General features: G+C 46.4%; 1 protein-coding gene across 1 annotated transcript; it reads left to right on the top strand.

The window, feature by feature from the left end:
• Nucleotides 1–20,870: 20,870 nt before the first annotated feature.
• LOC119939301 (gamma-aminobutyric acid receptor-associated protein-like 1) lies at nt 20,871–31,995 on the top strand. Its single transcript, XM_038759244.1, has 5 exons — nt 20,871–21,033; nt 27,964–28,042; nt 28,881–28,999; nt 30,546–30,607; nt 30,811–31,995. The coding sequence occupies exons 1-5, from the start codon at nt 20,944–20,946 to the stop codon at nt 30,866–30,868; spliced, it is 408 nt and encodes a 135-aa protein (XP_038615172.1). The 5' UTR covers nt 20,871–20,943; the 3' UTR covers nt 30,869–31,995.
• The last annotated feature ends 30,258 nt before the right edge of the window (nt 31,996–62,253 follow it).

The following is a 62,253-nucleotide window of genomic DNA, read 5'->3' as shown; positions in this document are numbered from 1 at the left end:
CCCCACCCCTGCCCCGCTAGAGTACGAGCTCATTTTGGGCAGGGAATGTCACTCTTTATTGCTTTATTGTACTTTCCCAAGTGCTTAGTACAGTGCTCTGCACACAGCGAGCGCTTAATAAATACGATTGAATGAGTGCTCTCCCAAGCGCTTAGTGCAGGGCTTTGCATACAGTAAGTGCTCTGTAGCTCTCCCCGATTGATTGGGAAAATGACCAAACTTCCCAAGGCTCTACTACCCATTCATTCAGTTGTATTATTGAGGTACAAAGCACTGTACTCTGTGCTTAGGAGAGTACAATACAATAACAAACAAATAATAAAATAAAAATTCCCCGCCCACAATGAGCTCACTGTCTAGAGGGGGAGACAGACATTAATATAAATAAATAAATAAATGACAGATATATCTGTATGTGCTGTGGGGACGGGAGGGAGGATGAAGGCAGCAAATACGGTACCCCTTTTCTTATCCTCCAACCATATTTTTTCCTCACTCCTCCATTTTTTATTCAACAATAATAATCATGGTATTTAAGTGCTGGGGAAGATTGAAGACGATCAGGTTGGGTGTAGTCCCTGTCCCACATTGGGCTCACGAAGGGGGGAGAACAAGTCCTGAATCCCCATTTTCCAGATGAGACAAATGAGGCACAGAGAGGTGGAGTGACTTGCCTATGGTTACCCAGCAAGCAAGTGGCAGAGTGAGAATTAGAACCCAGGTTCTCTGACGACTAGATCCGCGCTCTTTCCAGCTGGCCGTACTGATTTCCTCGCTGTCCTCCTCTTACATCCTTTTCCTCCCTCTTCAGGGCACCCATGATGGATTCAAATTTGCAAATTCACTCAATCGTATGTATTGAGCGCTTACTGTGTGCAGAGCACAGTACTAAGCGCTTGGCGAGTACAAGTTGGCAACATAGAGAGACGGTCCCTACCCAACAGTGGGCTCACAGTCTAGAAGATACTTGACTCTTGTCCTTAATTAATCCTCCACCTTCCCAGAAATGCTATGCTTTCACCCACTTCAGTACTCTTGGATTTATCTGTTCATCTGTTGATTTATTTATGCACTTTGTCCATTCTCAGTTATGGTATAAGCTTGATATGGACAGGGAGCGGGTTTGCTAATTCTGTTGTATATGTACTCTCCCAAGCATGGTAAGCGCTCAATAAATACCACTGATTGCTTGATTGAGATGGTATATTTGTCCATTTTTGCCCCCCGGTTTTCCCCATTAGATTCTAACCTCTTCAAGGAGTATTTCCCCAAGGGCTTAATACACTGCTCTTCACTCAATCAGTGCTTAATCATTGCCTCCTTCCCCTCCCCACAGCATCGGTATAAATGTATATATGTTTGTACATATTTATTGCTCTATTTATTTTACTTGTACATATTTATTCTATTCATTTTGTTTTGTTAATATGTTTTCTTTTGTTGTCTGTCTCCCCCTTCTCGACTGTGAGCCCGCTGTTGGGTAGGGACCGTCTCTATATGTCGCCAACTTGTACTTCCCAAGCGTTTAGTACAGTGCTCTGCACACAGTAAGCACTCAATAAACACCATTGATTTCTTGATTGAGATGGTATATTTGTCCATTTTTGCCCCCTGGTTTTCCCCATTAGATGCTCACCTTTTCAAGGAGTATGTCCCCAAGGGCTTAATACACTGCTCTTCACACAATCAGTGCTTAATCATTACCTCCTTCCCCTCTCCACAGCACCTGTATATATGTATATATGGTTGTACAGATTTATTACTCTATTTTACTTGTACATATTTATTCTATTCATTTTATTTTGTTGATATGCTTTGTTTTGTTGTCTGTCTCCCCCTTCTCAACTGTGAGCCCGCTGTTGGGTAGGGACCGTCTCTATATGTCACCGACTTGTACTTCTCAAGCGCTTAGTACAGTGCTCTGCACACAATCAGTGCTTAATCATTACCTCCTTCCCCTCCCCACAGCACCTGTATATATGTATATATGTTTGTACAGATTTATTACTCTATTTATTTTACTTGTACATATTTATTCTATTCATTTTGTTTTGTTGATATGTTTTGTTCTGTTCTCTGTCTCCCCGTTCTCGACTGTGAGCCCGCTGTTGGGTAGGGACCGTCTCTATATGTCGCCAACTTGTACTTCCCAATCAATCAATCAATCAATCGTATTTATTGAGCGCTTACTATGTGCAGAGCACTGTACTAAGCGCTTGGGAAGTACAAATTGGCATCACATAGAGACAGTCCCTACCCGATAGTGGGCTCACAGTCTAAAAGGGGGAGACAGAGAACAGAACCAAACATACCAACAAAATAAAATAAGTAGGATAGAAATGTACAAGTAAAATAAATAAATAAATAAATAAACAGAGTAATAAATATGTACAACCATATATACATATATACAGGTGCTGTGGGGAGGGGAAGGCGGTAAGGCGGGGGGATGGAGAGGGGGACGAGGGGGAGAGGAAAGAAGGGGCTCAGTCTGGGAAGGCCTCCTGGAGGAGGTGAGCTCTCAGCAGGGCCTTGAAGGAAGGAAGAGAGCTAGCTTGGCGGATGGGCAGAGGGAGGGCATTCCAGGCCCGGGGGATGACGTGGGCCGGGGGTCGATGGCGGGACAGGCGAGAGCGAGGTACAGTGAGGAGATTAGTGGTGGAGGAGCGGAGGGTGCGGGCTGGGCAGTAGAAGGAGAGAAGGGAGGTGAGGTAGGAGGGGGCGAGGTGATGGAGAGCCTTGAAGCCCAGGGTGAGGAGTTTCTGCCTGATGCGCAGATTGATTGGTAGCCATTGGAGGTTTTTGAGGACAGTAAGCACTTAATAAACACCACTGATTTCTTGGTTGAGATGGTACATTTGTCCATTTTTGCCCCCTGGTTTTCCCCATTAGATGCTCACCTTTTCAAGGAGTATGTCCCCAAGGGCTTAATACACTGCTCTTCACACAATCAGTGCTTAATCATTACCTCCTTCCCCTCCCCACAGCACCTGTATATATGTATATATGTTTGTACAGATTTATTACTCTATTTTACTTGTACATATTTATTCTATACATTTTATTTTGTTAATATGCTTTGTTTTGTTGTCTGTCTCCCCCTTCTCGACGGTGAGCCCACTGTTGGGTAGGGACCATCTCTATATGTCGGCAACTTGTATTTCCCAAGCGCTTAGTACAGTGCTCTGCACACAGTAAGTGCTCAATAAATACGATTGAATGAATTTGCAAATTTGAATCCATCATGGGTGCCCTGAAGAGGGAGGTATATTTGTCCTTTTTTGCCCCCCAGTTTTCCCCATTAGATTCTCTTCAAGGAGTATGTCCCCAAGGGCTTAATACACTGCTCTTCACACAATCGGTGCTTAATAATTACCTCTTTCCCCTCCCCACAACACCTGTATATATGTCTATATGTTTGTACATATTTATTACTCTATTTATTTTACTTGTACATATTTATTCTATTCATTTTATTTTGTTAATATGCTTTGTTTTGTTGTCTATCTCCCCTTTCTCGACTGTGAGCCCGCTGTTGGGTAGGGACTGTCTCTATATGTCGCCGACTTGTACTTCCCAAGCGCTTAATACAGTGCTCTGCACACAGTAAGCGCTCAATAAATACGATTGAATGAATGAACTTGTACTTCCCAAGCGCTTAGTACAGTGCTCTGCACACAGTAAGCGCTCAATAAATACAATTGAATGAATGAACGAACTTGTACTTCCCAAGGGCTTAGTACAGTGCTCTGCACACAGTAAGCACTCAATAAATACGATTGAATGAATGAACAAACTTGTACTGCCCAAGCGCTTAGTACAGTACTCTGCACACAGTAAGCACTCAATAAATACGATTGAATGAAATGAACGAATTACCACTGGGGTTGATACTAAGCAGTGTGGCCTACTAGAGGACCTGGGTTCTAATCCTAGCTCTGCCACTGGTCTGCTGTGTGACCCTGGGCAACTCACTAATCAAGCAATCAATCATATTTAATGAGCGCTTACTGTGTGCAGAGCACTGTACTAAGCGCTTGGGAAGTACAAGTTGGCAACATATAGAGACAGTCCTGAAGTCCTATCTCCTCCGAGGGGCCTTCCCAGACTGAGCCCCACTTTTCTTCATCTCCCACTCCCTTCTCCATCACCGACTTGCTCCCTCTGCTCTTCCCCACATCCCTTATGTATTGATCTGTCATTTTATTTATTCGTACTGATGCCTGTCTCTCCCCCTCTAGACCGTGAGCTCATTGTGGGCAGGGAATGTCACTGTTTATTGTTATATTGCATTTCCCAAGTTCTTAGTACAGCGCTCTGCACCCAGCAATTGCTTAATAAATATGATGAAATGAATGAATGAATGAATATCTCCATGCCTCAGTTCCCTCATCTGTAAAATGGGGATTAAGACAGAGCCCCACGTGGGACAGGGACTGTGTCCAGCCTGATTTGCTTCTATCTGCTTAGTACACTTCCTGGCACATAGTAAGTACTTAAATACCACAACCATTATATTATTATTATTAGTCCAGGGCTGTCAACTCTGGTTTAACCTCGTTGTGGGCAGGGGACGTGTCTATTAATTTTGTTATATTGTAGTCTCCCAGAGTGCTCTGCACACAGTAAGCGCTCAGTGAATATCACTGATTGATTGAATTGGCGGAATCTGATTCATTCAATCATATTCATTGAGCGCTTACTATGTGCAGAGCACTGTACTAAGTGCTTGAGAAATCTGATGGATTTCTCCGTTATAATTCTCATTCATTTATTCAATCATATTTATTGAGTGCTTACTGTGTGCAGAGCACTGTACTAAGCACTTGAGAAATCTGATGGATTTCTCCATTATAATTCTCATTCATTCATTCAATCGCATTTATTGAGCGCTTACTGTGTGCAGAGCACTGTACTAAGCGCTTGAGAAATCTGATGGATTTCTCCATTATAGTTCTCATTCATTCAATCATTCGATCGTATTTATTGTGAGCTTACTGCGTGCAGAGCACTGTACTAAGCGCTTGAGAAATCTGATGGATTTCTCCATTATAATTCTCGTTCATTCAATTGTATTTATTGAGTGCTTACTGCGTGCAGAGCACTGTACTAAGCGCTTGAGAAATCTGATGGATTTCTCCATTATAATTCTCATTCATTCATTCATTCAATTGTATTTATTGAGCGCTTACTGCATGCAGAGCACTGTACTAAGCGCTTGTGAAATCTGATGGATTTCTCCATTATAATTCTCATTCATTCATTCAATCGTATTTATTGAGGGCTTACTGTGTGCAGAACATTGTACTAAGCGCTTGGGAAGTCCAAGTTGGCAACATATAGAGACGGTCCCTACCCAACAGCGGGCTCACAGTCTAGAAGGGGGAGACAGACAACAAAACGAAACATGTGGACGGGTGCCAACTCACCAGAATAAATAGAAGTAAGGCTTAGGTGCACATCATTAACAAAATAAATAGAATAGTAAATATGTACGAGTAAAATAAATAGAGTAATAAATCTGTACCAACATCTATACAGGTGCTGTGGGGAGGGGAAGGAGGTAGGGCGGAGGGGATGGGGAGGAAGAGAGGGAAAAGGGGGCTCAGTCTGGGAAGGCCTCCTGGAGGAGGTGAGCTCTCAGTAGGGCTTTGAAGGGAGGAAGAGAGCTAGCTTGGCGGACGAACAGAGGGAGGACATAAAAATATGGAACGCTTCACGAATTTGTGTGTCATCCCAGCACAAAGGTAAACAAGGCACTCGGACTCACTTCCTGCTCCAGGCGCCATCCCACAAATAGCCGCATCTCAATCTACAGAGGGAGACGAGCACTCCTTGTTAACACGCTACGGCGGTGGGCAGAGTCAAGGAAAAGTCCGACGGTGGTGACTTTTTCAAAATTAACTGATCGATGAGACAATAAAGATCCTGGGAGATGGATGTTTACTGTCAGGGAGATGCAGAGTTATGATGAATATAATAATAATGATAATAATGATGGTATTTGTTAAGCACTTACTATGTGCAAAGCACTGTACGAAGCGCTGGGGTAGATACAAGGTTATCAGGTTGTCCCACGTGGGGCTCACAGTTTTCATCCCCATTTTACAGATGAGGGAACTGAGGCCCAGAGAAGTTAAGCTGACAAGTGGTGGAGGCAGGACTCGAACCCATGACCTCTGACTCCAAAGCCCGGACTCTTTCCACTAAGCCTAGACTGGGAGCCCTAATTAGGCTATTCATTCATTCATTCAATCATATTTATTGAGCGCTTACTGTGTGCAGAGCACTGCATTAAGCGCTTGGGAAGTCCAAGTTGGCAACATAGAGAGACAGTCCCTACCCGACAACAGGCTCACAGTCTAGAAGGGGGAGACAGACAACAAAACATGTGGACAGGTGTCGAGTCATCAGAATAAATAGAAATAAAGCTAGAGGCACATCATTAACAAAATAAATAGAATAGTAAATATGTACATTTGTATGTATGTAAATATAGTCTTGGACTGCTAACCCGGGCTTGGTGTCTGGAAATCGAATTCATTCATTCAGTCGTATTTATTGGGCGCATAACGTGTGCAGAGCACTGTACTAAGCGCTTGGGAAGTCCAAGTTGGCAACATATAGAGTCGGTCCCTACCCAACAATGGGGTCACAGTCTAGAAGACTGGGTCTCCAGTGGATAAAGGCCAAAGGAGAGTTGAGGCTATTTCTGTCATTCACTGAAGCTTAGTACAGTGCTCTGCACATAGTAAGCGCTCAATAAATACGATTGATTGATTGATTGATTGAAGCACTCCAGGGTTTCCTTAATCTTGCAGAGGTCATTGTCGCTAATGGACATGCTGGTATTTCATTATCATCGTCAGTGAAAGACACATCGGACTGAGTGCTCGGGTGGCTGTAGTAGATAATAATACTAATAATTATGACATTTATTAAGCGCTTACTATGTGCAAAGCACTTTTCTAAGCGCTGGGGAGGTTACAAAGTGATCAAGTTGTCCCACGTGGGGTTCACAGTCTTAACCCCCATTTTACAGATGAGGTAACTGAGGCACAGAGAAGTTAAGTGACTTGCCCAAAGTCACACAGCTGAGAATTGGCGGAGCCGGGATTTGAACCCATGAACTCTGACTCCAAAACCCGGGCTCTTTCCACTGAGGCACGATGTGAAAAGATCTAATCCCTGCCTCCCGAGGACCTCACAATTTAAAGGAGGTTCAACCCCTTACCAATCCACAAGAAACAGTGTAGCCTAGCGGATAGATCACAGGCCCGAGAGACAGAAGGACCTGGGTTCTAATCCTGGCTCTGCTACTTGTTTTCTACATAGGCCATCTGCTTCTGAAATGTAATAATAATAATAATAATGATGGCATTTATTAAGCGCTTACTATGTGCAAAGCACTGTTCTGAACGCTGGGGAGGTTACAAGGTGATCGGGTTGGCCCATGGGGGGCTCACAGTCTTAATCCCCATTGTACAGATGAGGGAACTGAGGCACAGAGAAGTTAAGTGACTTGCCCAAAGTCACCCAGCTCATTGGCGGAAACAGGATTTGAACCCACAACCTCTAACTCCACGGCCTCTTTCCACTGAGCCACACTGCTTCTCTGATAACTCTTGTCCCTAGAAGAGGGTATGTCTTTTTTTTTGGTAACTTGCTAAGCCTTACTATGTGCTAAGCACCGTTCTAAGCATTAGATTAGAGACAACATAATCAGGTTGGACACAGTCCACGTCCCACATAGGACTCACAGTTTTAATCCCCATTTTTCAGATGAGGTAACTGAGGCAGAGAGAAGTGAAGTGACTTGCCCAAGGTCACAGCAGACAAGGGGCAGAGGTGGGACTAGAACTCAGTTTCTTCTAAACATGTCCAGCACAGAGTTCCTTAATCTTCCCACCCAAACCCTGAACTCTCCCTGACTTTCTTGTTACTGTAGACAGCACCACCATACTTTCTATCTCAAAAGCCTGTATTATTTTTGTCTCCCCTCTCTCATTCAACCCACATATCCACACTGTGGATCCCTCAATCAACCCACATTGAGAAGCAGCGTGGCTTAGTGGAAAAGAGCCCGGGCTTGGGAGTCAGAGGTCCTGGGTTCTAATTACACTCCACAGCTTCTCAGCTGTGTGACTTTGGGCAAGTCACTTAACTTCTCTGTGCCTCAGTTACCTCATCGGCAAAATGGGGATTAAGACTGTGAGCCCCACATGGGACACCTTGTATCGCCCCAGCACTTAGAACAGTGCTTGGCCCATAGTAAGCACTTAAGCAGAGCCCACATCACGCTCCTATGTCACGCATAACTTTCACCCACATCATACATTCTGCCTCTTCCCACAACTTGTACTTCCCAAGTGCTTAGTCCAGTGCTCTGCACACAGTAAGCGCTCAATAAATACAATTGAATGAATGAAATACAAACATTATTATTATTATTATATCCAATCCATCACCAAATCCTGTCAGTCCCACCCTCACAACATTGCTAAAATCTGCCCTTTCCTCTCCATCCAAACTGCCCCCACATTAATGCAACCACTCATCCTATCCCGCCTAGATTACTGCCTCAGCCTCCTTGCTGACCTCTCAACCTCCTGTCTTTCCCCCACTCCGGTCCATACTTCACTCCGCTGCCTGGATCATCTATCTGCTAAAACAGGACATGTATCCCCCCACTCCCTAAAAATCTCCAGCGGTTGCCCATCCACCTCCATGTCAAACAAAAACTCCTCACCATTGGCTTTAAAGCCTTCAATCCCCTTGCCACCTCACCTCGCTTCTCTCCTTCTACAACCCAGCCGGCAAACTTCACACCTTCTCACTGGGCCTCAGTTTCACCACCAACCCCTGGCCCACGTCCTGCCTCACCCTCCCTCCTCCAATCCGACAATTACTCTCCCCTCCTTCAAAGCCTTACCGAAGGCACATCTCCTCCAAGAGGCCTTTCCAGAATAAGTCCCGCTTTTCCTCATCTCCCTCTCCCTTCTTGCTCCCTTAGCTCTTTCCCTACCCCCCAGCCCCACAACACCTATGTATATATCTGTAATTTATGTGTATTGATGGCTGTTTCCTCTCCCCTAGAGGATGAGCTCATTGTGGGCAGAGAATGTCACTGTTTATTGTTCCAAATGCTTAGTACAGTGCTCTGCAAACAATAAGTGCTTAATAAATATGATTGAATGAATGAATGATTCCCAGGCTCTAACCATTAGGCCACATCTCTGGTGACAAAGAGGAGGTCCATCCGTCAACTGTTTTCCATCCCCAAGATCTCCAGCGCACCTCCTCTCCCTTTAGTCCCTAAATCAGGGGTCAGTGAAGCATGAAGATGGGGTTCCAGACCTCCTCTCCCTTTAGTCATCGTAAATCAGGGGTCAGTGAAGCATGAAGATGGGGTTCCCGCATCCTGGCCAGCTGGGGAGGTCGGAAAGATGGGGAGGGATGGGACTGCTTCAGCAGGAATTCCTCGGAAGGTAGCCAGGAGCCCTCATTCCATGCCCAGTGTTGTCTGGGAGAAGGAGCGGGGCTCAGCGGAAAGAGCCCGGGCTCTGGGGTCCGAGGTCATGGGTTCAAATTCCAGCTCTGCCAATTGTCAGCTGTGGGACAATTCACTTCTCTGGGCCTCAGTTCCCTCATCTGGAAAATGGGGATTAAAACTGTGAACCCCACCTGGGACAACCTGATCACCTTGTATCCCCCCAGCGCTTAGAACAGTGCTTTGCACGTAGTAAGCGCTTAACAAATACCATCATCATTATTATTATTACCCTAGGCATCACTTGGGGGGCTGAGATGGGAGTCGTATTGATTAAGCACTCAGTACAGTGTTCTGCACACAATCAGCACTTGCTAAATATGACTGAATCACGTCCCTCCAGCCCCAGGAAAGGGCTGTCTGTTTAAGTGGAGAGCGGTTTCTTAAATGGTATTTATTAAGGGCTTACTACGTGCCAGGCACTGTATGAAGTGCCAAGGTAGCTACAAGTGTGGTTTAATGGAAAGAGCCCGGGCTTGGGAGTCAGAGGTCGTGGGTTCAAATCCTGGCTCCGCCAATTGTCAGCTGTGTGACTTTGGGCAAATCATTTAACTTCTCGGTGCCTCGGTTACCTCATCTGTAAAATGAGGGATTAAGACTGTGAGCCCCACGTGGGACAAGCTGATCACCTTGTATCATCCCCAGTGCTTAGAACAGTGCTTTGTACTTAGTAAGCACGTAACAAATGCCATCATTATAATGTGAGTAGACCACATGTATTATCATCAATTCACTTAACTTCTCTGCGCCTCAGTTACCTCATCTGTAAAATGGGGATTAAGACTGTGAGCCCCCCGTGGGACAACTTGATCACCTTATAACTTCCCCAGCGCTTAGAACAGTGCTTTGCACATAGTAAGCGCGTAATAAATGCCATTATTATTATTATTTACCTCATCTGTATAATGGTGATTAAGACTGTGAGCCCCACTTGAGACAACCTGATTTCTATCTGTTTCTACACCAGAGCTTAGAACAGTGCTTGGCACATAGTAATCACTTAAATACCATTATTATCATCATTATTATTATTATTACAGGGAAATCAGGTTGGACACAGTCCCTGTCCCACCTGGGCTCACAGTCTTAATTCCCATTTTACAGATGAGGTCACTGAGGCATAGAGAAGCAAAGTGACTTGCCCAAGATCACACAGCGCATAAGTGGCAGAGCCTGGATTAGAATCCAGGTCCTTGAGACGCCCAGACCCAGGCTCTAACCATTAAGCAACACTGTTTCTCCAGCATCTGAAGCATCCCTCAGCGCTTAGTACATTCATTTATTCAGTAGTATTTATTGAGCGCTTACTGTGTGCAGAGCGCTGTACTAAGTGTTTGGAAAGTACCACTTCATTCATTCAATCATATTTATTGAGCGCTTACTGTGTCCAGAGGACTGTACTAAGCACTTGGGAAGTACAAGTTGGCAACATATAGAGACGGTCCCTACCCATTCAGCAACAGAGATGATCCCCACCCACACAGTGCCTGGCACATAGTTAAGCGCTTAACAAATAGCATAATAATAATTATTATATCAGAAGGGAATAAAGGAGACGCAAGAGGGACCATAGCAGTGAAGAATCAGGGGAGGGGATAGGGCCGATAAAAAGCTTTGTGGACACTGGTCAGGTAGAAGCGGAGACTTGGGCGGGAAATATAAAAGTGGAAGCAGACAGAGGATGAGGAGCACAGGGATCTAGACCTGTTTCTTCTTGAATCCAAATCCAGAATCCAAGACAGGATCACACTGCCAGGAACCTGCCTTCCCAACTCCTTAGCCAACCCATCTCTGACCACCCTCAGTCAATCCTATTTACTGAACGCTTAGTATGGGCAGAGCACTGTACCAAGGGCTTGGGAGAGTACAACAGAACAATAAAAAGACACATTCCCTGCCCACAAAGAGCTGACAGCCTAGAGGCCGGGGAGATGGACATCCATACAAATAAATAAATTACAGGTATGTACATAGAGTGCTGTGGAGATGGGAAGGGGGATGAACAGAGGGGGCAAGTCAGGGCGACTCAGAAGGGAATGGGAGAAGAGGTTTCCCTCCCACTTAGGCCGTGAGCCCCAATGCTTGGCCCATAGTAAGCGCTTAACAAACGTGACGATGATTGTTAGCTCACCCTCAGCGGACGACGATCCCTTGCTGCTCACAGGACTTGGGTTTTCTTTTTCCGTCTCTTCTAGAGGGAGGATCAGTTGGGCAGAGGAGATTGAGAGGGAAGGGAGGAAGGGATGTGAAAAGCCCTGCGCTCTAATGAGAAGCAAAATAACCTAGTGGCTAGAACTTGGGGCTGGGAGATCTCCCAGCTGACCTCTCTTCCAAATCCTGCCTCAGGCCTGATCATTTAGGACAGTCAATTACGCTCCCCTACTTCAAAGCCTTACTGAAGACCCATCTCCTCCAAGAGGTCTTCCCTGACTAAGCCCTCCTTTCCTTTTTTCCCCACTCCTTTCTGTGTTGCCCCAACTCGCTCCCTTTATTCCCGGCCCACGTCATCCCCCGGGCCTGGAATGCCCTCCCTCTGCCCCTCCGCCAAGCTAGCTCTCTTCCTCCCTTCAAGGCCCTGCTGAGAGCCCACCTCCTCCAGGAGGCCTTCCCAGACTGAGCCCCTTCCTTCCTCTCCCCCTCATCCCCCTCTCCATCCCCCCATCTTACCTCCTTCCCTTCCCCACAGCACCTGTATATATGTATATATGGTTGTACATATTTATTACTCTATTTATTTATTTTACTTGTACATTTCTATCCTATTTATTTTATTTTGTTGGTATGTTTGGTTCTGTTCTCTGTCTCCCCCTTTTAGACTGTGAGCCCACTGTTGGGCAGGGACTGTCTCTATGTGTTGCCAATTTGTACTTCCCAAGCGCTTAGTACAGTGCTCTGCACATAGTAAGCGCTCAATAAATGCGATTGATTGATTGATTGATTGATTATTCACGGCCCCCAGACCCACAGCACTTATGTCCATATCCGTAATTTATTTATATAGATTAATGCCTGTCTCCCCCTATAGACTGTAAACTCATTATGGGCCAGGAATTTGGCTGTTGTATTGCTGTGTGGTACTCTCCCAAGCGCTTAGTACAGTGTTCTGCACGCAGTAGGTGCTCAAAAACTGGACTTAAAAACTGATTGATCTGGGTTCTAATCCCAACTCCACTACGTCACTTCATCTCTCCTGGCCTCAGTTACCTCATCTGTAAAATGGGGATTAACACTGTGAGCCTCATGTGGGACATGGATTGGGTCCCACCTGATTAGTTTGTATTCAGTCATTCAATCGTATTTGTTGAGCGCTTACTGTGGGCAGAGCACTGTACTAAGCGCTTGGGAGAGGACAATACAACAACAAACAGACACATTTCCTGCCCACAGAGTTGTATCAGCGTGGCTCAGTGGAAAGAGCCCTGGCTTTGGAGTCAGAGGTCGTGGGTTCAAATCCCCGCTCTGCCAATTGTCAGCTGTGTGACTTGGGGCAAGTCATGTAACTTCTCTGTGCCTCAGTTACCTCATCTGTAAAATGGGCATGAAGACTGTGAGCCCCCCGAGGGACAACCTGATCACCTTGTAACCTCCCCAGCGCTTAGAACAGTGCTTTGCACATAGTAAGCGCTTAATAAATGACATTATTATTATTATTTACCTCAGCACTTAGTAAAGTGCCTGGCTTAACAAATGCCATAAAAAAAAGAAAACTAAGCCACCAATCAATGCTGTTGCACTCTTTCAAGCGTTTAATACAGTGCTCTGCATTACTGTAAGTGCTTGATAAACATCACCGATAGACTGATAACTCTCCCAAGGCTTAGCACAATGCTCTGCATTCATTCATTCATTCAATCGTATTTATTGAGCGCTTACTGTGTGCATTCATTCATTCATATTTATTGAGCGCTTACTGTGAGCAGAGCACTGTACTAAGCGCTTGGGAAGTACAAGTTGGCAACATATAGAGATGGTCCCTACCCAACAATGGGCTCACAGTCTCGAAGGGGGAGACAGACAACAAAACAAAACATGTGAACAGGTGTCATCAGAATCAACAGAAGTAAAGCTAGGTGCACATCATTAACAAAATAAAATAAATAGAATAGTAAATACGTACAAGTCAAAGAAATAAATAAAATACATAAAAAAACTCGGCACACGGTAAGTGTTCAGTACCAGGTGGTTGGTTAGTATTTTTGAGAACCTTCTTTATGCTTGGGAGAGTGCTTAGTATAGTGCTCTGCACACAGTGAGCGCTCAATAAATACGATTGAATGACTGAATGAGAGTCAGATCATTCTCTATTGAAATCCAAACAGACGCACAGGAGCCCGCAATAAACACCACTAACACCACTTCCTCTTTTGAGGCTAGAGATGTTTCTATTTCCACCCCTCAGTCTTCCACAGAGCCAAAGATCTCTGAGTCACCCTGCGTTTATGTGGTTATGCGGACGGACCATTCCCACTGAACCCAAATATAAAAGTAAAAATATCTTGGAGGCAGCAAGTCTGACCTCAGATAAAATGCATATATATATATATATATATTCATTCATTCATTCAATCGTATTTATTGAGCGCTACTATGTGCAGAGCACTGTACTAAGCGCTTGGGAACGTGGCCGCCGCAGGACGCGCATGCGCCCCGACCGCTCCTAATAATAATGATGGCATTTGTTAAGCAGGGTGTGGAGAAGCAGCGTGGCTCAGTGGAAAGAGCCCGGGCTTGGGAGTCAGAGGTCATGGGTTCGAATCCTGGCTCCGCCAACGGTCAGCTGTGTGACTTTGGGCTAGTCACTTCACTTCTCTGGGCCTCAGTTCCCTCATCTGGAAAATGGGGACTAAAACTGTGAGCCCCCCGTGGAACAACCTGATCACCTTGTAACCTCCCCAGTGCTTAGAACAGTGTTTGCACATAGTGCAAACACTAATAATTATTATTACTAATAATACTACAATTATCATATATTCTATATTATATTTTATTATATTGTTATAATATTATTATATATTATATATATTATAAGTATTATAATAATACTATGATAATACTAATAATTACTAAACACTAATAATAATAATAATTATTATTATTCTCTGGGCCTCAGTTACCTCATCTGGAAAATGGGGATTAAAACTGTGAGCCCCCTGTGGGGCAACGTGATCACCTTGTAACCTCCCCAGCGCTTAGAACAGTGCTTTGCACATAGTAAGCGCTTAACAAATGCCATTATTATTATTATTATTATTATTATTTTCTGGGTCTCAGTTACCTCATCTGGAAAATGGGGATTAAAACTGTGAGCCCCCCATGGGACAACCTCATCACCTTGTAACCTCCCCAGCACTTAGAACAGTGCTTTGCACATAGTAAGCGCTTAACCAATGCCATCGTTATTATAATTATTACTATTCTCTGGGCCTCAGTTCCCTCATCTGTAAAATGGGGATTAAAACTGCGAGCCCCCCGTGGGGCAACCTGATTACCTTGTAACCTCCCCAGCGCTTAGAACAGTGCTTTGCACATAGTAAGCGCTGAACAAATGCCATCATTACTATTATTATTATTGGGAAGTCCAAGCTGGCAACATATAGAGATGGTCGGTCAATCAATCAATCAATCGTATTTATTGAGTGCTTACTGTGTGCAGAGCACTGTACTAAGCGCTTGGGAAGTACAAGTTGGCAACATATAGAGACAGTCCCTACCCAACAGTGGGCTCACAGCTTTGCGAGCAAACTTCTGGTCCCTTACACTTCTTGTTTGCCTTTCCCCACCCATTTATTCAATCATATTTATTGAGCGCTTATTGTGTGCAGAGCACTGTACTAAGCACTTGGGAAGTACAAGCTGGCAACATATAGAGACTGTGAGTCTCTATTGGTTAGGGACTGTCTCTATATGTTGCCAGCTTGTACTTCCCAAGCGCTTAGTACAGTGCTCTGCACACAGTAAGTGCTCAATAAATATGATTGATTGATTGACTGATATAGAGATGGTCCCTACTCATTCCCCTGGATTGCAAATTCCTGGAAAAGCAGAGTGGCCTAGTGGAAAGAGCACAGGCCCGGACCTGGGTTCGGAAACTGGCTTTGCCACTTGCCTGCCCTGTGACCTGGGGCAAGTCACCTACCTTTTCTGGGCCTCAGTTTCTCCAACTGAATACAAGGATTCACTATCCATCCTTCCTCACGCTAGACTACGAGGGAGTAGGACAGCGACGGTATCTCCCCCAGCGTTCAGCGCACGGTGAACACTTTGCAAAAATCCCAGTTATTTCGGAGCACGGGGATCAGCGTGGCTCTGTGCAAAGAGCAGCCCGGGCTTGGGAGTCAGAGGTTATGGGTTCGAATCCTGACTCTGCCACTCGTCAGCTGCGTGGATCAGTGGAGAGAAGCAGCGTGGCTCAGTGGAAAGAGCACGGACTTTGGAGTCGGAGGTCATGGGTTCGATTCCTGGCTCTGCCACTCGTCAGCTGTGCGGCTCAGTGGAGAGAAGCGGCATGGTTCAGTGGAAAGAGCACGGACTTTGGAGTCAGATGTCATGGGTTCGAATCCTGGCTCTGCCACTTGTCAGCTGTGTGACTTTGGGCAAGTCACTTCACTTCTCTGGGCCTCAGTTACCTCATCTGTAAAATGGGGATGAAGACTGCGAGTCCCCTGTGGGACAACCTGATCACCTTGTATACCCCCAGTGCTTAGATCAGTGCTTTGCACATAGTAAGCGCTTAATAAATGCCATTATTATTATTATTATTATTATGGGTTCAAATCCCGGCTCCGCTGATTGTCAGCTGTGTGACTTTGGGCATGTCATTTCACTTCTCTGGGCCTCAGTTACCTCATCTGTAAAATGGGGATGAAGACTGTGAGCCCCACCTGGGACCACCTGATCACCTTGTATCCTCCTCAGTGCTTAGAACAGTGCTTGGCACGTAGTAAGCACTTAAGTGCCATTATTATTATGATGTCTACACCAGGCATTCAGATCAGTGTCCTGCGCACAGTACCCACACAGAGAAACAGCCTGAGCTACTGGATTGAGCCCGGTCCTGGGAATCAGAAGGACCTGGGTTCTAATCCCGGCTCCTCCAATCGTTTGCCGTGTGACCTTGGCCAAGTCATTTCACTTCCTGTGCTTTAGTTACCACATCTATAAAAAGGGGGCTAAGACTGGGAGCTCCATGTGGGACAGGGACTATATCTGATTAGCTGGTTTCTACTCCAGTGTTTAGAACAGTGCACATAGTAAGTGCTTAACAAATACCGTAAATAAATATTATTCGTTGATGGATCGCCAGCTGGGAGGAAAGAGCTTACTTTGGGCAAGTCACTTCACTTCTCTGTGCCTCAGTTCCCTCATCTGTAAAATGGGGATTAAGACTATGAGCCCCCCGTGGGACAACCTGATCACCCTATAACCTCCGTAGCTCTTAGAACAGTGCTTTGCACACAGTAAGTGCTTAATAAATGCCATTATTATTATTATTATTAGAAGCCCATTCTTTTAACCATTCATCCATTTAATTAGAGAAGCAGCATGGCTCAGTGGAAAGAACACGGGCTCTGGAGTTGGAGGTCGTGGGTTCAAATCCCCACTCTGCTGTCAGCTGGGTGACTGGGCAAGTCACTTCACTTCCCTGTGCCTCAGTTACCTCATCTGTGAAATGGGGATTAAGACTGTAAGTCCCCCGTGGGACAAACCTCCGCAGTGCTTAGAACAGTGTTTTGTGCATAGTAAGTGCTTAATAAATGCCATTATTATTATTATTCATTCATTCAATCAGTCATATTTATTAAGAGCTTACTGTGTACTGTACTATAGCACTGTACTAAGCCCTTGGGGACTTTGCACATGGTAAGCACTTCACAAATACCAGAATTATTATTATTATTACAATACAGCAATATAGAGTCACAATCCCTACCCACAAGATGCTCACAGTCTAGAGAAGAAGCATGGCCCTGGGAATCAGAAAGTTATGGGTTCAATATGGATTCAATAAATACAATTGATTGATTGATTGATTAATCCCAGCTCCACCCCTTGAGGGCCATGTGACTTTGAGCAAGTCATTTCACTTCTCTGGGCTTCAGTCATCTCATCTGTAAAATGGGGATTGAGACGGTGGGTCTCATGTGGGATAAGGGACTGTGTCCAACCCAATTTGCTTGGATCCCTACCAGAGCTGTGTGACCTTGGGCAAGTCACTTAACTTCTCTGAACCTCAGTTACTGTTATCGACAAGTAGGGTGCCAAACAGGTTAACTGGTGTAAATCAGCCGCAGGGTTCGTGTAGCCAAGGTGGTGACGCGGATAGGAAAAATGAGTCGGAGACATGAGTTCAGATAGAGCAGGAAAGAAGGAAAGTGGCTACCTGCCCGTCCACCTCCCGGGAGAGGGACGAGTGCCAAGCAGCCCCGATCCCAGCCGCTTCTTCCTCTTTTATTGGGTTTCAAATCCGAGCTACACAAAGGATTCCCGAGAGTTGTGCCGTACGTGAGGCCTTGGCATTCCTAGATCCCAAGTCTGAGGCCTTGGCATTCCTAGATCCCAAGTTAAAGTACAACCATTTGTTTGTCATGGTTTGGTTAGTGTTAAAATCCCTGTTTACAAGATGTCATGAGGAGATAACGGTCAACACGGGATGGGGACATTCCAGAAAGAGAGAAGCCACTTTGGTTAATGTTACTTTACATTCATTCAATGGTATTTACAAACACTAGAGTGCTTTCGGTCTGCACAAAATAAAGGGTTACTGTTAGCACGCACAAGATGGAGTCAGTCATGCCAAGTTCGCTGGCGGACAACAGTTACCTAATCTGTAAAATGGGGATTAAGACTACGAGCCCCACGTGGGACAACCTGATCGCCTTGTATCCTCCTCAGCGCTTAGGACAGTGCTTTGCACATAGTAAGTGCTTAACAAATGCCATTATTATTATTATTATTATTTGGGACAATCTGATTACCTCGTATTTACCCCGGCGCTTAGAACAGTGCTTTGTGTGTGGTAAGTGCTTAACAAATGCCGTCATTATTATTATTATTATTATTATTTGGGACAATCTGATTACCTTGTATTTACCCCAGCGCTTAGAACAGTGCTTTGCACGTGGTAAGCACTTGACAAATGCCATCGTTATTATTATTATTATTATTTGGGACAATCTGATTACCTCGTATTTACCCCGGCGCTTAGAACAGTGCTTTGCGCATAGTAAGTACTTAACAAATGCCATCATTATTATTATAATTATTATTTGGGACAATCTTATTACCTCGTATTTACCCCAGCGCTTAGAACAGTGCTTTGCATGTAGTAAGGGCTTAACAAATGTCATTATTATTATTATTTGGGACAATCTGATTACCTCGTATTTACCTCGGCACTTAGAACAGTGCTTTGCACGTGTTGAGCGCTAAACAAATGCCATCATTATTATTATTATTATTTGGGGCAATCTGATTACCTCGTATTTACCCCGGGGCTTAGAACAGTGCTTTGCACATAGTATGCGCTTAACAAATGCCATTATTATTATTATTATTATTATATTATTTGGGACAATCCGATTACCTCATATTTACCCCAGCGCTTAGAACAGTGCTTTGCACGTAGTAAGCGCTTAACAGATACCAGCATTATAGAGAAGCACTGTGGTTTAGTGGAAAAGCACGGGCTTGTAAATCAGAAGAAGTGGGATCTAATCACAGCTCCACCACCTATCTGCTGTTTGACCTTGGGCAAGCCACTTAACTTCTCTGGGCCTCAGGTACCTCATCTGTAAAAAGGGAATGGCGACTGTGAGCCCCACTGTGATCACCTTGTATTTACCCCAGGGCTTGGAACAGTGCTTGGCACAGAGTAAGCACTTAAATTGCTTTAAGTAAGCATTCACCCCTCACATCCAAGCCGTCACCAAAACCTGCCGGTCTCAGCTCCGCAACACTGCCAAGATCCGCCCTTTCCTCTCCATCCAAGCCGCTACCCTGCTCGTTCAGCTCTCATCCTATCCCGTCTGGACTACTGCATCAGCCTTCTCTCTGATCTCCCATCCTCGTGTCTCTCCCCACTTCAATCCATACTTCATGCTGCTGCCCGGATTGTCTTTGTCCAGAAACACTCTGGGCATGTCACTCCCCTCCTCAAAAATCTCCAGTGGCTACCGATCAATCTGCGCATCAGGCAGAAACTCCTCACTCTGGGCTTCAAGGCTGTCCATCCCCTCGCCCCCTCCTACCTCACCTCCCTTCTGTCCTTCTCCAGCCCAGCCCGCACCCTCCGCTCCCCTGCGGCTAATCTCCTTACTGGGCCTCGTTCTCACCTGTCCCACCATCGACCCCCGGCCCACGTCCTCCCCCTGGCCTAAAATGCCCTCCCTCCCCATATCCACCAAGCTAGCTCTCTTCCTCCCTTCAAGGCCCTACTGAGAGCTCACCTCCTCCAGGAGGCCTTCCCAGACTGAGCCCCCTCCTTCCTCTCCCCCTCTCCATCCTCCCCGTCTTACCTCCTTCCCTTCCCCACAGCACCTGTATATATGTCTATATGTTTGTACATGTTTATTACTCTATTTATTTTAGTTGTCCATATCTATTCTATTTATTTTATTTTGTTAACACGCTTGGTTTTGTTCTCTGTCTCCCCCTTCCAGACTGTGAGCCCACTGTTGAGTAGGGACTGTCTCTATGTTGCCAACTTGTACTTCCCAAGTGCTTAGCACGGTGCTCTGCACACAGCAAGCGCTCAATAAATACAATTGATTGATTGATTAAATACCCTAATTGTTATCATTAAGCGCTTAACAAATACCATAATTACTATCATTATGGGGATGCGGGGGGGTGGGGGGGAATCTCAACCTTTCCAAACTCCACTGAGGGAAAGGGTGAGTCTGCAAGACAAGGGATTGAAAGCAAGCAAGCGGCCTCCTGCTCATTTTTTCGCACGAGAAGCCTCTAAGTAGAAAAGGCCGGAGAAGGGGCGGGGCCGGTGACGTCACAGAGCCTCCAGGCCGCGTGATTGGCTGCGGCTGCCCAGCACCGCCCCTGCTCCCGCAGCACTGCTCCGGAGCTCCGCCTCTCGGGTTCGGCTCCGCATCGGCTCCCTTCGGTTCCGACTCGGCTCGGCTTCGGCTCCGCTTCGGCTCCGGGTCCGACTCGGCTCGGACTCGGCTCCGACTTCGGCTCCGCTTCGGCTCCGGCTCGGGCTCGGCTTCGACTTCGGCTCGGCTTCGGCTCGGCTTCGGCTCCGGCTCCGGCTTCGGCTCGGCTTCGGCTCCGGCTCGGGCGAGAAGGAGCGGGTGGCGGTGGTGGCGTTGGGTTTATCCCCTTTCTGGTCGGGTCCGTGGTCGGACGAAGCGGTCCCGGCCCCCCCCGGGGGAAGCGCCATGAAGTTCCAGTACAAGGAAGACCACCCCTTCGAGTACCGCAAGAAGGAAGGCGAGAAGATCCGAAAGAAGTACCCGGACCGTGTCCCCGTGAGTGCCCGCCGGGGCCCCACACCTCCCCTCTCCTCCCTGCAGAAGGCCGCAGCCGGGGCCTTTCTCCTCCTCCATCTCCTCCAGCTCCTCCTCCTCCTCCAGGCCGCCCTCCAGGCCGCCAATGAAGGGTGGGAGGGCTGGAGGGAGCAGGGATGGGGGTGGAGACCGGCCTGCAAAACAAGGTCACGTTCCCTGCGTCACGAGGATGCTTCTTGGCCGGCCCCGGCCCTGGCCATCGGCCTGGTTGGGTTGTGTCCGTTTGTGCTGACCCATCCAACCCCCGGCCCTCTGCCTGCTTCTGTTGTGTCCGTTTGTGCTGACCCATCCAAGCCCCGGCCCTCAGCCTGGTTGTGTTGTGTCCGTTTGTGCTGACCGATGCAGGCCCCGGCCCTCTGGTTGTGTTGTGTCTGTCTGTACTGACCGATGCAGGCCCCGGCCCGCAGCCTGGTTGTGTTGTGTCCGTTTGTGCTGACCGATCCAAGCCCCGGCCCTCAGCCTGGTTGTGTTGTGTCCGTTTGTGCTGACCGATGCAGGCCCCGGCCCTCTGGTTGTGTTGTGTCTGTCTGTACTGACCGATGGAGGCCCCGGCCCGCAGCCTGGTTGCGTTGTGTCCGTCTGTGCTGACCCATCCAAGCCCCGGCCCTCTGCCTGGTTGTGTTGTGTCCGTTTGTGCTGACCGATGCAGGCCCCGGCCCTCTGGTTGTGTTGTGTCTGTTTGTGCTGACCGATCCAAGCCCCGGCCCTCTGCCTGGTTGTGTTGTGTCCGTCTGTGCTGACCGATGCAGGCCCCGGCCCTCTGGTTGTGTTGTGTCTGCCTGTGCTGACCCATCCAAACCCCGGCCCTCTGCCTGGTTGTGTTGTGTCCGTTTGTGCTGACCGATGCAGGCCCCGGCCCTCTGGTTGTGTTGTGTCTGTTTGTGCTGACCCATCCAAGCCCCTGCCCTCTGCCTGGTTGTGTTATGTCCGTCTGTGCTGACCGATGCGAGCCCCTGCCCTCTGCCTGGTTGTGTTGTGTCCGTCTGTGCTGACCGATGCGAGCCCCGGCCCTCAGCCTGGTTGTGTTGTGTCCGTTTGTGCTGACCGATCCAAGCCCCGGCCCTCAGCCTGGTTGTGTTGTGTCCGTTTGTGCTGACCGATGCAGGCCCCGGCCCTCTGGTTGTGTTGTGTCTGTCTGTGCTGACCCATCCAAGCCCCGGCCCTCAGCCTGGTTTTGTTGTGTCCGTTTGTGCTGACTGATGCGGGCCCCGGCCCTCAGCCTGGTTGTGTTGTGTCCGTTTGTGCTGACCGATCCAAGCCCCGGCCTTCAGCCTGGTTGTGTTGTGTCCGTTTGTGCTGACCGATGCAGGCCCCGGCCCTCTGGTTGTGTTGTGTCTGTTTGTGCTGACCCATCCAAGCCCCTGCCCTCAGCCTGGTTGTGTTGTGTCCGTTTGTGTTGACCAATTCAAGCCCCGACCCTCAGCCTGGTTGTGTTGTGTCTGTTTGTGCTGACCGCTGCGGGCCCCGGCCCTCAGCCTGGTTGTGTTGTGTCCGTCCGTGCTGACCGATCCCAACGCCGGCCCTCTGCCCACTGTTGTCCCGTCTAACCAGGCTCACTGGGATCCAGGCCCCGGCCCTCAGCCTGGTGGTGTTCCGTCTACCCGCGGCCCTCAGCCCGGTTTGTTGTGTATCTGCCCGTGCTGACTGAGTCAGTCCCTGACCTTCCTCCTGGTATTATTGTCTGCCCGGGCTGACTGAACCCGGCCCAGCCCACACGTTGTTCTCCTTGCTCAAACTGATTGTTTTCTTTTTTTTATGGTATTTGTTAAGCCAGGCACTGTGCTAAGTGCTGAGGTAGATACAACTGTGTGGGCAGGGAATGTGTCTGTTTATTGTTGTATTGTCTGTATTGACGGACTCAGCCCTAGTCCCCAAGCCGTGGTGGTGTTCTTTCTGCCCAGGCTGACTGACGGTGCCCTGCAGGACATGGGCCTCCCTCCTTTGGAACTTGCCCCAGACAAAGGCATCAGGAGAAAAGGAAACCCTAAAGCCTCAGCCCCGGTTGCTCATTCCTCTTGTACTGTCTCCTTCGACCCGCCTCTCTCATTCAACCTGCGTATTCAGTCTGTCCCCAGATCCCGTCAGGTCTACCTTCGCAGAATCTCGAGGATCCCCCCTTTCCGCTCCAGTGGCACCCACTACCACAGGCTGATCCAAGCTCTTAGGTGCTGCCTCGATGACGGACCTTGCCCCAGACAAAGGCATCAGGAGAAAAGGAAACCCTAGGCCTCAGCCCCGAAAGCTCATTCCTCTTGAACTGACTCCTTCGACCTGCCTCTCTCATTCCACCTGCGTATTCAGTCTGTCCCCAGATCCGGTCAGGTCTACCTTCGCAGAATCTCAAGGATCCCCCCTTTCCGCTCCAGTGGCACCCACTACCATAGGCTGATCCAAGCTCTTAGGTGCTGCCTCGGTGACGGACCTTGCCCCAGACAAAGGCATCAGGAGAAAAGAAAACCCTAGGCCTCAGCCCCGAAGGCTCATACCTCTTGTACTGTCTCCTTCGACCCACCTCTCTCATTCAACCTGCGTATTCAGTCTGTCACCAGATCCCATCAGGTCTACCTTCGCAGCATCTCGAGAATCCCACCTTTCCAGTGGCACCCACTACCACAGGCTGATCCAAGCTCTTAGATCCTGCCTCGATGACGGAACTTGCCCCAGACAAAGGCATCAGAAGAAAAAGAAACCCTAGGCCTCAGCCCCGATGGCTCATTCCTCTTGAACTGACTCCGACCTGCCTCTCTCATTCCACCTGCGTATTCAGTCTGTCACCAGATCCCATCAGGTCTACCTTCGCAGTATCTCGAGAATCCCCCCTTTCTGCTCCAGTGGCACCCACTACCACAGGCTGATCCAAGCTCTTAGATCCTGCCTCGATGACGGACCTTGCCCCAGACAATGGCATCAGAAGAAAAAGAAACCCTAGGCCTCAGCCCCGATGGCTCATTCCTCTTGAACTGTCTCCTTCGACCCGCCTTTCTCATTCCACCTGCGTATTTGGTCTGTCACCAGATCCCGTCAGGTCTACCTTCGCAGCATCTCGAGTATCCCCACTTTCTGCTTCAGTGGCACCCATTACCACAGGCTGATCCAAGCTCTTAGATCCTGCCTCAATGACGGAACTTGCCCCAGACAAAGGCATCAGGAGAAAAGGAAACCCTAAGGCCTCAGCCCCGGTTGCTCATTCCTCTTGTACTGTCTCCTCCGACCCGCCTCTGTCATTCAACTTGCATATTCAGTCTGTTACCAGATCCCGTCAGGTCTACCTTCGCAGTATCTCGAGAATCCCCCTTTCCGCTCCAGTGGCACCCACTACCACAGGCTGATCCAAGCTCTTAGATCCTGCCTCGATGACTGTACCAGCCTCCTCTCTCTCTCTTCCCACTCCAGTCTGTATTTCACTCTGCTGCATGGGTCATTTATCTAAAAAAAAGTTCAGTCCATGTCTCCACTCCTCAGAAACCTCCAGTGACTGCCCATCCACCTCTGCATCAAACAGAAACTCCTTGGCTTTAAACACTCAATCAGTTTGCCCCATCTTGCCTCACCTCACTGAGCTTCTCGTATAGCTGAGCCCACACACTCTTGTCCTCTAGAGCCAGCTCCCTCAACTGTGTCCAAATTTCATCTCTCTCACCGCGGACCCCTTTCCCTCATCCTCCCGCCTAGCCCGGAACTCCCTCCCCCTCCATATACGCCAGACCCCCACTCTCTTCACCTTCCAAGAATTACTAAGGTCACATTTTCTCCAAAAGCCTTTCCCAGTTTTCGCTGGCTCCCTCTCCCTTCTGTGTCCTCTTTGCATTGGATCTGTGACGTTTGGACATTTGATATTTGCCCCAACTCCTCAGCGCTTATGTACCACAGGATAAATTACTTATATTAATGTCTGCCTCCCCACTAGCTCGTTATGGGCAGGGAACGTGTCTGCTAATTCTGTCGTGCTCTCCAAAGCACTTTATTACACAGATCTGCACACTGAATTCATTCATTCAATTCCATCGCTCACCGGGGAGGACCCATGTCCTCCTCCCTCTGGCCTGGGACTCCCTCCCCCATCGTATAATAATAATAATAGCATTTATTAAGCGCTTACTATGTGCAAAGCACTGTTCTAAGCGCTGGGGAGGTTACAGAGTGATCAGCTTGTCCCACGTGAGGCTCACAGTCTTAATCCCCATTTTACAGATGGGGTAACTGATAGATCACCGCTCTCCCCGCCTTCCAAACCATCTCCGATTCACATCTCCTCCAAAACGCCTGCTTGGACTAAACTCCCATCTCCCCAAGCCTTGTATGTCACCTATGCACATGGATCTGTACTTCCTAAGCAACTTGATTTTCACCCCACCCTCATCTCCACAGCACCGACAAAAATGACCTTATGTCTGCCATTTCCCCCCTCTGTAATTTATTTTAATGTCTACCTCCCCCACTGGAATGTAATGTCACGTCTACAACTATATCTCTATCATTTTCTTCCAAGCGCTTAGTACAGTTCTGCGTACACAGAAAGCACTCCATCCGATCGATTGATTCGCTCCATGCCCACCCCCTCGGTGATTCTTTGTTACTATAAAGGATCTGTATGCTAATGCCAGGTCTGCCATTTTCCTGCTGAGTGAGCTTGGGAAATACCAACAACTACCAATAACAAATACCATCTGAAAAAAATTAGGTCAGGAATAGGACTGGAGACTGACCCAGCAGGAGCAATTAGGCAATAAAACATTAAAACAACAAAAGAGAGGATACAAAACATAAAATGGCAGGGAACTGTGGCTTAGAGAGCGGAATTTCTCTTGGTGATTCAAAGTCCAAAGCAACTGCTTACCTCCACTAGCTTCCCTGAGGGGTGTGAGGCCTCAAGCAGAGAGGCAAAACTGCAGTTATTATTATTATTATTATTATTATTATTATATCATTATAGTAATTATGCTTATATTAACTGATATAAGTATAATATTATATTTACATAATATAGAATATAATGTATCATGATTTATAATACAATACATTGTAAATTATGGTTATTAATTATGATTATAATTACAGCATTAATTATATTAATTAATTGATTATATCAATATTATTGTTATTATTATTACCATGTTTGTTAAGCACTTACTATGTGTCAAGCACTGAACTAAGCCCAGGAGTAGATTCAAGTTAATCAGGTTGGACACAGTCTGGTCCCACATAGGGCTCACAGTCTAAGGGAGACCAGGCATCGAATCCCCATTTTACGGTGAGGAAACTGAGGCCCCCAGGTCACCCAGCAGGCACGTGGCAGAGCCAAGATTAGAACTCAAGACTTCTGATTCCCAGACTTGGACTTTTTCCGCTAGGCCAAGCTGTTCCTCTACCGGATATTGCCAGATGTTTCACTCGGCTGAGGACAACATGGGTGGAGAAACCTCAGCAATGGCTTTTATTTTATTGAGGAGCAGCATGGCTCAGTTGAAAGAGCCCAGGATTTGGAGTCAGAGGTCATGGGTTCAAATCCCAGCTCCGCCAATTGTCAGCTGTGTGACTTTGAGCAAGTCACTTAGCCTCTCTGGGTCTCAGTTACCTCATCTGTAAAATGGGGATGAAGACTGTGAGCCCCCTGTGGGACAACCTGATCACCTTGTAACCTCCCCAGCGCTTAGAACAGTGCTTTGCACAGAGTAAGCGCTTAAGAAATGCCATTATTATTATTATTATTCCCGGCCCGGCATGTACCGTGCATGCCCGAGTCCAACCCGGCTCTCTTGCATCTTCCCTGGCACTTAGCACAATGCTAGGCACATAGTGAGCACTTAAAAATGCCACAGTTATTATTAACACCAAGTGCCTTCCTTCCTCTTGCTCACAGTCTCCTCTGCTTCCCCGATGGGTTTTATTTGTTCGTTTTGTGTCATTTAAGTGCTTACTACATGTCCACCACTGTTCTAGACTCTGGGGTGGGTACAAGTTAATTAGGTCAGCACGGTCCCTGGCCAACATGGGGCTCACAGTCCAAGTAGGGAGACCAGGTAATTCCCATTTTACCAGTGAGGAAACTGAGGCACAGAGGAGTTCAGTGACTTGCCCCAGGCCACCCACAAGCACCTGGCAGAGTCAGGATTAGAACCCAAGCCCAAGGCCCCCAAGCCCTTGCTCTTTCCACTAAGGAGAAGCTGCATGTCATAGTGGATAGAGCACCGGCCTGGTCGTCGGAAGGTCGTGCGTTCTAATCCCAGCTCCGTCACTTGTCCGCCGTGTGACCTTGTGCGAGTCGTTCAACTTCTCTGTGCCTCAGGTATCTCATCTGTAAAATGGGGATTGAGACGGTGAGCCCCGTGTGGGACAGGGACCGAGTCCGAACCGATTTGCTTATATCCGCCCCAGCGCTTAGTACAGTGCCTGTCATGTAGTAAGCGCTTACCAAATACCGTAATTATTATAATTATTATTAGGCCATGCTATTTCTCGTACACCTCTTCTTCCCTGTTCTCATTCTCTTATTGCTCCCGGCTGCCCATTCCCAAAAAGTCCAGCATCTCCCGTCACGCCGAGCCTGTCTGCAGATGCCCCCTTGGTTCAGTTGGCGGGGCCCGGGGAGGGGAGTGAGAATCCCGCTGTTGGGTAGGGACCGTCTCTATATGTTGCCAACCTGTACTTCCCAAGCGCTTAGTACAGTGCTGTGCACACAGTAAGCGCTCAATAAATACGACTGAACGAATACAGAGAAGCCAGGAGGCTGGCCGGGGCTCGCCGTCTCCCACAGCCCCGGTCCCCGCCCCGCATGGTGTGTTGCCATGGCAACTCTTCCCCACAGGAAGCAGGGGCGGTGAAGGGAGAGCGAGGAGTTCAGCATCCACGATTTCTCCGTCCCCGCTTCATTTTCTCCTGCTCTCCCTCCAGGTGATCGTAGAGAAAGCTCCCAAAGCCAGAGTGCCGGACCTGGACAAGAGGAAGTACCTGGTTCCCTCCGACCTCACGGGTAAATAGGCTCGGCCTCCTCGCGTACGGGCTCGGAGGAAGGCTCGTCGGAGTAAGAGCTGAGCACGGTGCCCTGCAAATCTCAGCTGTGGTGACTGTTCACCTAGCTCCCTCCCCCAAAGCCTCACTATCAAGCAGAAGTATTTAACGAGTGCTTACTCTGTGCAGGACACTGCACTGAAGCTAGTATTGAGTTAGTAGACCAGTCCCTGCCCTCAGAAAGCCAGGGGCCTGGAAATCCGAAGATCCTGCCACCTGTCTTCTCTATGACCTTGGACAAGTCACTTCACTTCCCTGGGCCTCAGTTGCCTCATCTGTAAAAGGAAGATTGAGGTCGGAAGCCCCACATGGGATGGGGGCCGTGTCCAACCCGATTTGCTTGTATCCATCCCAGCGCTTAGTACAATGCCTGGCACATGGTAAGCGCTTAACACATACCACATTTATTATTATTATTTTCACAGTGCAGTAGAGTTGATAGGTGTGATCCCTGCACGGAACAGTGCTTTGCACATAGCGCTTAATAAATGCCGTCATCATTATTATTATTATGGCACGTTTCCACTAATTCTGTTGTATTCTCCCAAGCACTTAGCACAGTGCTCTGCCCACAGGGAGTGCTCAGTAAGTACCATTGATTGATTGATTAAAAGCACAGAGAACTGCGAGGACAGTGGGCCCTTAAGAGCTGACCGGATCGGGGGTTGTGGCGGGGAAGTGTACCGGTCTGAGAAGAGGATAAAGGAAGAGACTAAAGTTCACAGGTTAACTTATCCTTTTGCATTTTGTTTTGCAATTTCTGCTTTCTCCTGGCTCCCCTGCCTTCTGCCCCACCGCAGTCGGTCAGTTCTATTTCTTAATCCGCAAGCGCATCCACCTGAGGCCCGAGGACGCCCTGTTCTTCTTCGTCAACAACACCATCCCGCCCACCAGTGCCACCATGGGCCAGCTCTATGAGGTACCGGGGGGCGGGATCCCCTGTTTCTGTCATCCGGGGGTTCGGGTGGAAGCCCAGAGGGGTTGCGTGACTGGCTACCGGTCAGATATTGAATCCCCGTTTCGTAGATGGGGGAACTGAGGCACAGAAAAGCAAAGTGACTTGCCCCCAGGTACGTGGAGGATGTGGGATTAGAAGCCTGTTCTCCCGAGTCCAAGGCCCGTGCTCTTTCTCCAGGCTGCGCAACTTCCCAGACACATCATTTGGTCTCCTGATGGTCTTCAGACACGATCCGGGCACCCCTATATTTTAAGAGGAGGAGGTCCGCGGGTGCGGGGAGAAGTCTGAAATGGAAATCTGGAGGCTCAGTTAAAGAGGAAAGAACACCTCACGATCCAGCAAACATCCCACAAAAAGTGGCTTTTAAGCAGTTTGACCCCTGGAGAATTGCCCTTAATCCTTCCCCAACGCCTATTATAGTCTGGATCCACAAACGTGTTAATAATTGTTCAGTGCTTACTATGTTTTAAGCACTGGGGTAGATGTACAACCATCAGATCAGATGCAGTCCTTATCCCATCCAGGGCTCACAGTTTGAGAGGTATCTTATCCCCTTTTTTACAGATGAGGAAACCGAGGCCCAGGGCAGTTAGTAATATACCCAAGGTCACACGTCAGGCAGGTGGCGGAGCTGGGATTAGAAGCCAGGTCTCTCAATTTGCGGGCCTGTGCCCTGGCCATTGGACCGGGCTGCGTCTCTAGCGACAAGCAGTAGGAGCTGAATCTAAGATGCTGGGATGTTCTCATCCAAGTTTCCTGATTGAGCTGCTTCCCCCTGTCCTAGGGCGATGTAGAGGGAAGAAGCCCTGGTTTCCGGGATTACAGTCTCCTCCTTTCCCAGCTCCTTTTATGTGACCATCAACCAATCACTTTGGGAAATACAGCTCCTCTGGTCTCTTGTCCTCACCCCTTTGTCCCTTTGAATATTCCCTAATTGGGAATTCTTCTAACCCCTTAGACCAAGGTTCCACCCGTGGGACAGGGATTGTGTCTGCCCTGATTATTTCACATCTATCCCGGTCTTGAGTAATCAGTCATATTTATTGAGCGCTTACTGTGTGCAGAAGACTACTAAGCACTTGGGAGAGTATATATAGTACAACAGAATTAGCAGATATGTTCCATGCCCATAGAGGGGGAGACAGACATTCATATAAGTAATTTGCAGGGCTTGGTACAAAGTGCTTAACAAATAGAATTCTTCATTATGCCTCAGTTTCCTCATGAGTAAGATAGAGAGGAAATACCTGCTTCCCTTCTACTTAGCCTCTTCGGGGACAGAGACTGTCCAATACGATTACTTGTACTTAATCCAGTGCTTAGTACAACGCGTGACTCATAGTAAGCGCTCAACAAACACCAAGATGACGATAACGATGATGCCGCTGCTTACCTGCCTCATTCCGGGCCCGGCCTGTGGTGTGGGTTGAGCCGACGTCCGATCTCCCCGGCCGGCCCAGCCCTTCCAGAGTCCCTCCCTCTCTCTGACCCCTCTCTCTCCCCGCAGGACAATCACGAGGAAGACTACTTTCTCTACGTGGCCTACAGTGACGAGAGCGTCTATGGGGAGTGAGTGGCAGGGCCCGGGTGGATGGGGACGCCCGGACCGGGGTGGGTGGGGGGCATCCGGTAGGCCTGGACTGGGGCTTTTCGCCGGGGGGTGGGAGGGCACCCCGACTGGAGAGGGAGAACGGGACACCCGCATTACTGCATCGCGCACGCCACAATCGGCCATTTTCTCCTGCCCCCTCATCACTCTTCGCTTTTCCCAGCCAGGGGAGAAGGCGGGGCGGGACCCGAGCCACCCGATGGTCCGAGACCAGGTTCTGAGCTGTGTGATTGGGTGTTGGGGTCGGCATTCCCCATCCCTGCCCCGCTCACGGCCTCCCCGCCCCCTCGGCCGAGACGCGTCCCGCTCCCTCCCCCCAGCCCTCGTCGCCTCTGAAACTGATCTCCCTTCCCACCCCCGCGTGACTCTTTCCGTACCTCACGGATTGAAGCATCCATCTCGAGGGGGTGGGTCTTTTGGATTGTTCGTGGGAGAAAGTAGCCGGTTATTGGAATAAATCCAGAACTGGACCAACCTAGCTTTAATCCTGCCCTTTGACCTCCCCACCGGTCCTGTCGTTTCCCGCGTCTCACGTCACCCCAGGACCCAACCCCCCTAAGGATCCCGGGAACGTATCCCTCCCTGCCGCCCTTTCCCCGCAGTGGCCAGGGTTCTAAGGGGCCGAGGGTGAAGCAGAATCAGGCTGGATGGAGTGGAATATAGAAACTCCCAAACCTTTGGGGAAAACGGTCAGCGGATCCCCCAGAGATCAGGAGTATGGAGCCCGGCTTCCCCTCTGCTCCTTTGAACTGGGGATTGAGAACAGTGGGAACTGATTATAGGCTTCTCCACGGCCTTACTTACCAGTGGGAGAAACATCTCCGGCAGAATAGGGCAAAGGAGTCCTGAAGGGAGGTACTGCCCCTCGCAACTGGATTTGACTGTGTTTTGTGTTTCTCTGAGCCCCTCAGTTGGGGCAGGAAGCCCCAGCTGCTCTCGTTGCTTTAAAAAGCTGTATGCATCCCCTACTTCCCATTCCCCGGCATCCTAGGCTTCGGAGACAGAACTGCTGCACTCTCCCTCATCCCCCCCACAGTCACAGGGCTAAGAAGGGCGGCTTCCTTTATGGCAGCAGCTGTTTTGAAGGGTCTGGGGCTGATCTTCATTCCGCGGTGAAGGGGGAATTTTCATTTTCAGCTTTTGTTATCTCTGTTGGGGTTAATTGGAGCTTCGGGTGGGGGTGTGGGGGGGTCCTCTGACAGCAGCTGAGGCGTTTTGCTCTGCCTATGCCCGTCTCCGGGGAAATGGGGAAACCTGGGTTCGGTTGTTGTACTGGCTGTGAGTGCCTGTAAAATGAAGCTCATGCTATCGGGGCAAGGAAATAAAATCATTGCACATTTTAAAAATCCTCCGTGGGGGCAACAGAGTCTTTATTTTGCACGTGTGTGTGTACACGCCTGGGAGAGATTGCGACCCTGAAGATCCGTGGTTATCATATTCAAAGCCTCACTGCATCCCCTCGGGAAGTTCAGCGGCAGCGGGCACCCGCCTCAAAATGCACGGGTTAAAATCAATCAATCACTAAATCGATTTATTGAGTACCTACTCTGTACAGAGCACTGTACTCAGAGAAGCAGCGTGGCTCAGTGGAAAGAGCCCGGGCTTTGGAGTCAGAGGTCATGGGTTCAAATCCCGGCTCCACCACCTCGTCAGCTGTGTGACTTTGGGCAAGTCACTTCACTTCTCTGTGCCTCAGTTCCCTCATCTGTAAAATGGGGATGAAGACTGTGAGGCCCCCCGTGGGACAACCTGATCACCTTGTAACCTCCCCAGCGCTTAGAACAGTGCTTTGCACATAGCGCTTAGTAAATGCCATCATTATTATTATTATTATTCTCTGGGCCTCAGTTCCCTAATCTGGAAAATGGGGATGAAGACTGCGAGCCCCCTGTGGGACAACCTGATCACCTTGTAACCTCCCCAGGGCTTAGAATAGCGCTTTGCACATAGTAAGCACTTAATAAATGCCATTATTATTATTATTATTTTATTATTATTATTACTAAGCACTTGGGAGAGTACAATGCCAGGCAGCAATCTCCCCAGCATTTAGAACAGTGCCTGGCACATAGTAAGTGCTTAAATACCATAATTATCATTATTAATTAGCCCTAGCTATGCAGTTACCCTCACCAGTATCCCAAATCTCTCCTCTAGACTGCAGCTCATTGTGGACACGGAATGTGTAGCAACACCCAACCAACTCTGATATATGGTTACACTACTCTCCAAAGCGCTTAGTATAGTGCTGTGCACACAGTCACCCCGCAGTACACTCCATTGCTTTTTCCATTTAGTTTCTTAATCTCTTTCCTTGTCTCTTCCGTTGGTTCGGTGTTCTTCGTTTTAGTTTTCCTTTGTGTCTGTCCTCAGAGCCCTCTCTCCACTTTCTACTTAGATTGTGAAGGCCCTTGAGGGCCAGGAGCCCCATCTCATTCTCAACCCTGCCTGCCTTCTCAACACTCACTGTAGCACTTGGAACCCAAGAAGTGCTTAATAAATAACCACCGCGACCAGCCGTGGTGCAAGTATTCCCTGGTCGGTGCCGGGCTATGGGGGGAAGAAGGGAGGGATGCTCTCCCCTTTCCTAGGCTAATCCACGGAGCCCCAATCCACCTGGCATTCAGCTGAGCCACCTAGCAGGGAATAAAAACGATGGTATTTGTTAAGCTCTTACTATGTGCAAAGCACTGTTCTAAGCGCTGAGGGGGACACAAGGTGATTAGGTTGTCCCCCGGGGGGCTCACCGTCCCCATTTTACAGATGAGGCACAGAGAAGTTAAGTGACTTGCCCAGGGTCACACCGCAGACAAGTGGCAGAACCAGAAATAGAACCCAGGTCCTTCTGAGAAGCAGCATGGCTCAATGGAAAGAACGTGAGCTTTGGAGTCAGAGGTCATGGGTTCAAATCCCTCTCTGCCAATTGTCAGCTGGGTGACTCTGGGCAAGTCACTTAACTTCTCTGGGCCTTAGTTCCCTCACCTGTAAAATGGGGATTAAGACTGTGAGCCCCCTGTGGGACAACCTGATCACCTTGTAACCTCCCCAGCGCTTAGAACAGTGCTTCGCATGTAGTAAGCGCTTAATAAATGCCATCATATTATATATATATACATATTATTCTGACCCCTAGGTCCGTGCTCTACGGACTAGGCCATGCTGCTTCTCACTTGGGCGAGTCACAACTTCTCAGTGTCTCAGTTTCCTCATCTGTAAAATGGGATTCCATCCTGCTTCCCGCTTCTTAGACTGTAAACCCCATGTGAGACAGGGACTGCGTCCAACCTGGTTATCTTGTATCTACTCCAGTGCTTAGTAAAGTACTGCCTCCAATTCCTCTCCCCCAACTCCCTCCTTGACACCCTGGAATCTGGCTTCCATCCCCTCCACTCCATTGAAACTCCTCTCTCCGAAGTCCTCTAAGTGACCTCCTCTCTGCAAAACCTAATGGTTTCTACTAATTCTCCTTGAACTCTCAGCAGCTTATGACCCAGTGAACCACCCTCTCCTGAAAACAGTATCAGTCCTTATCTCCCAAGCACTTAGTACAATGCTCTGCATACAGTAAGTGCTCAATGAATAAATGAATGAAGGTTTTCTCTGACACCGTCCTCTCCTCGTTCTCCTCCCTCTAGACTGTAAACTCGCTGCAGGCGGGGAATGTGTCTGTTTATTGCCATATTGTACCGTCCTAAGCATTTAGTACACAGTAAGTGCTCAATAAATGCAATTGAGTGAATGAAAGAATACCATCCTGGCCAAGTCTTCTTGGTCTCTTTTCTCTAGCTCATCTACTTTGCACTTCCTAGGACCCCCACCCAAGGCTCTGTTCTGGGCTCCCTTCTATTCTCCATTTACACCCAGTCCTTTGGAAAACTCCTTCACTCCCACAGCAACTACTACCTCTACATGGATGATTCCCAAATCTATCTTTCTCTTTCTTTGCAGTAGGTATTTCCTCCTGCTTTCAGGACATCTCTACTTAGGTGTCCCACGGACACCCTGAACTTAACATATCCAAAACAGAACTCCCAAACTTCCCCCTACTTTCCCATCACTATTGACATCACCATTCTCCCTGCCTCACAAACCTGCAATCTCAGTATTATCCTTGAATCCTTTCTCTTTCAACCCACAAATTAAATCAGTCACCACATTCAGTCTTTTTTTCTTCACAACATCTCCAGAATCCTTCCCTTCCTCTCTATTCGAACTGCCGCTACACTGGTCCAAGAACTTTTCATATTCCATCTCAACTATTGTGTCAGCCTCCTAGCTGACCTCCCTGCCTCTCTTCTTCATTCCATACTTCCCCCTGCTGCCCTTATTTTTCTAAGCTCACTGTGGGCAGGGAATGTGTCTGTTTATTGTTATATTGTACTCTCCCAAGCTATTAGTAATAATAATAATAATAATTAATATTATTATGGTATTTGTTAAGCACTTACTATGTGCCAGGCACTGTACTAAGCTCTGGGATCAATCAAGCCATTGAGGTTGGACACAATGTCCCACATGGGGCTCACATTCTCAATCCCCATTCTACAGATGAGGTAACTGAGGCACAGAAAGGGACCTGGGTTCTAATCCCGGCTCTGCCGGTTGTCTGCTATGTGACCTCGGGCAAGTCACTTCGCTTCTCTGTGCCTCAGTTACATCATCTGGAAAATGAGGATTAAAGACTGAGTCCCACGTGGGACAGGGACTTGTATCTAACCCAGCACTTAGTACAGTGGCTGGCATATAGTAAGTGCTTAACAGATACCATAAAAAATTAGACACAATGTCTGCTCTCAAGGAGTTTTCTGTCTAGCAGGAATGTAGTTGCCACATTCGTTCGGTGCCTTCCACACATTAAGCTCTCAGTGAATATTGTTGAATGTTTCCCTGGGAATCAACCCCAGATCAACTACTTATTGTACCAGCAACACAACTCCCTGGCAACTTTAATTTGCTCTACATCACAAGCCACACACTCATCTATCTCCTCCAGCGTATGGGGAAACAACAAAGAGAAATGGAACCAAAACATTTCACCCTCAGACCAACAAATCTTTAGCTCCTCTCCAAAAGCAGAGCACACATCACACTCCTATTCCACCCACAACTTTCACCCACATCAAACATTCTGCCTCTTCCCACAACTTGTACTTCCCAAGCGCTTAGTACAGTGCTCTGCACACAGTAAGCGCTCAATAAATACGATTGAATGAATGAATATCCTACCCCAGCCACTTAGTACCCCAGAGCGCCCAGCCTCCACCGCAACACACGAAGAAGTTTCGGGATGCTGCCAAGAGGCCGTGGGAATTGTCCAGGAGAGAATTATTGAAGATTCCCATTTGAGAATTGGGCAGCCCGGGCATGCAGATTCCTCAGGGCACGTCCAGTCGGCGAGCTAAAACTGCGGCATGGACCTAATTCGATCAGTCTATTTTATTATAATGCCCTTTCTCTTCTTTACTTCCTTTGGGCCAAGGCAGGGTATGGAACTGTCTAATCTCAGGCAAGGCATTTCAGTGTCCAATACTTTCAACACCACATTTTCCAGTGTACCCTCACGACCATTAGAAACACGGTTCTGTGTCACAGTAGTCGAGTGCGGGCACAGACATTGTGTAGCAGGCTGAGGATCCAGGACGGGGGTTGAGGAAGCTGAGTTCCTCTTGCCCAGGGTAGAGCTGAATAAAGAAACTCCAGAGGTTGCCCATCCACTTCCGCATCAAATGGAAACTCCTCACTATTGGCTTTAAAACACTCAATCACCTTTCCCCCTCCTACCTCCCCTCATTACTCTCCTGCTACAACCCAGCCCTCACACTTCACTCCTCTAGTGCTCATCTTCTCATTGTACCTCGATTTCGTCTTTCTCGCCGCCAACCTCTCGCCCACGTCCTGCCTCTGGCCTGGAACGCTCTACCACTTCATATCCGACAGACAAATTGTCTGTTCACCGCATCACAACCTTATCGAATGTACAATTCCTCCAAGAAACCTTCCCCGACTAAGCCCTCCTTTCCTCTTCTCCCACTCCCTTCTTTGTCACCCTGACTCGTTCCCTTTATTCATCCCCCCTCCCAGCTCCACAGCACTTATGTACATATCTGTGATTTATTTACTTATCGAAATGTCTGTCTCCCCGTCTAGACTGTAAGCTTGTTGTGGGCAGAGAATGCTTCTGTTTATTATCATATTGTACTCTCATAAGAGTACAGTGCTCTACACACAGTAAACGCTTAACAGACATGATCAACTGACTGACTGACTGAGCTTTCAAGGCCAACAGGGCCCAGAGAATGAAAACAGGACACTACCAATCAACAGGATCAAGTGGAAATAATACTAATGGCATTTATTAAGCGCTTACGATGTGCAAAGCACTGTTCTAATCGTGGGTTCTAATCCCAGCACCGCCACTTGCCTATTGTGTGACCGTGGGCAACACACTTAATGATTGTGGAATTTGTTAAGGGCTTACTATGTGCCGAGGCCCATACTAAGTATTGGGGTAGATACAAGATCAGTGCATCCCACATGGAGTCACAGTCTAAGTAAGAGGGAGAACAGGTATTGAATCCCCATTTTGCAGACCAGGGACCCGAGGCATAGAGAAGTGAAGTGACTTGCCCAAGGTTACAGAGCAGGAAAGTGGTGGACCAGGGATTAGAACCCAGGTCCTCTGATTCCCAGGACCCTGCTATTTCCACTAGGCTCTTCCCACTTCACTTCTCTGGGTGTCAGTTTCCTCATCTCTAACAGAGGGGATTCATTACTTATTGTCGCTCCTACTGAGACTGTGAGGCCTATGTGGGGGAGGGGCTGTATCTGACCTGATTATCTTATATCTACCCCAGCGATTAGTATAGTGGGTGGCACGTAGTAAGCTCTTGACCAATAACATAATTATAGCTGCAATTGCCATCTTCTTCAGACTCACGGCATAGCTATGGGTTGCCGTGACTGGAGTACCATTTTCATTTCCTATTAATGGAGCTTCAGAACTTCTGGGAAACCCTACTGTGACTGGGTTGCCAACTTGTACTTCCAAAGCGCTTAGTACAGTGCTCTGCACACAGTAAGTGCTCAATAAATACAAGCGAATGAATGGGCGTATTGTTTTTTTTGTATTTTTTGAGGAAGTTGCTCTGCTGGGGCCCCATCTCTGCTGACCTAAAATAACGGTGATTCCTTAGGTCAATGTGTTAATCAATCAATCAATCAATGGTATTAATTGATGTGCAGAGCACTGGTCATTCATTCATTCAGTCATTTATTGAGCACATACTCTGTGCACATTGTACTAAGCGCTAGGAGGAATACAATAAAACAATAAACAGACAGATTCCCTGCCCACAATGAGCTGACTGTCTAGAGGGGGAGACAGGCATTAATATAAAAGATGAATTACAATTAAGTACATAAGTGCAGAGTACTGAAGTGCTGAGATAAGATGAGAGATAAGATAACTGGGTGCTAATTATTAGCACAAGTTGTAAATTAATAAGACAAAATCAAGTTAGTCAATAAGTACATGGGGCCAGAGGTGACTGAGGAGATATCATAGGTGAAAAGTAGGGGCTTAATCCGGAAATCAATCAATGAACGGTATTTAATAAGTGCTTACCGTAGAGTTGGTAGACATGACCCTTGTTTTGTTTTGTTGTCTGTTTCCCCCTTTTAGATTGTGAGCCCGTTGTTGGGTAGGGATCGTCTCTATATGTTGCCGACTTGTACTTCCCAAATGCTTAGTACAGTGCTCTGCACACAGTAAGCGCTCAATAAATACAATTGAATGAATGACTACAAGGAGCATACAGACTAAAGTGGAGTCTGACATTACAATAAATTACGAAAGGATATAATGATAATAATAATAATCGTAACAATTGTGGTAATGTTAAGCACTTACTATGTGCCAGGAACTGTACTACGTGCAGTAGTAGATTCAGGCAAATTGCATTGGACACAGTCCCTGTCCCACATGGGGCTCACAGTCTTAATCCCTATTTTACAGTGAGGGAGCTGAAGCTCCCAGAGAGGTTAGGTGACTTACCCAAGGTCACACAGCAGACCACATGTAAGTTCTGTGGCGTTGTGAGAGGGATGACTACTCTGGGACAACAGGCCCAGTGCAAAGGTGGCACTGAAAGGAGGGCTTAAACAGTGACATCTGGGTGTAATCAGGGAAGACTTCTTGGAGGCAAGTTATTTTCAAAGGACTTTGAAGATCGGAAGAGCGGTGGACTGTAGGATATGAAGCGGGAGGGAGATCAGGCCAGACAGAGGACAAGGCTGAGGGTTCAGCAGCAAGAAAGATGAGCTTGAGGGAAACAGGGAGCAAGTACAGTATAATAATAATAATGGAATTTGTTGAGCGCTTACTATGTGCAAAGCATTGTTCTAAGCACTGGGGAGGTTACAAAGTGATCAGGTTCAGGTTGTCCTACGGGGGGCTCACAGTCTACAGTATGTGGGTTGGGATTTGGGAGGCCAGTGAGATAATATAGGAGGGGCAGATGGAAAGGAAAGAATGAGTCCTCTATGCTGTAATCTCCTTGTGGACAGGGAACATGCCTACTAACTTTTTATTTTCTATCTCCCAAGCATTTAGTACAGTGTTTGCAATAAGTGCTCATTAAATATGATTGATTTTGTGACTGACCTTGTAGGTACAACAGAGAAGATTTGGTGACAAACTGAATATGTGGGTTCAATCAATCAATCAATAGTATTTATTGAGCGCTTACTGTATGCAGAGCACTGTACTAAGCGCTTGGGAAGTACAAGTTGGCAACATATAGAGACGGTCCCTACCCAACAGTGGGCTCACAGTCTAGAAGAATGGGTTGAATGGGAAAGATGAGTTATCAGGCTTGCTCTAACTAAAATCTCCCCTGCTCTTCTCCACTGTCCACCTCCTCCTCCACCCTATATTCCCAGCAGTAATTCAAGATGAGATGTCTTGCCTCCTCTCTAAATCTACCCTCTCCACCTATGCTTCTGACCCCATCTATTCATATGTTTTAGAAACACTCACCCCTACTTTCTTCCCTCCTTGACTGCTTCTTCCCCAGTACTTTGAAACATGCTTACGTATCCCCTATCCTAAAAAAAAACCCTCCCTTTACCCCACGGCTCCCTCCAGTTATTGCCCATTCACCCCCCAACCATTTCTCTCCCAGTGTCTTGAGAGAGTTGTTTACACCCTCTGTTTTCCCTTCCTCTCCTCCAATTCTCTTCTTGATTCCTTCCAGTCTGCCTTCTGCCCCCTTCAATCCACGGCTACAGCCCTCTCGGAGGTAATTAATAACCATCTTCTCAACCAATACAGCAGCCTCTATTCTATCCTAATCCTCCTAGACCTCTCAGCTGCCTAACGCTGTAGACCATCCCCTTCACCTTGAAACTTTATCCAACTTTGGCTTCGCCGACACTGTCCTCTCTTGGTTCTCCTCTATCTCTCTGACCACGCCTCAGTTTCTTTGGCTGACTCAATCAATCATATTTATTGAGCACTTAATGTGTACAGAGCATTGTATTAAGTGCTTGGGAGAGTACAATATAGCAATACAACGGACACATTCCCTGCCCACCACGAGCTTATAGTTTCGAAGACTCCTCCGCCTCCCACCCTCTGACAGTGGGGAGTCCTCAAGGCACAGTTTTGGGTCCCTTTCTACCCTCCCTTGGAGAACTTCCATGGCTTCAACTACCATCTCTATTTTAGATGATTCCCAAATCTACATCTCCAGCCCCGACTGCTTTCCTTCCCTGCCATCTTGCATTTCTACATCCAGTTAGAGAGATCCCACCAACGCACTTAGCAAGTCCAAAATAGAACTCCTTATCTTCCCACTCAAACCCTGTTCTCCCACTGTCTTTCCAATCACTGCAGACAATACCACAGTCCTCACCGTGGCACAAGCCCAAAGCCTTGGCGTTGCCCTTGAATTATCGCTTTCATTCCACCCCTATATTCAACTTGTCACCAAATCATTCATTCATTCAATAGTATTTATTGAGCGCTTACTGTGTGCAGAGCACTGTACTAAGCGCTTGGGAATTACAAGTTTGCAATATATAGAGACGGTCCCTACCCAACAGTGGGTTCACAGTCTAGAAGGGGGAGACAGGCAACAAAACAAAACATATAAAACAAATAAAATAAATAGAATAAATATGTACAAGTAAAATAATTCTCAGGGCAGACAAGGCGTACCCATTTTCATGGGGCTCACAATCTCCATCCCCACTTTCCAGATGAGGTGGCCAAGGCCCAGAGAAGTGAAGTGAACTGCCCAAGGTCCTGTAGGTTCTACCTTCATACCATTGCTGAAACCCACCACTCCCTCTCCATCCAAACTGCTACCATGCTGATCCCAGCACAGATCCGATCCCACCTCGACTACTGCATACGCCTCCTCGCTGACCTCCCGGCCTCCTGTCTCTCCCCACTCCAGTCTATATTTCACTCTGCTGCACAGATCATTTTTCAACAAAAACGTTCGGTCCGTATCGCTCTACTCCCTAGGAAACTCCAATGGCTCACCTCACTGCTCTCCCACTATATCCCAATATTCACACACGGCTCCTCTAGAGCCAGTTTACTCACTGTACCCCAATACATCCATTTTGCCACGGAGCCCTTTCCCACATCCTCCCTCTGGCCTGGATCTCCCTCCCCCTCCATATATTCTAGACTGTGAGCTCTTTGTGGGCAGGGATTGTCTCTCTTCATTGCTGTATTGTAGTTTCCCAACCGCTTAGTACAGTGCTCTGCACACAGGAAGTGCTCAATAAATACGACAGAATGAATATGCCAGGCCACCACTCTCCCCGTCGTCAAACATTATTAAAGTCACATCTCCTCCAAGAGGCCTTCCCGATTAAACCCTCTTTTCCCTGGTTTGCTCTCCCTTCTGCTTTGTCTGTGTAGTTGGATCTGTGACTCGTGGGCATTTGATATTCGCCCCACCCTCAACACCACAGCACTTGTGTACATAGCTTTAAATTATAAATTAAAAATTACTTATTCATTCTTATTAATGTCTGTCCCCTCCTCTGGACTCTAAGATCATTATGGGCGGGGAACATGTCTGCTAATTCTATTGTATTGTACTCTCCCAAGTGCTTAGTGCACTGCTCTGCACATAGTAAGTGCTCAATAAACACCAGTGATCATTCATTCAATCGTATGTATCGAGGGCTTACCGTGTGCAGAACACTGCTCTAAGCACTTGGAAAGAACTCGGCGACATATTATTATGTTTAACAGATTAGCAGTTTAAACAGTTAATCTGTTTAACAGATTAACAGTTTAACAGAGAAACAGATTAATGTATCGATTCATTGATAATGCCGAGGTTACAGGCTTATTCATTCGATCGTATTTATTGAGCGTTTACTGTGTGCAGAGCACTGTACTAAGCGCTTATGAGACAGGAGAGATGGTGGTGTTGTCTACCATGACAGAAAAGTCCCCTTGAAGGACAGTGATTGGGTGGGAAGATGAGAAATTCTGTTGGAGACATGTCAAATTTGAGGTATCAGTGGGACATCCAAGTAGGGCTATCCTGAAGGCAGGAGGAAATGCAAGATTTCAGGGAAGGACAGAGGTCTGGGCTGGAGATGTAGATTGGAGAATCATCAGCATAAGAGGTAGTAGTTGAAGCCATGTTTTGTTTTGTTATCTGTCTCCCCCTTCTAGACTGTGAGCCCGTTGTTGTAGAGACTGTGGGACCGTCTCTATATGTTGCCAACTTGTACTTCTCAAGCGCTTAGTACGGTGCTGTGCACACAGAAAGTGCTCGATAAATACGATTGATTGAATGAATGAATGAATGAGAGCAAATTAGTTCTCCAAGGGTAGGGTAGATGGAGAATAGAAGGGGATCCGGAGATGAACCTCGGAGGATTCCCACAGTTAGGGCGTGCTGGACCGAAGCCTGGATTCGCTTGGCTCCCTGGGCTGAAATCAGGCCCCATACCACTCTCCGAGCTAAACTCTTCAGGCTGGGAGAGAAGAGATAATAATAATAATGATAACATTTATTAAGCCCATACTATGTGCAGAGCACTGTTCTAAGCACTGGGGAGGTTACAAGGCAATCAGGTTGTCCCACAGGGGGCTCATAGTCTTAATCCCCATTTTACAGATGAGGGAACTGAGGCCCAGAGAAGTGAAGTGACTTGCCCAAAGTCACACAGCTTACAATTGGCGGAGCTGGGATTTGAACCCATGACCTCTGACTCCAAAGCCCGGGCTCTTTTGACTGAGGCACGCTGCTTCTCTGAAGAGATGCCAGGAATCACCTGACATCTGGATTTACACCTCTTCCTCATCCTTTAAAGGCCCTCAGACTGAAAACAACCACAAGCCCCTCCCTCTTCCTTCCCTCTTATGCCTCAACTAAGCCCTCAGCCCACACCGCAAACCAATCCCCAGCAGGGACTACCACCTGCATCATTCTGCAGCCCGAGCCGAAGAGCGAAGGATGTGGAAATGCCCTCATCATCAACATTTCTCTGCCACCTCCCTGTGCTGCTCCCATCTGCTTTGTGAGCTAGCCGTCTCGAGTTTGCCTTCATTCCTTCTTGGGAAAAGATAATAACAATAATGGCATTTATTAAGCGCTTACTATGTGCACAGTACTGCTGTAAGCGCTGGGTTCTTTCCCTAAAGAGCCAATCAATCAATCAGTGGCACTTATTGTGCTGAACACTGAACTAAACACCAGGGAGAGTAAAATATAGTAGGTAGATAGGATTCCTGTACTCAAACAGCTGCTAGTATAATAGGGGAGACAGACGTACAAATAAAATTCCAGGTAAGTGAAGCAACGGCGTATAAGGATGTATACATAATGTGTCACTGGGGTGGAGATGAGGGTGAGTAGTTAAGTGCTTAGAAGGTGGGAGGGGAGAGGAAATAGGGAAAATAGTTTGGAGGGAGGTGAGGGGGATGTGAACATAAGCCAGGAATGCTTCCTGGAGGAGATGTGATTGCTGTAGGATTTTGAAGATGGGGAAGGAGCTGATCTGTCACATACACAGTGGGAAGGAGGTAGTTGCAGGGAAGAGGGAAGGCGTGAGCAACACGGTGGCTGAAGTGAGCATGAGGGAATGTACGTAGAAGTAGTGTGGCTTAGTGGTAAAAGCATGGGCCCGGAATCCGGTCCTCAAACTCCCAGACACTTAATAATAATAATAATGGCATTTCTTAAGCACTTACTATGTGCAAAGCACTGTTCTAAGCGCTGGGGAGGTTACAAGGTGATCAGGTTGTCCCAAGGGGGGCTCACAGTCTTCATCCCCATTTTCCAGATGAGAGAACTGAGGCCCAGAGAAGTGAAGTGACTTGCCCAAAGTCACACAGCGGACAATTGGCGGAGCTGGGATTTGAACCCCTGACCTCTGGCTCCAAAGCCTGGGCTCTTTTCATTCATTCATTCAGTCATTCAGTCGTATTTACTGAGCACTTACTGTGTGCAGAGCACTGTGCTAAGCGCTTGGGAAGTACAAGTTGGCAACATATAGAGACGGTCCCTACCCAACAGCGGGCTCACAGTCTAGAAGGGGGAGACAGAGGACAAAACAAAACGTATTAACAAAATCAAATAAATAGAAAAAATATATACGAATAAAATAGAGTAATAAATCCGTACAAATATATATACATATATACAGGTGCTGTGGGGAGGGGAAGGAGGTAAGGTGGGGAGGATGGGGAGGGGGAGGAGGGGGAGAGGAAGGAGGAGGCTCAGTCTGGGAAGGCCTCCTGGAGGAGGTGAGCTCTCAGTAGGGCTTTGAAGGGCTCTTTCCACTGAGCCACGCTCCTTTGATCTTTCCATTAGTTCAACCAACCGTCCATCTAGGGCAGCTATCTAGTGTGGTGGGGAGGGACGCCGCCCCTTTGAAATTAAGCAAACTTCCCAGAAATCTCATTCCAAAGTGCCATCCCATTCCAAAAAAGTGTCAGTTCTACTGATGATAAGGCGATACTGACAGACCATCACACATCTGCATTAAATCGGGACGTGTCCTGGTGGAGAAAGCAAGGGCCTAAGAGTCTTTCTAGACTGTGAGCCCGCTGTTGGGTAGGGACTGTCTCTACATATTGCCAACTTGTACTTCCCAAGCGCTTAGTACAGTGCTTTGCACACAGTAAGCGCTCAATAAGTACAATTGAATGAATGACTTGAGTTCCATTTCCAGCTCTGCCACCTGTCAGCTGTGTGACCTGAGAAAAGTTTGAAGCAGCCTGGCTCAGTGGAAAGAACCCGGGCTTTGGAGTTAGAGGTCATGGGTTCAACTCCTGGCTCTGCCAACTGTCAGCTGTGTGACTTTGGGCAAGTCACTTCACTTCTCTGGGCCTCAGTTACCTCATCTGAAAAATAAGGATCAAAAACTGTGAGCCCCCTGTGGGACAAGCTGATCACCTTGTAACCTCCCCAGCGCTTAGAACAGTGCTTTGCACATAGTAAGCGCTTAACAAATACCATTATTATTATTATTATTATTACTTCGCTTCTGTCTCCTCATCTGTGAAATCATCATCATCATCATCAATCGTATTTATTGAGCGCTTACTATGTGCAGAGCACTGTACTAAGCACTTGGAGAGTACAAATTGGCAACATATAGAGACAGTCCCTACCCAACAGCGGGCTCACAGTCTAAAAGGGGGAGACAGAGAACGAAACCAAACATACTAACAAAATAAAATAAATAGAATAGTTAAGTACAAATAAAATAAATAAATAAATAATTAGAGTAATAAATATGTACAAACATATATACATATATACAGGTGCTGTGGGAAAGGGAAGGAGGTAAGAAGGGGGGATGGAGAGGGGGATGAGGGAGAGAGGAAGGAAGAGGCTCAGTCTGGGAAGGCCTCCTGGAGGAGGTGAGCTCTCAGCAGGGCCTTGAAGGGAGGAAGAGAGCTGGCTTGGCGGATGGGCAGAGGGAGGGCATTCCAGGCCCAGGGGATGACGTGGGCCGGGGGTCGATGGCGGGACAGGCGAGAACGAGGTACAGTGAGGAGATTAGCGGCGGAGGAGCGGAGGGTGCAGGCTGGGCTGGAGAAGGACAGAAGGGAGGTGAGGTAGGAGGGGGCTGAGCCCCATTTGGGAAATGGACTGCGTCCAACCTGATTAGCTTATATCTACCCTGGCGCTTAGTAAATGTCTGGCATATAGTAAGCGCTTAACAAATACCACTAAAAAATGTTGGTAGAGAAGCAAAGTGTGGGAGCTGGGTTGCAGTGGGAGGGGAGCGAGGATTCATTCATTCAATCGCATTTATTGAGCACTTACTGTGTGCAGAGCACTGTACTAAGCGCTTGGGAAGTACAAGTTGGAAACGTATAGAGACAGCCCATACCCAACAGCAGGCTCACAGTAAGGATAAGAAGTGGGGAGAGCTGATTGAGGGCCTTAGATCGAATGGTTACGATGTGGTGATGGATGTGCAACCGTTAGAGGAAATTGAGAATCAATCAATCAATCAATCAATCGTATTTATTGAGCGCTTACTATGTGCAGAGCACTGTACTAAGCACTTGGGAAGTACAAATTGGCAACATATAGAGACAGTCCCTACCCAACAGTGGGCTCACAGTCTAAAAGGGGGAGACAGAGAACAAAACCAAACATACTAACAAAATAAAATAAATAGAATAGATATGTACAAGTAAAATAAATAAATAAATAAATAGAGTAATAAATATGTACAAACATATATACATATATACAGGTGCTGTAGGGAAGGGAAGGAGGTAAGATGGGGGGATGGAGAGGGGGACGAGGGGGAGAGGAAGGAAGGGGCTCAGTTTGGGAAGGCCTCCTGGAGGAGGTGAGCTCTCAGCAGGGCCTTGAAGTGGGGAGATGTGCATAAAATTAATTTTTGGAAAAATAATCTGGGCAGCAGAGTGAAGTATCTGGCAGGGAGGTCAGTGAGGAGGCTGATAGAGTAGTGGAGGTGGGATATGACGTGTTTGAACCAGTACAATAGCAGTTGGATGGAGAGGAAGGAGCTTATTCATTCATTCATTCCTTCAGTCGTATTTATTGAGCTTACTGTGTGCAGAGCACTGTACTAAGTGCTTGGGAACTACAAGTTGGCAACATATAGAGACGGTCCCTACTCAACAGTGGGCTCACAGTCTGGAGATGTTGTGGAGTAGGAATGTAGGCAGGGAATGTGTCTGTTAATTAATAATGATAGCATTTATTAAGCGCTTACTGTGTGCAATGCACTGTTCTAAGCATTGGGGAGGATACAAGGCGATCAAGTTGTCCCACGAGGGGCTCACAGTCTTCATCTCCATTTTACAGATGAGGGAACTGAGGCACAGAGAAATTAAGTGACTTGCCCAAAGTCACACAGCTGACAATTGGCAGAGCTGGGATATGAACCCATGACCTCTGACTCCAAAGCCCGGACTCTTTCCACTGAGCCACGCTGCTTCTAAAGAAGCATGACCCTATTAGTTATCATTATGACCCTATTCATTCATTCATTCAATCGTATTTATTTAGCGCTTACTGTGTGAAGAGCACTGTACTAAGCGCTTGGGAAGTAAAAGTTGGCAACATATTGAGACGGTCCCTACCCAACAGTGGGCTCACAGTCTAGAATAAACTAAATCATAACTAGCAGTTTTGTCTTCGGAACTGATTTCTCACTCTTGAGGGCAGAATGTCTAGATTTCTAATTTCCAGAACCAGAGGAAATGAGTGAAATATTTTCTTACCCCCCTCTATCATTAATCCATAACCCCACACAGTTCCTCCTGAACAAGTGCAATTGCAGCTGTATTTTCCCTTCAAGCCATAAGGTGAAACTACACATTGATTTCCTGCTATTCTATTCCAAGGTGCTCCATTAGTTTTCCCTATACAGTGGGGCAGAGGTCGGTGTCAGATAGCTGTAGCCCGGACATCAGTGATGGGTGACAAGTAACAATATGAAATACGATGTGTTGATGTATTCATGATCATAGACGACATATAATCAGAAGCAAAAAAAATCCAGATAAAATGAGGACTAGAAAAATATGAGATAAGAATGAAGCTATCCCTTCTTCTAAATGCACAAACTAAGGTTTCCTGTTGTGGAGAAGAAATATTTTACATGGTGGCCTGTTTAAAACCTCTTTGTTTTAATATTAAACAGGTCTGTTTAATGGATTACTCCACGACTAGTTTTTTTATAAAAAAGAAACATAAATGCCCAGGATCCTGAAGGAGATTCTAAAGCAAAAATGAAATCACTGGCATCTCGGTTTGAAAGGAACCATAGGAGATTGCCTAATCTATTTTGAGCACCTGCTGCTAAGCACTTGAAAAGCACAACAGAAGCACAGGCCCCAATCCCTGCCCACAGAGCGCTTAAGCTCTAATCAATCAAACATTTATTGAGCATTTACTGTGTGTGCAGAGCACTGTACTAAGCGCTTGAGAGAGTGCAATATAATAGAGTTGATACACGTGTTTCCTGTACGTTGGGGAATCTTAGCTTCCGTGTGTCTGTGTTGGTCTGTCGTCTTAAATCTCCCTGAAATGGACAAATAGCTTTTTTCTCACTTCTCTGGATTACTTCGATTGGGCTGTTAAACTGTCCCAATATCCTACAACTTCAACACGCAGGCAGGTTAGTTTATTGTTGTATTGTACTACCTCCAAGTGCTTAGTACAGTGCTCTGCACACAGTATTATTATTATTATTATTATTATTATTATTATTATTATGCCATCAAGTTGTTTCCCATTCATGATGACTCCGTGGATATACTTTCTCCAGAACGTCCTATCCTCGGCCATAATCCTCAACCTTTCTAACGGTTCTATCGTTATCGTTGTTACGGTCCCCATCCATCTAGCCGCCCACCTGCCTCTTTCTCGTTTCCCCTGGATTTTTCTTGAATTAGTGTATTCCTGCACACAATAAGCACTCAATAAATAGGATTGAATGAATAAATAGAATTGACAAGAATCGGTCAGTGATTAATATGTGTTGGAGAGAGCCCGGACTGGGAGTTAGAAGGACCTGGGGTCTGATTCCAGCTCTGCCACTTGTCTGCTGCGTGACTTTGGTCAAGTCGCTTGACTTCTCTGTTCCTCAGTTACCTCATCTGTAAAATAATACTGATGGTATTTGTTAAGCGCTTACTATGTGCCAGGCACTGTTCTAAGCGCTGGGTCAGAATTAAGTCTGTGAGCCCCATGTGGGACAGGGACTGTGTCCAAAATGATTAGCTTGTATCTACTCCAGCACTTAGAACAGTGCTTGATATGTAGTAAATACTTAACACTATTATTATTATTAATAATAATAATAATAATAAGATGAGAGATGAGCCAAGGCTAATTTCAAACTTATGGGCTTGTGAGACAGGAAGGGTGGTGACAATGAGGATAAAGATTTTTAGGGGCATACTGGATACAGTCCTATTTAATAATAATAATAAGTGTTAAAGTGCTTACTATGTGTCGAGCAATTTTCTAAACTCTGGGAAAGATTGGATTATCAGGTTGGACTATTTCTACCCCTGAATCTGTTCATTAAGATTGGTATTAAACCTAGAAAAAAAACATTCATTTAAATTCTTGTTTTCAATTTTTGTTTCAATTTTAATTTTCAATTCAATTTTTGTTTCAGTTTTAAATTTTTGTTTTTGTATCCACCTTTTCCCTACCCTGCTACACTGGAAGCTCTTTGTAGGCAGGGAACACATCTGCCAAATCTATTATAATCTAATCCCGGCTCTGCCGCCTGTCAGCTATGTGACCTTGGACAAGTCACTTAACTCCTCTGTGCCTCAGTTATGTCATCTGTAAAATGGGGATTAAGACTGCGAGGTCCCCGGGGGAAAACCTGATTACCTTGTAGCTATCCTAGTGCTTAGAACAGTGTTTGGCACATAGTAAGTGCTTAACAAATACTATTATTATTATTACTTTCTCAGGTGCTTAGTACAGTGTTCTACATACACTAAGTGTTCAATAGTTACGATTGATTTTTTAAACTGATTTTTTTGATTGACAAATTTGATTAACAATTAATATGTTAAAATATTCATTCATATCCCTTCTAGGCTGTGAGCCCGCTGTTGGGTAGGGACCGTCTCTATATGTTGCCAACTTGTACTTCCCAAGCGCTTAGTACAGTGCTCTGCACACAGTAAGCGCTCAATAAATATGATTGATGATGAATAAATACGATCGAATGAATGAATGAATCTCTTCTGCCACCATTGATATGGATCATTTTGTTTGCTAGTTTTTTTATGGTATTTATCAAGCTCTATTCTTAATGTTGGGGAAAAGTAAAGTTAATCAGATTGGACACAGTCCCTGTCCCACTTGGAGCTCAGACTGTAAGTAGGAGGGAAAACAGTTATTGACTCCCCATTTGCCATTAGAGAAAACTGAAGCACAGAGAAGTTAAGTGACTTGCCCAAGTTCACACAGCAGGCAGGTGGAAGAGCTGGAATTAGAACTCAGGTCCTCTGATTCCTAAACCCTTGCTTAAACTGTAACTTCATTATGGGCAGGGAACGCGTCTGTTAATTCTGTTGTATTGTACTCTCCTAAGTGCTTACAAAGTAAGCTCTGAGTAAATATCATTGACCGACTGACTTATTTTTCACCATGCCACGCTACTTCCCAGTTTACCAGATTTGTGTGATGAGCTAGTAATATCTCCTAATCAGTAGAACTGGCACATATTTGGAATGGGATGGTATTTTGGAATTGATTTCTGGGCAGTTTGGTTAATTTCAAATGGGGTAGGGGTGGCTTCCCTCCCTCCACACTAGATAGCTGGCCCAAGTGGACAGTTTGTTGACCTAATGGAAAGACCCAAGTGCCTGGTAGTCGGGAAACCTGAGTTCTAACCACAGCTCTGCCTCTTGGCTACTACGTGACCTTGGGGAAGTCATTTAACTCATCTGTGCCTCACCTTCCTCATCTGCCAAATGAGAATTAAATATGTTCTCCCTCCCGCTTCGACTGGGAGTCCCACCTGGAATTACCCTGTATCTACCCCAGAGATTCATGTAGTGCTTGGAACAAAGGAAGAGCACAATAAACATCACAAGTACTATTACTGTTGTGTCTTCAGTGTTCTTGCTTTGTGTCACCCTGACTTGCTCCCTTTTTTCATTCCCCACTCCCAGCCCCACAGTAATAATAATAATAATAATAATAATAATAATAATAATGGCATTTGTTTAGCGCTTACTGTGTGCAAAGCACTGTTCTAAGCACTGGGGGGATACAAGGTGATCAGGTTGTCCCATGTGGGGCTCACAGTCTTAATCTCCATTTTGCAGATGAGGTAACTGAGGCCCAGAGAAGTTCAGTGAATTGCCCAAAGTCACACAGCTGACAAGTAGCAGAGCTGGGATTCGAACCCTCGACCTCTGACTCCCAAGCCTGGGCTCTTTCCACTGAGCCACGTACTTATGTACAGATCTGTAACTTATTTATTCATATTGTTTGTCTCCCTTTCTAGACTGTAAACTCGTTGTGGGCAGGGAAGGTTTCTGTTGTATTGTTATTCTGTACTCCCCTAAGCGCTTAGTACAGTGCTCTGCACACAATAAGTGCCCAATAAATGCAGCTGACTGACTATGTATACGCCTCACTTCAAGACTTGGCTATCCTTAAGTTTCAGATTAATAATGGAGTCCAAGTCCCCAAATTAATCTAGGTGGCCTCAACATTGCCAGTCAAAAAAAAAGATTCTGTAATTATCTTTCCAATTATGCACAGTGCATACTTTGAAAAACCTCTAATACGAAGCCTAGAAATAATCGCGCGTTCTGGCCATTAGGAGGCATGCCAGATCTATTTATTCTCATTTTCTTTCTGAGAGCAACATAGAAGCTTAATGCTTGTAGAAACTGTAGGATAGTTGGTATATTTGAATTTTATCTTCATACATATGGATGGACCGCCTAACATCCCCAATTTGTCCCTGTGATAACCCACTGGACACTATTGAAATCCTAATAGAACCCTCTTATCCCTAACTTTTTTCTCTCAATAAGAGAGAACTCCAATTCATGTTAGGGAACAAATTTGTGCTTATCCTGTCCTGACCCTCTATGATTTTGCAAATTTAAACCAGCCTGCCTATTTTCAGATACAAGAACCCTAACATAATGGTGGGAACCCAGGGCTTGTTTGGCTTCCATCATTCATTCATTCATTCACTCATTCATTTCATTCAATCGTATTTATTGAGCGCTACTGGACTAAGTGCTTGGGAAGTACAAGTTGACAACATATACAGGCGATCCCTACTCAACAATAGGTTCGCAGTCTTGAAGGGGGAACCACACAACAAAACATAACAAGTAGACAGGCATCAATGCCATCATTCATTCATTCAATTGTATATATTGAGCACTTACTGTGTGCAGAGCACTGTACCAAGCGCTGGGTAGTACAAGTTGGCAACATATAGAGATGGTCCCTACCCAACAATGGGCTCAAGTCAATAGAATTATAGATATATACACATCATTAACAAAAGAGTAATAAATATGTACAAATATATACAGTGTCCAACACATAGAAAGCGATTAACTGTCCTAATTATGAACGATTCTGATTAAGTGGTCTGCAAACGATTCTAAGTGGTCTGCACACAGTAAGTGCTCAGTAAAAATGATTGATTGATTGATGGATTGACCAATTTTGAATCGCTGGAGGCTCAGTCCCTCTTTGACCCCTCCTGGGCTTTGGCAGCAGGGAGTGGGCAGTGGGTGGGTCTGGGGAACCCTGACTAATTAATGATGGTATTTATTAAGTGCTTACTATGTGTAAAGCACTGTTCTAAGCGCTGGACTACTCACTCAATCAATGGTATTTATTGTATGCTTACTGTGTGCAGAGCACCGTATTAAGTGCTTGGGAGAGTACAATACAGCAGAGTTGGGAGAAACGTTCCCTGCCCACAGAGAGTTTACAGTCAGTCAGCTAACAGCCTCTTCCTCCCTCGGGGGAACTGTGAGAGGGGCAGTTTCTTTCAGTCTCCGGTCTGGACTCCTAGAATCCTAGGACTAGAAAGGCAACAGAGAGGTCACCAAGCCCATCCACCTGCCTCTAGACCTAATCCATCCTATTTATTAAAGAAAAATCAGCAATCTAGAAGCCCAGTGAAACTGTTAGGATATAGAAGCTGCTCAGTAAGCTTGGATACCCAGAGAAGTTCACTAAAATCTTTCTGTGACATAAAATGGCACTCACTTCTGAGGAAATCTGACTTAAAACCCTTTGGCTTTATACCTTAAAAGCAAGGAAATTAAAACAAGATCCACAAGAGGAAAAGTAGCCAAGTTCCTTTCCCCTCTTGGCTCCTTTCAGATCCCCGGGTCTTCTGTTCTGCCCTGGAATTTGTTTTCATGTATCTGCAGGAATACCAAGGAATCAATGTCAAGTCCTGTAAGTATCCTTTTGGATGATACTAAGCATTTATAAAAGACTTGATGTGTACAGTGGAGAAAACACAGTCACATAAGTGTCCTATCTTGTAGAACAATGGGAGAGTTTGGTGGTCCAAATGACTACTTGTGTGTGTGTGTGTGTATGTATACGCAGGGATGTTTACCTGGAACGGGCTTCTCAGACACATAGCTGAATCTGTCAGGCCTGCAGAGCCAGCAAGCACCAAGTCTGCACCCGTCTGGACTCTTTTCTCTGCTCAAAAAGGCCAGGCCTCTGCCTTCAGATGAAACATCAGTGGACTTTTTCAAAGCCACTTCAAGCCCCACAGGAAGCCATGACGTTAATGGAGAGAGATGCTGCGGTCTTCCACCTCAGGCCCGTGCTTCAGAGACCCTAAAGTTGGGTGCAGGATCGTGGTTGAGGCCTGGATATTTACACAGCTACTCCTGAGCCTGCCTTCTAAAGAAGAGAGCCGCAGAGGAGAGGGAAGAGGCAGCAGTGTGGGGGGAAACCGGTCCTGGATGCCCTGATCTGACGCTCAGAGCAGAATGCCGGGGTTTCCATGGAGGAGACAGGCTGGATCTGTAACGTCTGCGTCGTACCCTTCCCTTGTTTTCTGAGAGAAAACTCAGTGTTACCTCTGGGCTGAAAACATGGTGCACTTGGATTTGTTCCCTTTATTCACCTCACCCTCAGCCCCACAACGCCTTAGGTATATCTTCCTCATTTATTTATGTATATTTAATGTCTGTCCCCCACTCTAGACTGCAAGTTCCTTGTGGGCAGAGTCTGTTATGAGCAACTCTCCCAGATGCTTAGTACAGTGCTCTGCACACAGTAAGCACTCAATAAACATGATTGATTGATTGATTTTTTAATGGTATTTGTTAAGTGCTTACTTTACGTACTATGCTCTGGGGTAGATATAAGATAATCAGGATGAACACAGTCCCCGTCCCATGTAGGGATCAAAGTCATAATCCCCAATTTACAGATGAGGTAACTAAGGCACAGAGAAGTGAAGTGACTTGCCCAGGGTCACACAACAGACGAGTGGTGGAGCCCTGATTAGAACCCCTTCCCCCTTCTAGACTGAGCCCGTTGTTGGGTAGGGACCGACTCTATATGTTGATGACTTGTACTTCCCAAGCGCTTAGTACAGTGCTCTGCACACAGTAAGCGCTCAATAAATACGATTGAATGAACCCAGGTTCTGCCTGATGAATCGATCTAGCTGGGAGCAGGCATGTCCACAAAGCAGGCAGGATCAGAAAGGGGGAAAGAGAAAGGCATCAGAAGTTGAGAAATAAGAAGCAGGGTTTTAGAACACTGGAAATCCCCCCTCTCTGCTTAAGCCTGCTCAAATTGGCTCCTCCAACTGTCAGCTGTGTGACTTTGGGCACTTCACTTCTCTGTGCCTCAGTTACCTCATCTGTAAAACGGGGATTGAAACCGTGAGCCCCCCGTGGGACAACCTGATCACCTTGTAACCTCCCCAGTGCTTAGAACAGTGCTTTGCACATAGTAAACGCTTAACAAATACCATCATTATTATTATTATTAAGCCAAGTGTCTTGGACGGAATAGGTCTTCATCGCGTGAGTGAGTCAATGTCCACGGAGTCACAGTTAAGTTCCTAGTATGGCTAGTGGCGATCTAGTCTCCTCTTCCGATTCTCTCCTCTCCCTCCTCACTCCTCCATCCCTCACAAACACGCCCCGCTCTTTCCTCTCTGGAGAGATGCCCAGTCACACCTCGGCACACAATAAACAGCAGCAGCAGCGGCAGCAGACAAAAGAAACATCTCAGGCTTAGATCGATTCAAGTTGAACCCACAAATGAAGTCCCAGACGTGTTCAGGAACTGTATATATGTTATTTATTACTCTATTTTTTAATTTATTTTATTTGTACCTATTTATTCTATTTATTTTATTTTTTTAATGTGTTTTGTTTTGTTCTTTGTCTCCCCCTTCTAGACTGTGAGCCTGCTGTTGGGTAGGGACCGTCTCTATATGTTGCCAACTTGGACTTCCCAAGCGCTTAGTACAGTGCTCTGCACACTGTAAGCGCTCAATAAATACGATTGAATGAATTCAGAGTATTACGGGCGTTAACCTCAATCTCGCCCCGAAAACCAGGGGACAGAGTCAGAACAATAGAGGCAAGAAGCTGTCGTTTCTTGTGGTGGGTCGTACTTTAGCAGGTGCACACTTCTCAAAAACCCTATAAAGGTTTCAGTTTGCAGTTCTGTGGTAAAAAAAAAAAAATAGTTCTGCTCTGACCTACAGATATTTACCAAAAGCAGAGATATGCTTTCGGCAGTGCTTGGAGAACAGTCCAGAGAATTTTAAGGTGTGATTCTAAAAAGACTGCAAATGGAAACAATTTCCATTCACTATATGGTGTGCATTTTTTTTGTAACTCACACCTTTTTGGGTCAGTAGCAGTTAGGTTTCAATGTCCTGTCCTATTGTTGAAGAACCTTTTGCAGTACAAATAGAGCCTGGAGGCTGAAAGGTGCTGCATGTATGATAATAATCAGTGCTAATTTTTTTTTCTGCACTTTCATTTTAACGGTGATCATTCTTTATGGAGGGGAACGCAGAATTACTAAAGTTTCACAAGAAACATCAGTGCGGGTTTAGGGATGCGCTATCGTCTTTCCCCCCTAAACTCCTCCCTGCCACAGATCTCTCCCCCTCGCCGGAATTGGGACTCCAAACCAGCCCTGCAGTGCTAAAACCACCGAGAACGCACACTATGTCTATGCTGAAGGAGAGTTTCCAAGCCATCCCACAGCACATACACCAGCAAAGGTGCAGCGTGGAAAGAACTTGGGGTTGGGAATCAGAGGACGTGGGTTCTAATCCCATGGCTGTCACTTGTCTGCTGGGTGACTTTGGGCAAGTCACTTTAAACTCCTCTGTGCCTCAGTTACCGCGTCTGTAAAACGGGGATTAAAAGCGTGAGCCCCACGTCGGACAACCCGATTACCCTGTATCTTTTGCAGTGCTTAGAACAGTGCTTGGCACATAGTAAGAGCTAAACAAATGTCATAATAATTATTATTATTATTAGTGATATGTTTTAATTGAAAGGGAGCTCACTGCCTCATTACAGAAGCTGATCCTGAATTAGACTTTTAAATGGGAGTCACTGAGTTTAAACTGGAAATACTCCAAGATGACCCAGGAAATTGATGTCTCTGCTTCTCCAGTGTCTGAACAGTTCAATTCCACCCAAGGACACTTGTGCTTATTGCAACAAAGGCACTTAAGATGGGATTAAAACTAATTCAAAGACTAGAGAGCCTGCTGTTCTCAGATAAAACTCTCTGCCTCCAAATAGTTTTGATCACAGATGATATTTCTCTCTCCATAAATAACACAGTCACCACCTGACTTTGTCCGTGTCAATTTGAGCCTTTGATGGAGGAAAGAATAATAGTGATGGTATTTGTCAAATGCTTACTCTGTGCCAGGGACTATACTAAAGCCCTGGGGTGGATTTAAGCAAATCGGGTTGGACACAATCCCTGTCCCACGTCGGGCTCAGATCGGAGGAGGGAATATAAACAACCTTCATTATGCTGATGATACAACCCTACTAGCAGAAAGTGAAGAAGATTTGAAAGGCTGATTAAAAGTTAAGCAACAGAGCAAACAGACGGGCCTACATTTGAATGTCAAGAAAACAGAGAACATGACAATTGGAAGTTTTAACCCATTTGCAGTGGATGGAGAGAAGATTGAAATAATTGATCATTTTTCTCTTCTGGGATCAATAATCAATAATACAGGAACCTAGTAGTCAAGAAATATGCCAAAGATTGATGTCAGGAAGACTTGCTATGAAGAACCTGGAAAAAGTCATGAAATGTGCTGATGTAACAATTACCCCCAGAATACAGCACTTATGTATATATGTGGAGATCTGTAATTCTATTAATATTGATGACTGTTTACTTGTTTTGATATCTGTCTCCCCTCCTGTACACTGTAAGCCCATTGTGGGCAGGGATTGTCTCTCATTTTTTCTTTATTGTACTTTCCAAGTGCTTAGTGCAGTGCTCTGCACACAGTGAGCGCTCAATAAATAGACCAATGTTGGGTAGGGACCATCTCTATATGTTGCCAATTTGTACTTCTCAAGCACTTAGTACAGTGCTCTGCACACAGTAAGCACTCAATAAATATGATTGGATGAATGGGTGAAATTCACTTTCTGTAGTGGCAGTGACTGAACTGGGAGCATTGTGTTGGAGAGCAACCTCTTGATAGGCATTGAAAAGGGGAAGTCTGCTCCCATAAAAACATAGAGACTCAGGCATTCCCACATCAATCTGCAGCTGAGCAGCTTAAAAGACTCAAACTAAAATCCCTATTTTCCTCCTAAACATGCTTTTCCATCTACTTGGTCGAGAACAGCACCGCTTTGAACTCTGTCCTCACTCACCTTTGATGTCATCTTTGCCTCCTTTTTGTCTTTTACCTTTGTATGTTCAGAACACTGATAAATCCTGCCTCTTTTCCTTTCATAATATTTCTAAAATTTGCTCCTCTCATCCCACAGGGATGACCACCATTATGGTTAATTTTCCCCCATCTTTCAACTAAGCTACCTATCCAGCCTTCTCTCCAGCCATCTGACTCCAACATCCCCACTCTTCAATCTATCCTAAGCTCTATTTCTTATATAATCTTCCTAATGTGTCATTCAAATCCCATCCCTGTGCTCCTTATAAAGGTTCATTGGCTCATCAATCTTCTCAGGAGCAAATAAATACTCCTATTGGCAACTTTCTTCTTCTGTCAAATTCACTGTCTTCCTTCCCTACATCTCAAATGGTAGTCTTCCGTTATCCCAAAATAACATTCTTGCTCTACCTCACTCTATCCTTTCCCAACTCCGGTCCATGACCCATACCATTTCTGCAGCCTCAAATTCCCTCTTCCTTCAAAACACTCTAAGATAATAATAATAATAATCATAATAATAATAATAATAATAATAATGGCATTTATTAAGTGCTTACTATGTGCAAAGCACTGTTCTAAGCGCTGGATTACAATGTGTATCACCCTAACACCTTCAAAGCCATCCAGAAGGCCCATTTCATTCAGGAGGCATTTCTGAACTTATTTCCTCTCCCTCTTAATAATAATAATGATAATGAATAATAATTATGATATTCATTAAGCAGTTATTATGTGCCAGGCACTGTACTAAGCGCTGGGGTGGATACAAGCAAATCGGGTTGGACACAGTCCCTGTCCCACCTGGGTCTCACAGTCTTACTCCCCATTTTACAGATGCCCAGAGAAGTGAAGTGACTTGACCAAGGTCACACAGCATACAAGTGGCAGATTAGATTAGAACCTTCTGACCCCAGGCCCGTGTTCCATCCCCTACGCCACGCTGCTTCTCAAAAACACACTTAGCTCTGATATATTTATCAATTTACGTATCCCATTCATTTCCTTATTCCCTTTAACATTTCCTGGCTCTCATTGATTACGTCAAAATGTTCCCTGCTCCCTTCACTGAGCGTAGCGAATCGCTATGGGTCTGTGTCAGTCATTACAGTGTAAGCTCGCAAAGACGGGGGCATGATTTTTCTTCCTAGTGTTCTCTCCTAGAGTTTTAAAACCATGCTGGTCAATGCTTCTACTAAATGAACAAGGCCAATCAAAGTGCGTGATTCTAAAGTGATTACAGGAGGAAAATATTTGCCTGAACTATAGGCAGATTGTTGCATTTCTTGGCAATTCATAATGTCTTGAAGATATCCAAAGCTCTTACTTTACAATATCCTGACCTGTTTTCACAGAACCTATCACAGGACACACGAAGCCATGAGAATGAAGAGTGACTGATGTATGGAAATCAATTAATCAGTCATTAATGAATCATACTTACTGAGTGCACTGTACTAAGCACTTGGGAAAGTACAACAGAGTTGGTAGACACCTTCCCTGCCCACGTTGACCTTACAGTCTAGAGGAAATGATGGGTTCTCAGTGATTTTTGTTCACACTTCAATTTTCTCCTACAGTCATCCTTTACAAAGGGACAAAATGTGGCTTAAAGTTAAATGCTGACCACTGTTTTAGGCAAAAAGATGTGCATTATGTGACAGAGAGCTCATTTCTTCAGTGCAGGTGCTGTTCCTGAATTAGATTTCTATTGGGAGTCACTATGTTTAGACTGGAAATATCGCATGAGGATATGGGACTTTAATGGCTCTGCTTCTCCAGTATCCAAAAATTTCAATTCCATCCAGGGCCGTCTGGGCTTTTAACAACAATGGGGTCAAAACCGTATCCTTGAAACCAGTGAGGTGAAGCAGTCGAGCTTCCAGGATTCAGGAAAAATCTCTTTAGGGAGGCCCCTGTGCTGGGATTGGAATAAATTCCAACGTCTGAGCCGTTCACAGAGAGCAACTAGAGATAAAACTTGTTGCCTCCATACAGTTTTGATCGTAGATAATGTTTTTCTCTCCATGAACAGCACAGTCACCACCTGACTTTGTCTTTGTTAATGTGAACCTGTGATGGACAAAAGAAAGGATTTTCCATAAATGTCTGTCATCAAAATGATACCGATGGTCACGTTGACTAGCTTCATGAATATATGGATCTCAAAGGCCTTTAGAAACCAGATACATAATGTGACTTCCATATCATGGAGAGGAAGACCAGAGGGCTGCAGAGCTTGTGCGCTTACCCAAGGGATGGTGGCTCCTGGAGGCCTATGGGGGGGGTGGTCTCAGGTATTGGGGAGGCCACGATTAGAGCCCCTGTGGTTGAAGGGGCCACTCAAGCAGGAAGTCCACACTCAAGTCCATAGTTCACTTCGCTGCCTGGATCATCTTTCTACAAAAACACTCAGAACATGTTTCCTCACTCCTCAATAGCCTCCAGTGGTTCCCCATCCACCTCTGCATCAAACAAAAACTCACCACTGGCTTTAAAGCACTCAATCCCCTTGCCCCTTCCTACTTCACCGCACTACTCTCCTATTACAATCCAACCCACACACTTTATTCCTCTGATGCCAGCCTTCTCACTGTACCTCAATCTATCTCCCGCCCACCCCTGGCCCACATCCTGCCTCTGGCCTGGAACGTCCTCCTTCCTCAAATCCGACAGACAATTTCTCTCCCTGCCTACAAAGCCTTATTGAGGACACAACTCCTCCAAGGGGTCTTCTCTAAGCTCCCCCTTCCTCTTCTTTCATTCATTCATTTAATTGTATTTATTAAGGGCTTACTGGGTGCAGAGCACTGCATTAAGCCCTTGGGAAAGTACAACAGTGAACAGTGAAATTCCCTTCCCACTACTAGCTCACAGTCTAGAGAAGGGGAGACAGACATCAATACAAATAAACAAAATTACACATACATAAATGCTGTGAGGTTGGGTTTGGGGCGGGAGAGGGTGAAGGGAGTAAGTCAGGGTGATGCAGAAGGGAGTGGGAGATGAGGAAAAGTGGGAATTTTCTCCTGCTCCCTTTTGTGTTGCCCTGTCTTCCTCCCTTTGTTCTTCTCTCCTCTAACCCCCGTAGCACTTATGTACATATGTGTATTTATTTATATTGATGTCTGTTTCTCCCGCTAGACTGTAAGCTCATTGTAGGCAGGGAATGTGTATGTTTATTGTTTTATTGTACTCTCCCAAGTGCTTTGTAATAATAATTACTGTGTGCAGAGCACTGTAGCAATGCAGGCGTAGATGAATGATGCCAATATGTTATCTTGTATGCATATGTATCATAAAGTGATGACATTATAGCCAACATTTTTCTGTAGAACATTTCATCACTACTTCCTCCATCTCCGTGCTGCCACCCCACCACCCCGGCCAGCGTGACTCGGAAACCTCAAATTTAGTCCTGCTAATGGATCACTTCCATCTTGCCCCCAGCTTTGAGAAGATCAGAAGCTCAGAGGTGTCACCCTCCTTGACAGGGGCCAGGAGCTATCAACTATGAGAAAGACGGGGCAGCCGCCATCTGTAGAAAATTAGGGGCAGCTGCCATCTTTGAATGATACCAAGAGGGCATCGATTTTGGAAAATGCATGCTTGGGGGTCATCTTTGGTAGGTCCCACATGGCAACTTTTGCCACATGGCTCCCTGAAGCAAAGCCTCACCCTACTTGTCTTCTATAAGGGTGATAGCTGAAGTCATGGGAGTGGATCAGTTTTCCGGGAGAGTGAGCGGAGAAAAAGAAGAGTAGGGGACAGGGAAGCAGCATGGCTCAGTGGAAAGAGCACGGGCTTTGGAGTCAGAAGTCATGGGTTCAAATCCCGGCTCCGCCAATTGTCAGCTGTGTGACTTTGGGCAAGTCACTTCACTTCTCTGTGCCTCAGTTCCCTCATCTGTAAAATGGGGATTAAGACTGTGAGCCCCACATGGGACAACCTGATCACCTTGTAACTTCCCCAGCACTTAGAACAGTGTTTTGCACACAGTAAGCACTTATTAAATGCCATCATTATTATTCTAACTCCTAAGCTGGATGCCCAATACAGCCGGGAACCAACAGTAACATCCCAAGAGAAAGTAACCCATCCAAAAGGGTAAACAGCCTTAATTCATTCATTCATTCATTCATTCATTCATTCAGTCGTATTTATTGAGCGCTTACTGTGTGCAGAGCACTGTACTAAGCGCTTGGGAAGTACAAGTTGGCTTAATGAAGTCACACCTCCTCCAAGAGGCCTTCCCTGACTAAGCCCTCCTTTCCTCTTCTCCCACTCTTTTCTGTGTCACCTTGACTTACTCCCTTTATTCATCCCCCTTCCAGCCCCACAGTGCTTATGTATATATCTGTAATTTTATTTATTTATATTAATGTCTGTCTCCCCCTCTAGACTGTAAACTCACTGTGGGCATGGAGTGTGTCTGTTCTATTGTTATATTGTACTCTTGCAAACGCTTAGTACAGTGCTCTGCACACAGTAAGAACTCAATAAATATGATGGGCTGACGGACTGACTGAAATTTCAGTAAGAAGGGTGAACAAACAGTAGAAGTCAGGAGCAATGTAGCTTTAGCTTGTATGATGATAACAAAATAGAGCATGTCACGAACAGACTTCAGCCAGAGGCAACATCCTGGCTTTGCCATCTCTAGTAAACC

The sequence above is a fragment of the Tachyglossus aculeatus genome, chromosome 17, assembly GCF_015852505.1.
Source record: "Tachyglossus aculeatus isolate mTacAcu1 chromosome 17, mTacAcu1.pri, whole genome shotgun sequence".
Lineage (NCBI taxonomy): Eukaryota > Metazoa > Chordata > Mammalia > Monotremata > Tachyglossidae > Tachyglossus > Tachyglossus aculeatus.
This window is presented reverse-complemented; position numbering and strand designations above follow the sequence as displayed.

Excerpts from the sequence above, each read along its gene's own strand:
- LOC119939301 (XM_038759244.1), top strand. The coding sequence starts at position 20,944 with ATGAAGTTCCAGTACAAGGAAGACCACCCCTTCGAGTACCGCAAGAAG. Across the intron at positions 21,034-27,963 it reads AGTACCCGGACCGTGTCCCC|GTGATCGTAGAGAAAGCTCC; the intron begins GTGAGTGCCCGC and ends CTCTCCCTCCAG. Across the intron at positions 29,000-30,545 it reads CCATGGGCCAGCTCTATGAG|GACAATCACGAGGAAGACTA; the intron begins GTACCGGGGGGC and ends CTCTCCCCGCAG.